At 41.4% G+C, this 52731-nt stretch overlaps 1 protein-coding gene across 13 annotated transcripts; it reads left to right on the forward strand.

Moving 5' to 3' along the window:
* The first annotated feature begins 18979 nt into the window (after nucleotides 1–18979).
* On the forward strand, nucleotides 18980–51066 carry SRRM1 (serine and arginine repetitive matrix 1). Of its 13 annotated transcripts, none has more exons than XM_043578605.1 (18): nucleotides 18980–19171; nucleotides 22047–22136; nucleotides 22390–22512; nucleotides 24638–24808; nucleotides 25378–25493; nucleotides 26808–27011; nucleotides 27641–27835; nucleotides 28158–28277; nucleotides 30128–30402; nucleotides 35799–35879; nucleotides 37155–37241; nucleotides 39999–40143; nucleotides 40532–40573; nucleotides 44283–44393; nucleotides 46468–46932; nucleotides 47506–47701; nucleotides 49207–49416; nucleotides 50230–51066. In XM_043578605.1, exons 1-18 carry the CDS (start codon nucleotides 19151–19153, stop codon nucleotides 50332–50334), a joined length of 2757 nt encoding a protein of 918 aa, XP_043434540.1. In that variant the 5' UTR covers nucleotides 18980–19150; the 3' UTR covers nucleotides 50335–51066. The 13 variants fall into 13 exon arrangements, with proteins under 13 accessions (XP_043434540.1, XP_043434545.1, XP_043434541.1 ...); XM_043578610.1 differs by having other exon boundaries at nucleotides 19011–19171; nucleotides 40023–40143; XM_043578606.1 differs by having other exon boundaries at nucleotides 19011–19171; nucleotides 37158–37241.
* The last annotated feature ends 1665 nt before the right edge of the window (nucleotides 51067–52731 follow it).

The raw sequence follows: 52731 nt of genomic DNA on the forward strand, positions 1-52731 counted from the left end.
GGTAGAGTTGCCTCCGATTACACGTATCTCGGAGACTTTGTGACTATCAACGAGGAAGTATTTAAAAGGACCTGGAAGAATGGGTAGGATTTAAAAAAAATTTTTTTAATGTTTATTTATTGTTGAGAGAGGGGGAGAGAGAGCTGGAGCATGGGGAGAGGCAGAGAGACACAGAATCGGAAGCAGGCTCCAGGCTCTGGGCTGTCAGCCCAGAGCCCAACCCATGAGCCGTGAGATGGTGACCTGAGCCAAAGTTGGACGCTTACCTGCCTGAGCCACCCAGGTGCCCCCATTACCATTTTTTAAATAACAGCTTTATTGAGATGTAAGTTGCATGCCATCAGGCTTACCCTTTAAAAATATACAAGTGGGTGGTTGTGAGTGTATTCACGGAGCTGTGCCGCCATCACCACGAATCAAATTCCAGAACATTTTCATCACAAGCTCCATACCCATTAGCAAATATTTCCCATTGTCCCCTCTCCCCAGACCCTGACAACCACTAATCTACGTTTTGTCCCTATGGACTTTCCTATTCTGGACATTTCACATAAATGGAGTCATATCATATGTGCCCTTTCATGACTGGCTTCTTTCACTCAGCTTAATGTTTTCGAGGTTCATCCATGTTGTGGCATGAAACAGGGCTCCATTCCTTGTGGTGGATGAATTTTATGCCATTATACGGCTATACCACAGTTTGTTTATCCATTCTCCAGTTGATGGACGTTTGGATTGTTTCTACTTTTTTTGCTATTGTGAATAATGCTGCTGTGAACATTCATTTACAAGTTTGGTGTAGACGTTTCATTTCTCTCGGGCATTTACCTTAGCGGTGGAATCGCTGCATTATGGGATAACTCTGTTTAATCTTTTAAGAGAATGCCAAACTTCCTTTCTGAAGTACGTTTCCACCAGCACTATGAGGGGTCCCACAGCTCCACATCCTTGCCAACATTTTATTGTCCATCTTTTTTTTTATTTTACTACAGCCGTACTTGTGGTTGTGGAATGGTATCTCATTATGATTTCAACCTGAATTTCCCTAATGACTAATGATGTCTTAGTTTAGATTAATGGTGTCTTTTCATATGCACATTGGCCATTTTATATCACTTGTGAAGAAATGCCTACTCAAATCCTTTGCCCATTTTTAAATTGGGTTATTTGGGGTTTTTAAATGAATATTGTTGACCTTTAAGGAATCTTTATATATTCTGGTTACAAATCCCTTACCAGATATATGATCCGCGATCGTTTTCTGCCATTTTGTGGGTTGCCTTTTCACGTTCTTTAACTTTCACGTTTGTAGCACAAAATTTTTCATTTTGAGAAAACTCAATTTATCTTTTTTTCCTGTTGTCACTTGTGCTTTTGGTATCGTATTTAAGAAACCACTGCCTAACCCAAGGTCATGAATACTTACTCCTATGTTTTCTTAGAAGAGTTTTATGGTTTTAGTTCTTAAATTAACGATATGACCCAATTTGAATTAAGTTTTGTATATGGTGTGAGACAGGTATTCAATCTCATCTTTTGCACATGGCTGTACAATTGTTCCAACGCTATTTGTTGCAAAGACTATTTTAGCCCCATTTAATTGACTTGGTATCCTTGTCAAAAATTAATTGACCATAAATACAAGGGTTTATTTCTGGACTCTGAATTCTATTTCATTGATCTATATTTCCATTCTTCTGCCAGTACCACACTGTCTTGATATGTAGCAAGTTTGGGAATCTGGAAGGGTGAGTCCTCCAACTTTTTTTTTTTTTCTTGCCCAGGATATTTTGGCTATTTTTTTTTTCTTGCTCAAGATATTTTGGCTATTCTGGGTCCCTTACATGTCTACATGAATTTTAAATTTTTTTTTCAACGTTTATTTATTTTGGGGACAGAGAGAGACAGAGCATGAACGGGGGAGGGGCAGAGAGAGAGGGAGACGCAGAATCGGAAACAGGCTCCAGGCTCCGAGCCCTCAGCCCAGAGCCCGACGCGGGGCTCGAACTCACGGACCGCGAGATCGTGACCTGGCTGAAGTCGGACGCTTAACCGACTGCGCCACCCAGGCGCCCCTCTACATGAATTTTAGTATTAGCTTGTCAATTTTCCAAAAATGGCAGCTGAGATTTTGATAGGGACTGCATTGAGCTTGTAGATCATTTTGGGGAGTATTGCCATCTTAATACTATTAAATCTTCTGATCCATAAATATGGGATGCTTTTCCATTTATTTTGGTCTTCTTTAAATTTTTTCAATGAAATTTGTAGTTTTCGTTGGGTAAGTCTTACACTCATTTTGTTAAATTTATCCTAGTGTTTTATTGTTTTTGATGCTATTATAAATGAAATTGTTTTCTTAATTTCCTTTTTGGGTTGTTAATTGCCAGTGTGTAGAAATCCAACTGATTTTTTGTGTGTTGGTTTCATATCCTGCAACTTTGCTGAATTTGTTTATTAGCTCTGATAGTGTTTTGTGTGACACCTGTAGGGTTTCTACATATAAGATCATGCCATTGTGAATAGAGATCATTTTATTTCTCCCTTTACAATTTGGACGCTTTTCATCTCTTGTTCTTGCCTAACTGCTCTAGTTAAAACTTCCAGTACTATTTTGAATGTAGGGATTGGGAGCAGACATCTTTGTCTTCTTCCTGGTCTCAGGGGGAAAACAGCCAGTCTTTCACCATTAAGTATGATGTTAGCTGTGTTCATAGATGGCCGTCGTTACATTGAGGAAATTTACTCGTATTCCTAGCTTAAGTATTTTTATCAGGAAAGGGAGTTGAATTTTGTCAAATGATTTTCTGTATCTGTAAGATGACTATATTGTTTTTGTCCTTTATTGATATGGCATATATACTACATTGATGGATTTTCATATGTTAAACCAAACTCCCATTCCTGGAATAAATTTCAATCGTGGTGTAAGATCCTTTTTGTATGTTTGTTGCTAGATCCTTTTTGCAGTATTTTGAGAATTTTTGCATCTGTATTCTAAGAGATGTTGTCTATAATTTTCTTCTGGTGTCTTTGTCTGTTTTGGGACCAGAATAATACTGTCCTCATAGAGTGAGTTGGCAGGTATTTCCTCTTCTGTTTTTTGAAAGGGTTGATGTTAATTATTTAGACATTTGGTAGAATTTACCAGTGAGGACATCTGATTATTTGGGTCTGGGCTTTTCTTTGTTGGAAGTTGTTGCTGTCGTTTTTTAATTACTATTACTAATTCAATCACTTTACTTGTAGATTTATTCAGATTTTCTATATCTTCTTCAGTTTGGTAATTCATGTCTTTTTAGGAATTTGTCCATTCCCTCCAGGTTAGCTAGTTTGTTGGCATACAATTTTTTATAGTATTCTAATTCTTTTTATTTCTGAAAGATCAATAGTGATGTTTCCTCTTTCATTTCTGATTTTAGTAATTTGAGTCTTTTTTTTTTCTTAGTCAGTTCATCTAAAGGTTTGTCAATTTTATTGATTGTTATAAAGAACTGACTTTTGGTTCTGTTGATTGTCTATTATTTCTCTATTGTGTCTGCCTTGCTAATTCCCTTACTGGTGTGTTTGAATGAAAATAAGTTAAAAAAAATTTTTTTAACGTTTATTATTGAGAGACAGAGGGACGCAGAGCATGAGCAGGGGAAGGGTAGAGAGATGGGGAGACACAGAACCTGAAGCAGGTTCCAGGCTCTGAGCTGTCAGCACAGAGCCCGACCCGGGGCTCGAACTCACAAACCGCGAGATCATGACCTGAGCCGAAGTCGGTCGCCTAAACAACTGTGCCACCCAGGCGCCCCTAATGAAAATGAGTTTTTAACGTGAATGATAATTTACCAGTGTTTTCCTTTTTTGTATCCTGTTTAAGGACCTTTTGTATCCTGTTTCAGAAATCGTTGCCTACCTAAAGGTTTTGAAGATTTTTTTCCCCATACGTTTTCTTCCAAAAGTCTTAGTGCTTTACTTTTCCTATTTAAATATACAGTCCACCTGAAATTGATTTTGGTGTGTGTTCAAGGTAAAGTCAAGATTCATTTCTTCCATATAGACGTCCTATTGACCCAGAAATGTTTTTTGAGAACACCATTCTTCCCGTGCTTTACTGCAGCACGAACTTTCTCATGAATCAAGGGACTGAGTACATGTGGTTTGGGTAGGAATTTTAGGACAGGAATGGTCAGGTAGGGGAAAGAAAAACTTCGGAGTCAAGGAAGACTGTTCAGTTCACTTGCTCTTTCTTGATTGCTTGCATTCATGAGTCCATAGCAGAGCCTGGAGATCCAGCGGTAAGCAAGGTGGATATGGTCCCTGACCTCCCAGAACTTACCGTGTAGCAGGGAAAACAAACAATTAAGCCAACGAATACAATTTGGAACCACCAGTTTTGCGACAGGAGGAATTTCAGGGTTTTATAGAAGCCTCTCGCTGGAGTACCTAGTTCAGCTCGGAGTTTGGTAGGTAGGGAGCAGAGCTCCCCAGAAGAAATAACATGTAAACTAAGAGCGAAAGATTGAACTGGAGTGAGTCCAGGGAAGAGTGGAAATTTAGAAAGAGAGAGCGAGAACCCTGCTGCAGAGAAGCTTTAGCCTAGCACAGGTCCAAGCGAGCAGTGGGAGATGGGCGGGGAAGAGAAGAGAGGCTCCAGTATGAAGGATCTTCAATGCGTGGTTATTTTATTTTATTTTATTTTTAATTTTTTTTTCAACGTTTATTTATTTTTGGGACAGAGAGAGACAGAGCATGAACGGGGGAGGGGCAGAGAGAGAGGGAGACACAGAATCGGAAACAGGCTCCAGGCTCCGAGCCATCAGCCCAGAGCCTGATGCGGGGCTCGAACTCACGGACCGCGAGATTGTGACCTGAGCTGAAGTCGGATTGCGTGGTTATTTTAAAGGCAGTGGGGAGCCACTGAAGGTGCTCGAGCATTGGAGTGACAAGATCAGATCTGTGCTTTCGGGAGACTAATCCTGCTATAGTGTGCAGAATGGGTTGGCGTGGGAGAGGCTGGAGGCCGGGAGAACAATTTCGAGCCCATTGCAAGAAGTAACAGGCGCATCTGTGTATCTGTTAGTTTTTAAATGCTTTTTCTAAATAGCCCTCTAATTGTAAAGCTTTGTGCTTTTCCCTTTTTTAAGTAGCTCTTCGTGGGTGTGCAGTAACCCAACAAAAATGTCTCCAGGAATTGCCTGGGGCCCACTGGATGGGAGCACACAGCAGGGGCATTGTGTCAGCTCTGTAGCCTTTTGTCCCAAGACACCCATTCCCTGCACAGAAAATTTCCTGGCAAAGAAGAAAACTGCTGTGGTTGAGCAGATAGTACTGTCCCGGACTCTGACAGTCAGCCCACGTTCGGGTGAAGCAGGTAGAAACATGACTGACCTTCAGATCTCTAGTGATATGAACCCCTCGGTCTGGGGACAGCCCAGGTACTGTCAGAGAGCGTTTCCTCCCTGCTCAAAATCTCCTCTTGAATGAATTTTAGTGGGGCCCCTTCAAGAATGCTGTGATGCCTTAATGGATCTCCAAGAAATGTAATTACCAACTTATTCCTTCTTTGCAGCTTTCCAGTTCTTGCCTTGGTAGTCACTTGAAAGTAAAAGAGATTTACAAAAAATATTTTACACATTTATTTATTTCTGAGAGACAGAGAGAGACAGAGCACAAGCAGGGGAGGGGCAGAGAGAGAGAGGGAGACGCAGAATCCGAAGCAGGCCCCAGGCTCTGAGCCATTAGCACAGAGCCCGATGCAGGGCTTGAACCCACAAACCGTGAGATCATGACCTGATCTGAAGTCAGGCGCCCAACCGACTGAGCCACCCAGGTGCCCCCACCTTCCTAACTTCTGAATGGCGAGCGCCTCAGGGCTTGGTCTCAGACTTCTTTGCCGTCTGTCCTCACTCTCTTGGTGACTTCCTCTGATCCCGTGATGTAAGTACCATCTATATGCCGCAACTCTCAACTGAGCATCATCGGACCTCTCCCCAGATTCTAGACATAAATGGCCAACAAACCACGTAATAGCGCCACTGGGATATCTAACGCGTATCTCGAGCAGCCCAAAGCAAACTCTTGCTTTTCCACCTAAAGCTACTTCTCCCCAGTCTTTCCCATCCTGTGAAGAGCAACTCGGTTCTCCCAGTTGTTCAGGCCCAAACCCTCAGCCACATCCCTGATTCTTTTCTTTCTCTCACACCCACCCATTAGTAAATCATCTGCTCTATTTTTAAATTGTGTATCTTTTCCCACTTTGCAACTTGTCTTTTTCCTCTTTGTGGTATCTTTTGATGAACAGACTGTAGTCATATTTATCAATGTCTTTTTTTTTTTTTATGGCTAGCACTTTTAAAACCATCTTGTTTCAAGAGGTATTCCCTATCCCTAGTCCTTAAAGATACTCTCCTGAAGCTTTTTTTTTTCTTTTCTCTTCTTTTTTTTCTCTTTCTTTTCTTCTCTTCTTCTGTTTCTTTTCTTTTCTTCACTTTTCTTTTCCTTTCACCTTTGACATCTTTTCCATAACCCTACTCTAAATCACCATCACCTCTGTCCTGGGTCACTGTAATAGCCTCCTCCCTGCTCTTCTGGCCTCTAGTCTTGCCTCTGCACAGTAACCACGATGATCTAAGCTGGATCGCTTCAGTCCCCTGCTAAAAAGCCTCTAAGGGATTCTCATTTCATTCCAAGCAAAATCCCGGCCGCCGTAACCTCTCTCACTTCCTGTAGCTCCCTCTCTCACTCCACTCCAGCCACACACTGATCTCCTTAATGCTTCTAAAACATGTCAACGGGGCGCCTGGGTGGCGCAGTCGGTTAAGCGTCCGACTTCGGCCAGGTCACGATCTCGCGGCCCGTGAGTTCGAGCCCCGCGTCGGGCTCTGGGCTGATGGCTCAGAGCCTGGAGCCTGTTTCCGATTCTGTGTCTCCCTCTGTCTCTGCCCCTCCCCGGTTCATGGTCTGTCTCTCTCTGTCCCCAAAATAAATAAACGTTGAAAAAAAAATTAAAAATAAATAAATAAATAAATAAATAAATAAAACATGTCAAACACACGCCCGTCTCAGGACCTTTGCACCTACTGTTCTCTTTGCCTGGAATTCTCCTCCTCCACATAGCCACAGTGTGGCTCCTCCTCTCAAAGCAGACTCAAAGGTCACTTTATCAGAGAGGACTTTCACGGCCACCCTTTGTCAAAACAGTACATCTTGTTCATCAACAGTGTCCGTCTCGTGCACCTCATTAATTCTTCCTGATTATCTGTCTTCTTGCAATAGAAGCTCCATAAAAACCAGAATTTTGTTGTTTGCTGCTGTGTTCCCAATGTGAAGGGTGGTGCCTCACATAACAAATAATAAAAAAATACTTAACGAATCCATAATTGAATGAATGAATGTGCCTTAAAAAAAATACAATGTTCTTTTTTTTTTTAAGTTGTATGTATTTATTTTTTAAGAGAGACAGAGAGAGGAGCAGGGGAAGGGCAGAGAGACAGGGAACAGAAGATCTGAAGCAGGTTCCAGGCTCTGAGCTGTCAGCACAGACTCTGACACAGGGCTCGAACTCACGGACTGTGAGATCGTGACCTAAGCCGAACTCACGGACAGCGAGATCATGAAGTCGGACGCTTAACCCACTGAGCCACCCAGGCGCCCCTTCTCATCCATCATCTACACAGTTTGCCTCCAGATCCAACTACACACACAAAATAAAAGAAACATTCTCAAATACACACCCTTACTCATCTGTATGTGAGGTCTTTTTGGTATGGGGGTGGAGAAGGGGGAACATTTTTATGCCTTGGCGTAGAATTGCTGAGTCATAGAACACACATTATATTTAATTTGACTAAGTACAGCCAGAAGGCCTTCCTTTTAGAAAGGCACACAGTTTATACCTCCAGGTATAAACAGGGAAAAAGCACACATAGTTTCTACCTCCATCAGCAACTAGTGGAAAACACCCTGTTTCCTCCATATCCTTATGGGCCCTGCATTCAGTTCTCTTCTTTAGGAGTGATTTCAAAGAAGGTTTTTATGTGGCAACATTTCTGAGGCCCTGAATAAATATTTATTTTACTCGAGTATTTAAATGACAGTATAACTAGAGATAAAATTCTAGTTTCAGAGTTCTTTTCCTCCATTACTTTGGAATATTACTCCATTGTCTTTTTGCATAGCAGCTCTTAAGAAGTCCTTCTGTCAACAATCTAACCATATTGCCAGGAGTTTCCCCCACCCCCGCCATACTGTGTTATATTTGTAAAATACCAAATAAAATATGTAACATTAAAAAAAAATAGCTCTGAACACACTCCACTCAACTCCAGAGTTGGAGCATTTACCAATACGGTTTAATCATTTACTTCTGTGTTCTTTCCCTATCTCCTCCTCCATTCTGACCCCGGGGGGAACCACTTTCCTGAACGTTCTTCACCTTAAAAATAATTTTGTCGTAAGGGCATGCTTCCCTGAAACAATACGTTGTTGAATTTTGCTAGCTTTTTCTTTCTTTTTTTTTTTTTTAATGTTTTTATTTATTTTTGCGACAGAGAGAGACAGAACATGAGCAGGGGAGGGCCAGAGAGAGAGGGAGACACAGAATCGGAAGCAGGCTCCAGGCTCTGAGCTGTCAGCACAGAGCCCGATGCGGGGCTCGAACCCACAGACGGTGAGATCAGGACCTGAGCCGAAGTCGGACGCTTAACCGACGAGCCACCCAGGTGCCCCTTGCTAGCTTTTTCTTTTCATTTTTTGATAAATGAGCTCACACTGCGCATAGTCTTTTGCAACTTGTTTTGTTTTTTTCAGTCTCAATTTAATTTTTTTAATGTTTATTTATTTTTGAGAGAGAGCGAGAGAGAGAGAACAAGCAGGGGAGGGGCAGGGAGAGAAGGGAACAGAGGATCTGAAGCCAGACACGGGCCCAGCGGAAGACGGACACGCGACCGACTGAGCCACCCAGGTGTCCCTTTCCAGTCAATTTTAAAGTTTTACCTATTTTGTGCCATGCACCTGTACGCCATTCCATTTCCTTTGAAATTCCATTTTAACAACATACTGCCATCTATTTATCCATGATCCTGGTGACAGACACTTATGTGATATCCGGTTTGTTGCCAGTAGGAAAAATACCGCTTTGCATATTTTGCACATGGCCCCGGTACACACATGCACTGTTTGGAGTGGAAACGCTGGGTCATGGGGTTTGCACAGCTTTGATTTTATTCGATAATGCCAAATGACGGATAGTATTTCACAGTGTGGGCACCGATTTACTCTCCTGCCTGTAGAATGTGAGAGCTCCAGTTAATCTGCATCTTCGGTAACACTTCGTATTACCAGACTTCTTAACGTGGAAGTAGTCCAGTCCATATCAATTGGCATCGTGTGATCTTGATTTGCTTTTCCCAGATCGCTAAAGAGGTTGATAGACTCTTCTGTGGAACGCTGGCCGGTTCAAGACTTTGCCCATCTTTCCATTGGGTTGTCGGCTTTTTGCTTACTGGCGTGTGACCGTTTTGAAAGAGTGTATTCTACCTCCGAGTCTTTTTTCAGTTACAGTGACATTGTCACAAAGGTCTTCTCCCGGTTTGCAACTTGTCTTTTTCACTCTGTGGTATCTTTGGACAAGCAAACATGCTTTAAAGTCAATGGACATTTTAAGAATTTAAGAACAAAAAGTTGGCTTTTAAGTTTTTTGTAAATGCTTGTTTATTTTTCAGAGAGAGAGAGAGAGAGAGAGAGAGACAGAGCGTGAGAGGAGAGAGGGAGAGGAGCAGAGAGAGAGAGGGAGACACAGAATCCAAAGCGGGCTCCAGGGTCTGGGCTGTCAGCGCAGAGCCCGATGCGGGGCTTGAACTCACGGGCCATGAGATCGTGACCTGAGCCAAAGTCGGACGCTGAACTGAGTCAGCCACCCAGGCACCCCAAGTTGTTGCTCATTTTAAATGAAGTCAAGAATGATTTGAATCACTGATCGCTTAGGGCCACTACTGCCCTGATGGTCCAGGGCCCGACACAAAGAAAATTCACCCAAGCCCCTCTGGCTTTCCCTTCCTTTCACCCGGTTTGGGCGCAGACTGGGAGGCATTTGATGACCGGCTACATTCCCTCCTCCAGCTATTTGCTTAAACGCCTACAGATAGGCCATTAGTGATGTCGTGGTCCCAACTCTCAGCAGACAGAACAAACCCTAAAAGTGAGTTCTGTCGTATGCGGGCTGTGTGATTTTAGGTAACGCACTTCTTCCTGGGTCTCCTTCTGCTCATTTCTACAATTGGGATAGCGATGTATTAATTTTCAAGAGCTGCTTTGAACCACAGAAATTTATTTTCTCACAATTCTGGAGGCTAGAAGTACAAGGTCAAGGTGTTAGCAGGGTTGGTTTCTTCCGAAGCCTGTCTCCTTGGCTTGTAGATGGCCGCGTTCTCCCTGCACCTTTGCATGGTGTTCCTGTCGCGTGTCTGTGTCCTGATCTCCTCATGTAAGGACCCAGTCGTATTGGATGAAGGCCCACCTAGTGACCTCACTTTAACTTAATTACCTCTCTAAAGACTCTATCTCCAAATACAGTTATGATGCACCAAGGGGTGAGGACTTCAACATGTGAATGTGGGGTAGGGGGACACAATTCAGCCCGCAACAGCCTACTAGGTATTATTGTTAGGACTGAGTTAGCTAATGCGTTTAAAGCGCTAATGATGGGGTTTTTGGGGTGATGGTGGGGGTTCGGAGCTGACGGCCAGGAAAGAATTCTTGAAGACGTCTTTGGTGCAAAAAGGTGATTTTATTAAAGCACAGGGGATTGGGGCGCCTGGGTGGCCCAGTCCATTGAGCGTCTGACTTCGGCTCAGATCATGATTTTGCAGTCTTTGAGTTCGAGCCCCGCGTCGGGCCTTGTGCTGACAGCTCAGAGCCCAGAGCCTGCTTTGGATTCTATGTCTCCCTCTCTCTCTGCCCCTCCCCCGCTCATGCTCTGTCTCTCTCTCTCTCTCTCTCTCTCTCTGTCAAAAATAAACATTAAAAAAAATTTTTTTTTAAAAAGCACGGGGGACAGGACAGAAAGAGCTGCACCAAGGCTGTGAAGGGTGACTGACTACACACCTTCAGGTTGCGAGGCGGTTACGGATAGCATAAGTCTCAAAGGAATTTTGGAAACAAGGTTTCCAGGACCTTGAGGGGGTAGGTGTTGTTAGGAAAATGTCATTTATTACTGTTTAGTGAAACCTCAGTCATGTATATCAGGGGCCCTTCAGATGTATATCAGGGGCCATATGCCTGGAGTATAATTGCCAATATATACTTGGGGGCTAACGATAAAGGAAGTTTGCAAAGGAATTTTTATGTGTTTAGGGACACTCACGGAATCCTGGGGGCATCAGGATAATGTTAAGCCAAGATTCCCTTTTGCCCCTAGCAAGGTGTCATCATCGAGGCAGCTGAGCTCCTAGAGGGAGGTCACTCTGCCTGTTTCAAGGACTCCTCGATGGGCTGTAGGCAGTAAAGGAACTTAATTTTTCATTTGCCTTTGCTTCTCCCATCACCGTGGCAAGCACCTAAACCCCCTTCCATCTTGATGAGGGTGATATGAGGCCTCCAGGAAACGGAGTCTACAGGTTTCTGGAGAATAGGCTATGGATAAGATTGTCCTTTTCTTGCCGTTTACTAAGTTATCCGTAAACTGAAGGAGACTTCCGTCCTGCGTGACTGTGATCTCTGACGCGGGATCGTGGGGCAAGCTGAGGGCAAAGTACAGGCTAAGAGCACCTCCCCACCAACACCAGGTGGGATACATGTGATATTCCTCAGACACTCCTGGCTGCCGAAGGACAGGGGAAAGGAAAGAAAGTAAATGGTTGACTGACTCTTTTAAAAACATGCCAACACAGGGGCACTGGGTGGCTCAGTCCGACTTCGGCTCAGGTCATGACCTCACGGTTCATGAGTTCGGGCCCCGAGTCGGGCTCTGTGCTGACAGCTCGGAACTTGGAGCCTGCTTCAGATTCTGTGTCTTCCTCTTTGACCCTCGCCCACTCATGTCTGTCTCTCTCTGTCTCTCTCAAAAATAAACATTAAAAAAATAAAAATAAAAATAAAAGTAAAAATTAAAATTAAAATTAAAATTAAAATTAAAATTAAAAAAATATGCCAACACAGGGGCACCTGGGTGGCTCAGTCGGTTAAGTGTCCGGCTTTGGCTCAGGTCATGATCTCACAGTTCGTGAGTTCGAGCCCCACCTCGGGCTCTGTGCTGACAGCTCCGAGCCTGGAGCCTGCTTCGGATTCTGTGTCTCCCTCTCTCTGCACCTCCCCCGCTCATTCTCTCCATCTCTCTCTCTCTCAAAAAATATATAAACATTAAACAATTTTTTTTTTTAATATGCCAACACAGTGCCTGAATATAATATCTGTGGGGGAACTTTCTACGGGATGGAAAGCAAAGCAGGCAGTTACACTGTTTTTATTACATGTGCCTGTTGCTGTTATCTTTCTGGCTATATTATAAGCTCCCTGAGGACTATCTTAAAACTTCCCTTGTTATACCCACGAACTACATGGTGAGCACATAGTCAGGGCTCAGTAAAAACCAACCAAACCAGTTGTCTTTATGATAGTTTACTTCCTTCTGAGAGGATAGAACGCCATCTAGTGAATCTTAGACTCAGAAAGTGAGATTCAGAAAATCCCAGACTGTTGTTCCATGTCTTACTTACATAGCTGATATTTATATATGCAAAAGCAACTAGAAATCTCTTATAGTTTGAGCTTGATATTTTTTCATTTATTAGTTTCCTAAAATTTACATCCAAATTAGTTAACATATAGTGCAATAATGATTTCAGGAATAGAATTTAGTGATTCATCACTCACATGTAACACCGCGTGCTCATCCCAACAAGTGTTGGAATGCCCCTTGGCCATTTAGCCCATCCCCCCCCCCCCAACCCCTCCAGCAACCCTCAGTTTGTTCTCTGTATTTAAGAGTCTGTTATGGTTTGTCCCCCTCCCTGTTTTCATATTATTATTGACAGCTTGATATATTAATGACAAATTCAAGTAAGCTTTTATTTTCCTTTATTGCCAAGAGATTTCTGGCTTTCATAGAGTTAACCTCATAGTGAATCTGATTATTTATAGAATGGAAATGCCATAAATAAAAGTGTCATGCAACTATGAATGACAATAAAATAAACATGGAGACGGCCATGAGAAATTCAGCAATCATAAAGTGTCCATTTAGTATTAAAAATGTGCAGCATAGGGGCACCCGACTGGCTCAGTCAGTGGAGCATTCAACTCTTGTTCTCAGGTTCATGAGTTTGAGTCCCACATTGGGTGTAGAGTTGTTTTTGGTTTTTTTTTTTTTAATGTGCATTATAGTGAGTGCAGGAACACTATAGTGCCAAGAAGCTATTATTCCTGCCTGTACTATAATGCCAGACTTAATTTGACTACTAAAGACTTTAACAATAAAGTTGTAATTACAGCTGTTGTTAAAATTTTATACTTTCTTGATACAAGTTTATTCTGTATCCAAAAACTTGCTCTATGATGGCAATCTTCAGCTTTAGCAGAATATTGTTTTTAATACTCAACTATTGTGCATATGGCCAAAGTGTGTATTTTGTATAAGTATATGTGGCACATATACTTAGAACCTATTATTTGTCAAACTCTGTTTTGGGCACTGATGATAAAGAGAGGAGACATAGTTCCTACCTTCAAAGAGTTTTGTGTGGTGGTAGGGGGTCGATGGGATAGGAGTAGAGATGAACACATACATGATTAGAATATAATGGAAAATATACTAATAGGTAGAATATGAGGAATCTGTTTGGGAAGGTCTACCATTGGGGTTTTGGGGGCTCAGCAACCCCCTAAAAGATACTCAGATGGAAAAAAACAAAACAAAACAACTCAGATGGTAAGTACTAAGTCCCACTACCAGAAATGCTTCCTGGAAGAGATTACATCTAAATTAGAAGGGTGCCTGGGTGACTCAGACAGTTAAGCATCTGACTGTCTTTGGCTCAGGTCATGATCTCGTGGTTTGTGGGTTCAAGCTCCCTGCCAGGCTCTGTGCTGACAGCTCAGAGCCTGGAGCCTGCTTCAGATTCTGGGTCTCCCTCTCTCTCTCTGCCCCTCCCCCACTCATGCTGTCTCTCTCTCTCTCAAAAATAAACATTAAAATTAATTAATTAATTAAACCCTAGAGGAAGAATTAGAGCTGGCTAGTTAAAAAGGATTAAACGTAGAGGGACAAGGTGGGGAGGGCAAGGCAAAGCCTGGAAGGGAGGGAACAGCGGTTCTGGATCAAGGGAACAGAAAACGTGCAAAGGTTTCTGAGGAGAGAGAAAGAATGCAATCCTTTCTAAATCTAGAAGTATACAAACTCTTGTACTTACATATTCTTTTTTATTTTTATTTTATTTATTTAAGTAATCTTTACACCCAACGTGGGGCTCAAACTCATAACCCTGAGATCAAGAGTCGCATGCTCTTCTGACTGAGCCACCCAGGTGCCCCTACATTTGCAACTTACAAATACTTATCCCAGTAGCCAGCCTCCAAGATGGCCCCCAATGATCCACAGCTGCTAGTATCCACACTCTTGTGCTGTCCCCTCCAAAACTGATTACGAGTAACCTGTGTCACCAATAGGATAGTGTGGAAACTATGGTGTGTGTCTTCTGAAGTTAGGCATTAAAAGACACCATGGCTTCTGTCCTGCTCTCTTTTGGATCATTTGCCCTGGGGGATGCTACCAGGTCATGAAGACACCCAAACAGCCTATGGAGAAGTCATTGTGGCAAGGAACTGGGGCCTCATGCCAATAGCCATGTGAGTGAACCTTCTTGGAAACACATTTTCCAGGCCCAGTTGACTGTAACCTAGGCCAATATCTTGACTACATTCTCTTAAAAGGCCTTGAGCCAGAACCATCCAAAGAAGCCACTCCGGATTCCTGATGCACAAAAATAGTGCATGATAGATAACAAATATTTAATGTTTCAAGTTGCTAAATTTGGGGAGTTATTCGGCAATAGATAACTAATACACTCACTGATGTGCTCAAAGACACCTTCCAGAGCAAAATGCATCAGCTTTTATCCATCAGGCATTTTCATTTCAGTTATGGGATTATTTTAGTCCGTGGCTTGTTTGCTAAATTTGCACTTGGTTTTTGAGATATTTTGTGAAGACTGTTCATCTGTTTTATCTAGGAAACACAAATGCAGAGCTGAAAGAAAGAAGCAAATGACAGAGACAGATGTAGAGACGAGAACAAAAGCTGAAAGGGGTGAGAAAATCACACAAGATGCACCTCCTGGAGGGATGGTTATCTTCAGGACCAGTGGCTTTAAAGGACAGAGGGAATAGGGACCAGGTGAAACACTTCTATCAGGAACAACAATGAATGAACAATGAGGAAAAGTGGTTGATGAAATGAAGAAGTCTTGGACTCTGGGCCTAGAGGATCAACACTCAGGTTGGCTGCCCATTAGCTTTTAGAGGCTCAGAACATATTTGAGGACTTGAAGACCAGACCTAGCAAAGAACCACCAGAGGCTCACTGGGGATGGCTTCTTGCCTGTAAATCCCATTTTGATCTGCACAGCATCAAAGTGAGCAGGAGATAGCGTCTGCAAATACCTTCACTGCCAAGTACTTCTACACTGCACTTGCTGGGAGAAGGCTTATTTGCCTCAGCAGAGTTTTCAATGTGGACTCCCCTTATAGAATCAAAGGTTACTATTTCCAAGAACAGACTCACTCATTGGTAGAAATGCCTGTCGTTACTGGTCCTGACTCTTACTCATGCATTTATTCACCAAATATTTACTGAGCTCTAAGAATGTGGCAGATACTCTTCTAGACACTAAGGCTTTGATGGTGAACAAGAAACTCATAGTTTCTTCTTCTTTTTTTTAATGGGGGCAAAACGGTAAGCATGTAAACAAAATAGATAACAATGTCAGATACTATTAATTGCTATGAAGAAAAAATAAAGCCAGGTATGATAGAGTGAGTGGGGAGAGGGTTCAGCTATTTTCAGAAGGCTGGTCAGAAAAGGCTCGTTTGAGGAAGTGATATGAGTCACCTCCTAGTAACTTTAGATTTACCAACATACAGACAAGAAACTGACTTTTGAAACCTAACCTGTTCGTAATTAGACCACATCTGTAGTTCGGTGTGGCTGCAGCTTAGAAGTGAAGGATGTGGCCAGGAAGAGGATTGGTCCATGTGATGAGTCTGAAGAAGGGAGCAATAAACAAATCATAAAGGGTTTTGTAGGCCACAATGACTAGCTTGGGCTTCATCTAGAGGACAATAGGGAGCCACAGAAAGGTTTTCAAATTGAAGGGTGAAAGGATTAAGACTATTACCTTAGAAAATCACTCTCAATATAGGGTGGAGACATCAACTCTGAAGGGAGGGGAAATCTTAATAGGTTGTGGCTGCAATGGCCCAGACAGCAATCCAAATTAAGGAGGCAATGGGGCAAGAAGGAAAGCAACAGAAATGAAAAGGCAGGAGTCTGAAGAGTATGAATGATGACAGATAGAAAGGTAGGCTCATTCATAGAAAAATGGGGAAAAAAAGGGTTGAGGCAAGTGAAAGGAGATGAAGACATTTTGGGACATGTTGAGTGTGAGGTACCTATAGGACGTCCCAAGTGACTGTCAACAAGAAGTTGCACATATGGGTCTGGGGCAGAAATTTGTCTCAAATATATAGGCTTGGAAGATGAAATGGTCATGGAACCAAGAGAAGACAGATAGGTCATCTTTGCTGAGTAAAAAGTAAAAAGGGTCAATGGCAGGACTGTAAGAAAGCAACATTTATGGGATTGGCAGCACAAGAGCAGAGATAGTAAAGATAGAACACAATGACTGATCAGAACCACGGATCACAGTGAGATTTCATAGCTCCAGCTGGTCAACTGGCTTGTTCTGTGGAAGCCAGTTAGCTCCCCATCTTTGATGCTTTGACAATGCTGTCATTCATTCAATAAATTTTATGCAGGGGTGCCTGGGTGGCTCAGTGGGTTAAACGTCTGACTTTGGCTCAGGTCATGATTTAATGACTCATGGGTTCCAGCCCCCACATCCGGCTCTGTGCTGAGAGCTCAGAGCCTGCATCCGATTCTGTCTCTGTCTCTCTCTGCCCTATTCTGCTCGTGGTCTGTCTCCTTGTCTCAAAAATAAATAAACATTAACAAAAAGTTTAAAAAGTAAATCTTATTGAGCCTCTACGACCTGCCAGACATTGTCCTAGGTGCTAGGGACGCATCCATGAGCAAGAAAGACAAATGCCCTGACTTTAAGGAGTTTACGTTCTAGTGTGGGGAACACACAATAAACGTTAACGATACGTAAATAAATATTACAGGGTGGTAAAAGCCATGGGAAAAAGCAAAGTAGATTAGAGGCATCAGGGTTCTGGAGAGTGTGTAAGCAATTTCCAGGAGGATAGTCAAGGTAGACCTCATTGACTAGGTGATACTTGAGTAAAACCCTGAAATTTACCAAGGAGATATCTGATGGTAGAGCGTTCTAGGCAGAAGTTACAACCAGTGCAAAGGTTGTGAGGCAATAGCAAGCTTTTAGAAAGTTCAAGCAGTGAGCAGTGTTAGGGCCCCAGGAAGAGGATCACAGAAATAGGGGAGCCATCAGGTAGGATTTTAACCTTTGTTCTGAGAAAAATGAGGGACTTTGGGGAGGCTTGGGGCTTAAGAGCGACATGACTAAGGGTTTCTAATAGGATCACTCTGCTGCATTTAGAAAAGATGCTCAGCGACAAGGGTAGAAGGGAGACCAGTTAGGAAGCCGGTGCGGAGGTTCGGGCAAAAGATGACGGCACCTCGAGCCAGGATCATAGCTGAGTGGGTTTCCCGGCAGTCTGGAAGTGGGGTGAAAGAGAAAGAGAAGTCGGGAGTAACACCAAGGCTCGTGGCCTCAACACAGGAAAGATGTTGCCATCGACGGAGGCGGGGGGACCTTGGGAGGGGCAGGTCGGTTTTCTGGGGCGCGTGAGGAGTGAGGGGGAGAGAAGGGTGGGCATCAGGGGTTCGGTTCCGGGACACGTTAAGTTGGGGATGTCTCTCCAAGTGTAAATGCCAAGCAGGAAGCTGCCTGTACCAGCTGGAAGACCGGGAGAGGAGCCTGAGCTCGACTTTGTTAGCACAGAACTCGTATTCAGAGCCGCGGGAACGACATCCACACGGTGCGGGGCGTGATGCGGGCCGTGGCAGGGCGGGCAAGGAGAGCGTGAGCGCGCAGGGAGAGCTAACTTTATAAAATGTGGCCAGAGGGACACGCGCCTTCCCGCGCTGGGCGGCGAGCCGGCGGAGCCCTGCCCGACCCGCAGCCCCGGGCCCGGGCGCTCTCGTCCGCTTCCTGCCCGTCGGCGTGGTTACCGGGCGGCCGGAGCCGAAACTCCTCCGACGGGCGTTTGCATTTTCGGCCAGCTCCCAAAACGAGGCAGCTGTGCGCCGACCGGGGTTGGAAGCCCAGGAGACTGGGGCCACGGGGCGGACTTCATTCACACTACACGGCTCCACTACGTTAGAGCCGATCTTAGTCACCCGTGGACTCGTAAAACCAACACAGTCACAACTTTCAGGATGACAGGAGAGGCCGGCAGGCTTCTCTTCCGCGCGCGGGCCGCGCCGCCCGCGTCACTCTGAGGTAACAGCCTTTCTCTTCAATCGCTCCACGGAGCCCCCAGGGCGGGAGGCCTCCTCCACTACGGGTCGAAGGATGGGTCAAGTGGCGCTGCGCGAACAAGGCTGATCCAGTGCCACAAAAGGATTCGCAGGGCGGGGCTACCCAACTCTCTCTCTCTCTCTCTCTTTCTCTGTCTCCCTCTCTCTCTTTTTCTCTCGTTCTTATTGGCTGCGGTCGCGAGACTCTCCTCCCCGGCCTGGCTACTCGGGAGTCTCGGAGTCCGGCAGCGGCTCGCCCCTTGGGCGCGCATGCGCACGCGTGGCGGGTGCTCCCCGCACTGAGCAGGCGCGGCCTCGTGTCGGCCGAAGGGGCGGGTGGAACGGCGCGCGCTGCGTCCCGGCGCTCGGCTCTCCCTGCCGGTCCCGCCCTCCGTCGCGGCGGCGCGGTGTATCTTGGGATAGGGAGCGATCTCCGAGCGAGGCAGCAAGATGGACGCGGGATTCTTCCGCGTAAGTAGAAGCGCGGGGATCTGGGGCGAGGTGAGGGCCTCATCGGTGAGGGCCGACAGGAGGCCTAAACTCGGGACGGTGTGGCCACCAAGGGGAGGCTTCGAAGATCCTGACGGCCCTCCGTGCCGGCGGACGCTCCCCCCTGCCCTGCGGCGGAGACCGGTGCGCCCCTGCGCAGTCTCCTCCTCCGGGATCGTCCCCCCTACGCGGCAGCGACGGTCGCCGGAAAATGGCGGCGGGAATGGGCCAGAGCCGTACCTCGGCGCTCGCCTGCCTAGTGGGGCCTGCAGGCCGAGCCGCGCGCGCCGCCGGGTCCTGGGGCCTAGTTGGGCCGCGAGGAGGAAGTCCCTGGGGGGAGGCCGGAGGGAAGCCCTGAGGTGACTGGCGGCGGGAGGATTCTGGAGAGTACGGGCTAGGGGTACCGCCCCAGGAGAGCGTGTTAGCGAGAGGAGAGGACAGGAAACGGCGTTCAGCGGCTTCTCTCTCGAGAGCGGCGCCAGCCACCCCCTCCCCCGTCGTCCCTCCTGGTCCTAAGTCTTCGCGAAGGCGCGGGGTCAGAGTTCGCGGGAACTCCCGCCCAATTTGATATCCCTTTAGGGAGGGGAACTCAGATAATAACGCCGTTGGAACGTTTGAATCTGAGACTCTAAGGGCAGCGGGTGCAACAAAAAGTGTGCACGTGTATGGAGGCAGGGGCACGGGGTAGAGCCCCTCTCCCTCCCGCACGCCGCTCCCCACCCCCCACCCCCCACCCCCGTTTGTTTCTTTCTTTTGAAGTCCGCTGGAGAAAAGGGGCCCCTTACCTACCTAGATTGTCCCAGGGCCACGCTCCCAGCACCTGCGGGCGGGGGAGCTACCTCGTCGAAGTTGGTGCTCAGGGCCCAGACTTCATCCGGCTGGTACTGCAGGGCCTGTTTGCCCCGTATTCCGCCTCTGTAGGAAACGAGTACCCAGGAGAGACCTAGATGGATTGGGAAGTGACACTGATAGGACTAGAGTTTGCAAATGCTTTTCAGTGCAGAACCGACCCTATAGAGACCGGTGGTTTTGGTCAAAATCCGTACTTTGTGTAACATACGTTGGGCCTCGCTACTCCCTGGGGCGTATAATCAGTTTGCATGTTTTTAAAGGGAAAGTGGAAAGAGGGGACGACCAGGACTTGAGAGAGCATAACTCTGGACACTCTGAAGCCGACGTTGAGATTCTTGAATTGGCTTTAAATGTGCCAATGAGTTTTTCATCAAAAGTTGCAGTATTATTATTCCCAGCCAGTTCTTTGATTTCTTAGGTTGTGCGAAGGATAACATAATGATAGTTTGAATTGAGAGTACTTACCACATTTTCATGCTGTTAATGAACTCTATTTTCTAATTTTCATGAAAGTATTTTGTAGTAAGTACTCAATATTTCCTGTGATCCAGTGTAATATTTTGATACAAAAGCCTATTTTGATTTTTTTTTCTTGTTGTTATGACCTTTAGTGGAAAGGAGTTCCAACAGAAAAAGAACAAGGTGGTTCATAAATCAAAAAAAAAATTTTTTTAACGTTTGTCCATTTTTTGAGAGAGAGCCTGAGTGGGGGAGGGGCAAAGAGAGAGGGAGACACAATCCAAAGCAGCCTCCAGGCTCCGAACTGACAGCACAGCCCCCCACCCCCCCAATGTGAGGCTTGAACTCATGGACCGTCACTACCTGAGCCAAAGTCGGATGCTTAACCACCCAGGCACCCCGGTGGTTGATAAATTTTAAGACAAAGTTTGCTTTCGGTGTTACTAAAAACCTGGACGAAAGGAGGGGGAGTTATATACTACCTATAATTTCTTCAAGGAGTTGACTGGATTTAAACTGAGTTGCAAGAATTTAGGGCAATTACTTTTTAGTACACTGCCAACAAGATAGTAAACTGAATTTTTCATTTAAGATCAAAATGATGGCTTTCATTTGTTGAACTTCTGGCACATGCCAGTTACTTTACATATATTATTTTGAGTTATACGGCCCTGCAAAGTAGATTTTAGCAAGTAAGAAAGCATTGTAAAAGAGGTTAAGTAATGGGCTTTGAGTCATGTGGCTTAAGTAGTGGCAGAATTGGGATTCTAATCCAGGTTCTTTACCTTCCTAAACAAAATTTTCCCGATCACTTTCCAAGGGACAGTGGCCAACTCCGTGAACCAATCAGTAGATTTCACATCACATAGCCAGCTATTTTTTTATTTGGTCCACTCGGAATGAGAAAATGCAGATTAACTAGTGATCACTTGATAATCTCATGTAGTATTTGTAAGCTCTCATTTTTCCAAATTTATTGCTGAAATTAAGTTAATTATTAGGGTAGACCTGTAACAGATTCCATGTTCTCAAAGTTATGAAAACCAACATACAGTCCCAGGGTGTTTTCTTTTTCCTTTTCCGCTTGTTCATAGGCATGACCATAATTTGCAAGCATGCTACTAGTTTTCAGAAGAGGATGAAATTTAATGGTGTTGTTTGGAAGTATATTAAGTATAGTAAATATTTCAGTGTGTTCTTATTTACACAAAAAAGCCTTAAATGTCTTTTAGCATAGAAAAAGGTGTAAAAAGATACACATCAAACTTAACTTGGTAGTGGGGGAGGTGCTAGCTTTATGCAATATTGCCATATTGACCTGTTACAACAAGTTTATGTTTTGTAATTTTTAAATACAGTCAAATTTTTAAAATGTCAGCTTCATTGGGAAAAAAGTATGCATTCTGCACCTATGAATATTAGCTGTGGTGTTTTCTATTTACTTGATTACCCTATTTCTACTGTAAAGGTCATGGCCATGATTAACTGACAAAAATCAGGAATTTAACTTTGAACTCTTAATTAAAATGTGTTTCTCTTCCCACAGGGAACAAGTGCAGAACAGGATAATCGGTTCAGCAACAAACAGAAGAAGTTACTGAAGCAGCTGAAATTTGCAGAATGCCTAGAAAAAAAGGTATTCTTCTAGATAAAACTGTTTTTGCACCTTTATAGCACAGTTGGTTCATTTTGGGACTGTTAAACATTTTCCACCTTTTAGCAACAACAACACAGAATAGCACAGCCACATAAGAATGAGCCATATTGTAGCGTGTTACACCAAAAAGATTTCATAGGTTAAAAGGAATTTTGTTGGGCAAAACTCTTCAGTGAGCTTTCTTTTAGGTTTGTGAACCCTGTACTCAGTCATCTCTTGTATGCTTTATCAGGTGGATATGAGCAAAGTAAATTTGGAGGTTATAAAGCCTTGGATAACAAAACGAGTAACGGAAATCCTTGGGTTTGAAGATGATGTTGTGATTGAGTTTATATTCAACCAGCTGGAAGTGAAGGTAATAATACACAAATGGCTCTTATTTCTGAATATGTGACATAATTTTGTGAATCTATGGAAACTGAATTTTTCTATGGAGTGCAAATATAGGAGGGTTGTTTTACAATGTTTGTTGTGAAAAGAATTCACTTTGTAAACAACTATTAAGGCTGGAAGTTTAGTGAAGGTACATAGTTTTGAAAGCTACACAGGTGAAAAATCAAACTTATTGTTTGTAATTTTGCTGTTACATGTTAAGTTACTTTGACAGCAATTTTCTAATGATAATGTGATTTATGATTTAAAAGGCCTGAACCAAAATGGAAGTTATTCCTTGCGTCTGAAGTATAGCACCATCACCTTATTAGGTCACAGCAGAGTGAGTGTCCCAATGTCGCTCTGACCCAACTCCCTTGATGATGCAGTGTGTGTTTGGAGGTGAGTTGTGTAAAGTGGCCGAACATCAACAACAACAACAAAAACACAAACAGGAAAGAGCAATTGGGTAAATCTATACACTGCTCTTTAAAAATACTATTATGAGATGGACGTTTATGTGAAGCATGAGGGGCAATTCTGATTTGATTGGATATTGTTTTTAAAATAATCAAGTAACTGAAGTCTTTAGTTGTAGCTGCATGTCAGCTAGTCATCGATTAACATTTTAGGCACAGACTTTTTGTTTACATTATGCTTAAACTTCAGACTGAAATAAATTGGCAGCATTATTAGAACCAGTTAATATAATCATTCCTTTCTTCATACGTGAGATAATATGAGATGATGATAGAACTGATGTTTAAAAACGATTTTATCATAAGATAGTTTGTTATTTTGCCACAACAACCCAAAGGATAGTAAGATGTACCATATGACCTTTTGGCAAATATACCAATGTGAATTTACCTTTACGTTAATCCTTTTCCCAAAGAGTTCGCCCTTGTGTTTTGACAGAACAGTTGGCATTTCAACTGATAAGGTATTTCTATTTTAAAAATAATTTGGTAATTACATTTTGTTGTGAATATTTTTAAAGATTAATTTTAAGAAAGCACTTCTTTTAAAATGTATACATTTTACTTAGAAAACCAGGAACATGGGAAAACGTTTTTAAAATGATGATTAAAGATAGATTTTATTGGAGAAATGCTTTACTGATTTGTATTTTAGTGCATTTTTAAAACCTAAGTATCTGGTAGTATTCCCCTTGTAGTGAGCATGAGATTAAAGTTTAGAACTTTTTTAAACAATCTTTTCTTTTTTTGTGGTTGTGTACTCATTATTGCTTGTTCGTCTTTTGCAATTTAGATAAATGATATAACATTAAACTCAAGGTGGTTGAGTTGCAGTAGGGAGTCGGAAGCAAGCCAAGGGAACATCTTTCTCTACAGGGGACTTGGCGATTCCAAACCCCCAAGGTTCCAAGAAGAAACTGAAGACACCTGGAATCTGTACTTGCTTTGTGCTATTGAGCTGTGCTTGTTATATGGACCTTGTTGCTTGACCAACAGATTTAGCATTTAAAAACCCAGTTATTTTTGAGAAAACTTGACCTCTTAGCCCTTTGTGGACAGTTGAGAATTCGAGGCATTGTTATAGTAGATTTTCCTTATGTAGAAGTCAGGCTTTCAGCTTAGTCTTCAAAAGTTACAGAGTGCATGCATAACTTGTTAGTTTTCATAACTGGACGGTAGATACTTTATAGAAAGCTATCTTATAGTGGTAGAGAAGTGAATAGTTTATGTACTTTTTCAGTTTCTCATTGGGGGAAAATTTCCAGGCAGGCAAACACTTTCCTTGTTAGTAAATGCAGGAATTTGTGGATGTTCATGATGGTTTTTAAAGTTAATAAATGTAAGGCCCACTAACAGCCACATAGTCTAAAAATACTTACGAAATCCACAAAGGATTAACAGGCTGCTCTGATGCTTTTGGTAGAGTGAGAGAGAATTTGGTAATCTGTGCTAGAGATTATATTGCTGAGAAGCTATTAGAGAAAACTATTTTTTAAGTAGTAAAGAATATATATATGTATTTAAGCCCCTATGGTAGACTTAAAAAATACTAATTTATATGAGTTTTAGGTTGGTTGGTTGGCCTGTTTTGAAGTAACCTGTTTCTCTTCCTGTCATGTCTTTTTGCAGAATCCAGACTCCAAAATGATGCAAATCAACCTGACTGGGTTTTTGAATGGAAAAAATGCTAGAGAATTTATGGGAGAACTGTGGCCCCTGCTCTTAAGTGCACAAGAAAACATCGCTGGAATCCCTTCTGCTTTTCTAGAACTGAAGAAAGAAGAAATAAAACAAAGACAAGTAATAGCCTTTCTGTTTTGTAATGTTGATTTGAGGGCATGGTATCCAGACTGCTAACACACTTTAAATCTTATGTGACCTGGCTAGGATTAGCATGTTGTTTTGCTTTGCTGTAATATATTTGGACATTCAGTTTTGGTTCTCCACTCCTTCTCCCCAACCCTAATCCAAACACTGAAGTTTAAGATGTCATTTTCCCAGAGTCAGATACGTGTGTGTGTGTGTGTGTGTGTACACTTTTTTTAATGTGAGTACTTCTAGCTTAAGAAAATTGAACTTTAGTAACAGTGTAAAAGTGTAAGCATGGCTTCTTCGTATGGGCAGTGTATGTTAAATCACAAAAGAATAAGTTGAACATGAAAATTATTTTTTTAAGTAAACTTGAAAATAACTATTCTCTTTCAGCTGTTAGGGATTAATTTTCAGCGAGAATAGTCTTGTTGAAAAGCAGGAGGCTGATGAAATGATTTATACGGCATTGGTGTTTATCAGAGGTGCAAAGTCTTCCTCAATTTGTTTAGTGATCTCAGATGTTCAGCTATGTTTCTTTGAAAACTTGATCTTTGCAGATTGAACAAGAAAAGTTGGCATCTATGAAAAAGCAAGATGAAGACAAGGATAAGAGGGATAAGGAAGAAAAAGAAAGCAGCAGAGAAAAAAGGGAGAGGTCTCGGAGCCCAAGAAGGTATAATATAACGGATGCATATGTTTTACAAATACTTCAGATAGTATTCTGTGTAGAAAGTTACACAGTTAAAAAGGAAGCTACCAGCACTATTCAGAATTTCTTCCATCATGTAGTTTTCATGATGAACTAAGGCTGGTCTCTGGCCCAAAATATTAAAGTTTTGTTTGAGGCAGATCATTGGGCTATAATAATTGTCTCTTAAATCTTGGTGAATTGTACAACTCTCAATTTCTAAATCAGAATCTAGACTTGCTTTCCATATTGCTTTTCTTTAAATATAGCATTTAATTATTTTAATCTTCTCCAGTTCTTTTTCTTTCCTTTTAACTAGAAATCTGTACCCATTAGCCATTCATGTTATACTTCTCTAATGCCCTTTTCTGCTTTTCTTAGATGGTTGTATTGAACCCAAAACAGATCATTTATTTGTTTTCTTCTTCCTTCCAATGAGACTATGGTTAGGTTTCCATTTTTAAACCCATGACTCAGCTTCTACTGTATTTGTGGTGAAAGGTGAGAATTCTACTAGGGTTTTCATTTTTAGAGTTCTGCTAATTTTTTCACAAATCTTCTGGAATTAAAGGGCAGAGGTAATTTCTTTATCCATTTTAATTTGTATATTTGGTATTAAAACCTCCTTACTAGGGAAACAGTATTATTTCTAGTGTTAAGCACATCACAGTGGTAACTAGGCTATTGATGAACGAGGTCTGCTGTTTTACTTTTACGTTAGGGAAACTATTATTGAAAAGGAAAGGGGACTTCTTTTCCTAAAAGGCTATGCAAATATGACATGTTTCTTTTTTCTTCCAAAGAGCACATTAATTGCACTAGTCATTTTTCTGGAATACCTAGATTACCTGACAAACTCTATGGTGGGATCTGTCTGCACCCCAACTCTTGTTTTGTTGGGTTTTTTTGGATTTGTTGTTAGGGAATATCTCTTTACTTTTAAGCATTCTCTTCCTCTGAAAAGTTGGTCTTTGGTCTCTTCATCTCTGGGAATGATTGAGAATCTAAATCTAGAGTTCCAGGTCAATGCTTTCCTCTTATAACTGGTATACCAGACAGTGTTGTTACCTTTTGTTTGCTTACCTTTCTGGTTTTCTTTTGGCCTTTCCCATATTAAGTAAATATGACCTATCTTCTTTTCATAAGGAATCTCTCACCTATAAAGAACAGTGGTATAATTAAAAAGATTAATTTCTCACTTTGCCCTTGACCCTCTCCCCCAACCAACATTATTCAAAAACCTGAAAAAAATTGCTTTTATCCTAGACACAAACCTGAAAAAAATTGCTTTTATCCTAGACGCAAATCCAGATCTCCTTCCCCTAGAAGACGATCTTCCCCTGTCAGGAGAGAGAGAAAGCGCAGTCATTCTCGGTCTCCCCGCCACAGAACCAAGAGCCGGAGTCCTTCCCCTGCTCCAGAAAAGAAGGAAAAAACTCCAGAGCTCCCAGAACCATCAGTGAAAGTAAAAGAACCTTCAGTACAAGAGGCCACTTCTACTAGGCAAGTAGATAAAAATTTATTTATAAATAAGAATTTTAGGCTGTTGCTAACTGCCAGTATAATTCTGAGTTACAAACATAAAATTACTTGGTTATTTCCCTTTTGTATTTTTTAAATCATAAGATCAGCTTGTTGACAGATTCAGATTCTGTAGGAGAGTGTAAATAAAATGCCCCAAGGGCACCTGGGTGGCTCAGTTGGCTAAGCGTCTGACTTCAGCTCAGGTCATGATCTTACAGTTTGAGGGTTTGTGAGTTTGGGGCTCTGTGCTGTCATCGCCGAGCCTGCTTTTGTTCCTGTCTCTGCCCCTCCCCAGTTCATGCTCTCAGCTCTCTGTCTCGAAGATAAAAACACCAAAAAAATTTCAAAAAGTGAAATGCCCCAAAGGTGACCACTGGTATTGGTTGGTTGTATTGTTTCAGATATCTTATATCCTGTAACTTGCTTTTTTCGCCAGTATTGTGGACAACTTTGTACTCTTAAGAATGTATGTGGTTAGAATTGTTAGTTGCATTTTGGCTTTCACTGATGTGTATATATCTTTTGGAGCTGGGGAGAAGTCCTCATGGATTTTGGCACCATCTTAAAAAGAGAAATAACCATATTGCATCAACATTTTGTTTCTACAGTGACATCCTGAAAGTTCCCAAACCTGAACCTGTACCAGAACCTAAAGAACCTTCTCCAGAGAAGAATTCCAAAAAAGAAAAGGAGAAGGAGAAGACCCGACCAAGATCTCGGTCACGTTCCAAATCAAGATCCCGGACACGGTCTCGCTCTCCTTCTCATACTCGACCTAGACGGCGTCATAGATCCCGATCAAGGTGAGTTAGGGCTGTAGGAGTGACATAGATCTTAGGTTTTATGTGCTCCTCTGCTGAGTGGAATTAGGTAGATAATTTCAGAGCAGTAGAGAGCATTTAATTAGTACAAATGTTATTCTTTGGACCTACAGAGAGAATTCGAGGTCACTTTTGTGTGCTGTAGAAATTTGTGTGCACACTCTTTGCCATAAAAATCTCTACATAAATGGAAAATCGAATCCTTTGAAGTCGGTTTTTAAAATGTAGGTGTTGAGAAAGCTGTCTCAGGGACTTCGTTCCTTGTTCTTGTTTATTCAGGCCCTAATTCTGTTTGTTATGGCAGATCATACTCCCCGAGAAGGCGGCCAAGCCCGAGAAGGCGGCCATCTCCTCGAAGAAGAACTCCACCAAGACGAATGCCACCTCCACCCAGGCATAGAAGAAGTAGATCTCCAGTGAGACGGTGAGGGTTTTCTTTTTTCTTATACTTTTTTCTTTATTTTCTTTTCCTCCTCCTCCTTCTTCTTTTTTTTTTTTTTTTTTATTTGGAAGTGTCAGTATATGAAAATGCAGCACGTGTTAGCTTTAGGCTCATGTTTGTATTTGTGTTCCCCTGAAGAAAGCTCAGGAGTGTTACGAGGTGATGCCTAAAGAGCCTCTCATTTGAGGTTTAATTATGTCACAAAAACCATGCTAGTGCAGTGTTGGGGGTGGGAAACAAGAAATTCACATTTTACTGATACTTGACGTTAACTTTTACCCTTTGAGACCCCACCCAGATCTCCTAGCAATGAGGGAATCTGCGGCCCTCCCACTTTCCTTGGATTTAAATTATCACTGGCTTCTAAAAAGCAGATAACTACAGAGGCAGTAAGCTACTTTCACCAATATTAGAATAACCTATTTGCCTTACATTTTTGTTTGAAGTGTTTTTTTCCCATTACAGAAATGAGTGCTTATAAAATTTCAAACAAATAAGTTAAAAATTACCCATAATCCTATTCCATGGATATAGCCATTTTTAGCAGTTCGGCATCTAGTCATTTTTGAAGAGATCAGTCAGAAAACTAACCCTGTCAGTACCAATGTTCTTTTTTAAAGAGTCATTTTAAAATTGGCATAAGGCAGAACATTTGGGTCTATCCCTTTTAACAAAAAGATTGTTGCTAAATCTGCCCAAAGTAGAGGTTTGGTGCACCGATAGAGTTTTCTGCCTTCTTGACCTCCTTGGAAAGAGCTATGATGATTGTGTTTCAGATTATAGTTAGCACAGAAGTTTTTTGTGTTTGAGTCTTTAAGTTATTTGCGGGAAAATGAATCCACTTGGGGAAAAGGGGGAAATAATAAGGTCCATAGTTGTTTGTTTCTGTAGTCGGGTTTTTCGCAGTCCCATATTGTTTTAAAAGAAAATATTTGGGGGGAGGAGGTGGTTGTTGTGAACTCTTTATGACTATTGCTAAAAACGATAGACTTGATGTTACTGCTGATAAATGAGACTGATGATGTAAATGGTCAGTTGATTAGGCATCCCACTTTTCTAAAATTGGTTATATTCTTTTCTAGGAGAAAATTAATGCCGGTGCTCTCTAGTACGAGATTAGCGGAAACAGCTATTTCTTATATTGGAGTTTTGCAAACAGCGTGTTTTAATTGTGCTTACTGAGCCATTTAGCAGTCAAAATATTTTGCAGATTGTGTAAGATTCCCTTTCAGCCAGCTTTTATCTCACACTTAAGGTAGGGTTTCTTTTTTTCAGGTTCTCAGGAATTCTTCTGCCAAAGGTGAATTCTGCAGGTACACATAATTGCAACAGAACTTACCACAGTTTTTGCCGCAGAATTCGAGAGGCCCCTGCTTCTAAGTTTATGTAGCTAAATGAATTCCTAACTGCTGCACATCTTTTTTTAAAAACGCAGCCTAAAGGTTGTTTGACTTTGTGCTCTTAAACGGAAAATACTTCGCCACCCAAATTTTGTATGCAAACTCCAAACAATGATATCACTCCTAAGGAAGAAAGAGACTGGCTAGTTACTGTATTAATAGCTTTCAACATGACATATTTTATAACTGGACAGACAACTCAAACAGAAGCATTCATCAGAATAAGTTATTCATATTTAGTCTCAGAACTAGCTGTTTCCTGTCCTAGGTCATGGTTTTGTTTCCCATTTTTTTTTTTAAACTTAATTCTGTGCTTAGCTACATAAACTCAAAAGTTGGATAAAAATAGCTGTTTTTGTGTAAACTGTACATACCTGTAAGGTCGTTTTTGACAAGTATGCGGTTAACGAACGTGAATCCTTTATTCCACAGAAGAAGGCGTTCATCAGCGTCCTTGTCTGGAAGTAGTTCGTCATCTTCTTCGTCTCGTTCCCGGTCACCGCCAAAGAAGCCTCCTAAGAGGACATCCAGCCCCCCTCGGAAAACTCGTAGGTTATCTCCTTCAGCAAGTCCTCCGAGGCGAAGGCATAGGCCATCACCTCCAGCAACTCCACCGCCAAAAACTCGTCATTCCCCAACACCCCAGCAGTCAAACCGTACAAGAAAAAGTCGTGTTTCTGTCTCTCCAGGGAGAACTTCAGGTAAAGGTAAAAATCAAACACACAAAAACAGCGTATGTTCGTTCTTTCTCTGTTTGGCTACAAAGTGCCTAGTCAGTTGTCGCTCCTGCCCCTTCCCCCTTCACAGTAAGAAGGAGCTGGGTAATATTTGTGGGTGATATTCTTTGTAAATTTGCTTTTCACCTTTTCTTTCCTCTTTGAGTTCTTGGGGTTTGTTGAAGCAGAGTTTACGTGTAAACTTGTTTTTAGCAGTTGCCCTCTGGCATTGAGTAAGTGGAGAAATACATTACCAGCCCCAATATTTGCATGTGATATTCTTTGTAAATTTGCTTTTCACCCTTTCCTCTTTAAGTTCTTGGGGTTTGTTGAAACAGAGTTTATGTGTAAACTTGTTTTTAGCAGTTGCCTTTGGCATTGAGTAGGTGGAGAAATACATTCGTTAGCAGCCGTGGGCTGAGTTGGGGAACTTATCAAAGTCCCTGTTGTCATGATAAGGGATCATTTTATTACTATGAGACCAGTTAATTTTTTTCCCCTGAAGATTTTTTTGTTTGATATCTTATTTGAGGACTCCATATTCTGTTTGAGTCTTTCTTGGCCACATTGTACTCGCTAGGGAAGAACATGGTGTCCCCTTAAAAGCCTATTTGTTTTTTAATTTAGGCTCTAGGCAGGGTTCTTCTGAGTGTTGTCCTTGCTTTATTCTGCAGATTGATTTCTGAGGAATTTATGATCTGTGATCTGGCCAGGCAAGTAGAATGCCGTATTAGTCTGAGTGAAGGTTGTGGTGTATTGGGGTTTGTTCTTTTGGGTTAAATACACATGGAGAAAGGCGGTAGGATCTATTTGAATTGGGCCTCTGGTGCTGAGGGCTGAGATGATAGCCTGAAGGGTGAGTAGTGGGGCAGGGGAAATCCTAAAAGCTGCTGTAGTAATTGATTTTTAAGAAGCAGCCTGTAGGTTAATATATACTGGGCTTGCTCTGATCACATCTAAATTTTCAGGTTAGAACAAAGAAAATGGGGATGGGCAAAATTTTGACTTTGAGGTATAGACAAGCTAGCAGAGTGACAGGGGGACTGACAGGTAATGCTGTCACCTATAACAAGTAATGTGTAGATTATTTTCTGGATCTTAATTGGGTAATTAATTATTCTATGGTCATTTTTATTGCTTTGGCTCTTTAGACCTAGACAGACACCTGGATAAGAACAGAAAAACATTTGAGTCTTCCAGGTTTAGACCTAATTTAAGTATGGGAGGGGGCCTTAGGATCACTTATTTTCATAACCTCGTGTCCCATATTACCTTCAGTTCGTACCTTTTGACAAGTATGACAAATAGGAAAATTTCAGTGGTTTCTAGCAACTGTGTCCAGTATGTTAAGTATTTGTACTTCTTTTTTTTTTTTTTTTTTTTTTTTAAATTTTTTTTTTCAACGTTTATTTATTTTTGGGACAGAGAGAGACAGAGCATGAATGGGGGAGGGGCAGAGAGAGAGGGAGACACAGAATCGGAAACAGGCTCCAGGCTCCGAGCCATCAGCCCAGAGCCTGATGCGGGGCTCGAACTCACGGACCGCGAGATCGTGACCTGGCTGAAGTCGGACGCTTAACCGACTGCGCCACCCAGGTGCCCCAAGTATTTGTACTTCTGCATATTTTTTTGTCCTTCCTTTGGAGCCAGAAAGCTCTCTAGTGAAAAAGTATTATAAAAATTCCCACCTGTTCCTTTGCAAAAAACATAGCAAGGTGTGATATAGCCAAAGAGTAATAAAAGTATCTGAACGGGAGGATTGAGTCTTTGTTAAAGTAGATAAGAGTTCACTTTTTGCAGAGGGCATAGGCACTAACCTCTTGTGTCCTGATACATTGTCAAGGGAGTGGGCCAGTACTTTAAAAAAAAAAAAAAAAAATTCATGGTAGATACACACGTTGGAGAGAAATAAAATAAGCCCTGGTGAAGACGAAGAGCTAGTTATGTTCCTATGGATTCTGGGGCAGGTCTTCCATGTGCAAACAAAACACAACCAAAGAAAGGCACTGTGGGCAGTAGAGTCAGAGACTGCCTCGTGTCCTTAAGCTGAATTTGGCTCTGACTACTTGGAGGTAACTTTTTATGGTAAGATGATCCCAGTCCCCTGTGATGAAATTTCAGAGGTAGAACAAATTTTTGAGATTGTCATCCAGAAACAGGTTCTCAGGTTAAGTGATTTGGTCAAAGTCAACCAGCCAGGTCTAAGATTTGGGTTCTCATTTCCCAGTTGAAAAATGTATACTTTGCCCAGCTTTCCTACCTCGAAAAGCTTGTTTTGATGTCTGGAGTGGGGAGATGGAGGGCAAGGTGCAACTTTAACTTTAGATTCTGTACCTGGTAGGATGATTTCAGAAATTCCTTTCTTGCAACACTCCACTGCTTATAAGATCAGTGACACCATTGAAATATAATAGATTTTACTGTAGTAGTTACCAATCGGGACTTTTAATATTGAGCAAATGGAGTGGGAGGGAGGCAGGCAAAGTATTTTGGGGAATTTAAAGGTGAATAATTTGTGGAGTACATTGTACATTCTCATCCGAAAGGGTCTTCAGGAAGCATTTTGTAATCAGTGGCATGTTAGTTAAACTGGCATTATCTTAGTACATAAAGCAGTGTGTTGAAATCAGAGAGGTATTTAATGAAATATGTTTACAGAGGATCTATATCTATTGTGATTTTAGGATGAGATCCATTTAGCCATATAAACTATTCTGCAGACAAAATTATTTTACCAGTTCTAGTAACAGTAACTTTACAAGTGATCTTTTGGACAAGTCTGGGAGATTAATAATTAATAGGACTATTGAAGTAAACTTAAAGTTCTGGTTTTACAGTTGACTTAGAAGATTTCTGACTTTATGCTAGAATGATTTTGCCCCTTGAATACTAAAAATAAAACATTAACATAATAAACTATCAGATCTTCTTTAGATCAACAAACTCTGATGAAACATTAACTATGTTAATAATGCAATGATTCAGTCATATTAAGCCAGAGTAGGCATATATAATAGATACTTATTTTAATGGTATGAATATATTGATAATAGACTTTAAACCATTAGCTAAAGAGATTGGATCAAGATAAAACTCCAAATGTGTATTTCTGTGGGGGAAAAATGTGTATGTTCTAGTTCAGTGGTGGTTATTCAGTTGGCATTTGCCAACTATCTTGCAGATATAACCACATTTTTAGTGTATCATAGGGGAAAATGCATTCTGACATTTAGACAGCTTCTAAACACATTTTAGAACCCAGTTCTTTCAGGAAGTAACTTAGACATGGGGGGGGGTATAAGTAACTGGATGCCTCTAATAATTTTTCAAGAATTGAAGATTAACTGACACTTTGAAGTGGAGAATACAGACCAGAAAAATAGCCTCAAGTCCTTAAAAGTTTTATTTAAAAGCATGTGTATTTTATGTCTTTGGATTTGTTAAAATACACGTTTTGAGTACACTTTTGCTGCTGTGGTTTTTAAAGTATTTTTTAATAGTTTTTTTATGTTTATTTTTGCAAGAGAGCGTGCACACACACATGCACACACGCGCAAGCGGGGGAAGGGCAGAGATCGTGAGAGACACAGAATTTGGAGCAGGCTCCAGGTTCCAAGCTGTCATCACAAAGCCCAACATGGGGCTCGAACTTGTGAACTGTAGGATCGTGACCTGAGCCAAAGTTGGGACACTTAACCAACTGAGCCACCCAGGCACCCCCTTTTTAAATATTTTTTTAAGTTTATTTATTTAGATGGAGAGCGAGTGAGCAGGGAGGGGCAGAGAGAGAAGGAGAGAGAGAATTTCAAGCAGGCTCCACATTGCCAGCACAGAGCCTGACCATGGGTCTCGAACTCTCGAACCATGAGATCATGATCTGAAATCAAGAGTCAGATGCCTTGACTGAGCCACTTAAGCACCCCTTGCTGCTATATTTCATGATAACTGATTAGATATTAACCATTTTTTACCCAATCCAGTAGTTTGTCCAAAACACTAGTTAGAATAATTAGTCAAATGCACATCATTTTTGAAGTATTGTGGTAAATTCTTCAGTTTCAGTACTTTAGCAAAGATGAGCTTTCTGTTTTAGATCACTAGCTCTCTAAGTTACTGCCCCTTAGACTAAGCCTTTACAGCATTCTGAAGAAGAGTGTTAAATGAAATGTATTTGCATTCTAGGTCAACATCCCATGGTAATTGCTTTAGTCAAACAAAACAGATGTGAGGGTCCTTAGGGGATCATATCTGTCTTCAAATTTAGTTTTTAGCAGGATGCTCTCAAATGATATTTCAGGTTAATCTGTGGTAAGCTTACTGGTTATATCTGTGTATACTTTTGATTTTAGTTGAAGGCGTGGACGGATATTATAAATAGGGCAGAAATTATAAATTGGTGGAAATTAAAGCCTATGCTCTAGAAATAGAGTCTTGGGTTCAGATCCTAGTTCACTTTAATTATCTATGTGACTGTGGTTGAAGTGACTGCTTTTTAAGCCTCACATTTCTCCTCTTGTAAATTGGGCAGGGGGGTGGGGGGAGGTGGTATTACTAGCAACAGCAACAACTGCTTAATACAGCAAGCATACAAAAGATTGTTGCATAATAATTTTCCATGCAACTTGGAAAAGAGAGGTTGGGTTACTTAAAAGGTGCTCACAGCTCTCTTACTACCTTAGGTATATTTCAGAGCTCCTGCCCCCTCCCCCCTTTTTAAGCTTTGGCAAGAATCCTTCAGCCCTAGTGTTTAATTATTTTTGTTATTGTGAGGGCTTACTTTTTTTATAGGTAGTTTAAATCTCTCATGCTATTATGAAGGTTGTATTTCTACATAGAGTCTTTAGTCTCTTGGTAGCCAACTCCTACCTCTTCTCCGGAACAAATTTCTTTCTCTGAAGATTTCATCAAATCTTATTTCTTAACCATGTATCATTTTTTACTACTTTTCTGAACCCACCTATAGCAGATGCTTGAAAGCTCTTGTGCTGATGGGGCCTGTGTAGTTGAGCGCATGTGATTTAGGTTGTGGGGTGGAACCTAGAGGTTTATTGAGTTGAAGGTTACACAGATCTTCTATGCAGAGCTTTTGTTGCTGAGAAACAGCAACTCCTGATTTCTCTTAACTGGCGTTTCTCTTGGGAGAATCTTAAGATTCAAAAATCATTATGGAACCTTTTAAGCTTTTCACCAAACGTCTAAAAATGCTTGCTTCCCTTCAGGTAGTGTTGAGATAATGACAAGGTCTCGTGGAATTATGTAATTAGCAATAAATTCTTTATAAGAATAGTCTTTCTGCCATTAAGACAGTGTCTTGTGAGGTAGCTTTGTTTTTTTGTTGTTTTGCTATTCCTTATATGTAAGGTGGTTTTTTTTCTCATTATTTTTAGTGACAAAACACAAAGGTACTGAGAAAAGAGAGTCCCCTTCACCAGCACCTAAGCCTAGAAAAGTAGAGTTATCTGAATCGGGTAAGTTTTCGTGTGTTTTTTTTGTTTGAGCCGAATTATTTTTTGCACATTTGGTCAGCCCCTCTGGTTAAAGATTAATTATAGAATATGACTTAGTGGTTAAGAGCTATGGTTCTGAAGTCAGACCAACCTGGGTTGAATCCCCAGCTTCACTACTTAACTACTTTTTTTTTTTTTTAATTTTTTTTTTTTACATTTATTTATTTAAAAAAAAATTTTTTTTTTCAACGTTTATTTATTTTTGGGACAGAGAGAGACAGAGCATGAACGGGGGAGGGGCAGAGAGAGGGAGACACAGAATCGGAAACAGGCTCCAGGCTCTGAGCCATCAGCCCAGAGCCTGACGCGGGGCTCGAACTCCCGGACCGCGAGATCGTGACCTGGCTGAAGTCGGACGCTTAACTGACTGCGCCACCCAGGCGCCCATACGTTTATTTATTTTTTGAGAGATATAGAGAGAAAGAGCACAAGTTGGGGAGGGGCAGAGAGAGGAGACACAGAGTCCGAAGCAGGCTCCAGGCTCTGAGCTGTCAGCACAGAGCCTGACGTGGGGCTTGAACTCACAAACCTTGAGATCATGACCTGAGCCGAAGTCAGAGGCTTAACCCACAGAGCCACCCAGCTGCCCCACTACTTAGCTACTTTTTTTGTTTAATTACTTAATTTATTTGAGTGTCCTTTCTTAAATCTGAAATGCAGGTACCAGTATCATCCTTTAGGCTTTTGACAATTAACTGAAATAATGCTTATAAAGTTCTTAGTGCTTAACTTCACCTATAGTAAATAAGTTTATTTTTATTATATTTAGTGAACGTAGTCTAAAGTCAGCTTTTTATTTATTTTTACTTATTTGTTTGTATTTTTAATGCTTATTTTTGAGAGAGAGAGAGAGAGAGAGAGTGTGAGTGGGGGAGGGACAGAGATGGGGAGACACAGAATTCGAAGCAGTCTCCAGGCTCTGAGCTGTCAGCACAAAGCCAGACGGGCTCGAACCCACAGGCCATGAGATCATGACCTGACACAAAGTTGGATGTTCAACCACCCAGGCACCCTTAAAGTCAGCATTTTAAATTGGGATTTTAAGCTTTTTGTGGTGGTTGTTAAAAATGTGTGTGTGTGTGTGTGTGTGTGTGTGTGTGTGTGTGTGTGTGTGTGTGGTTGTATTGCTTGACCCAATCGGATAAAAGTTTAAGAGACCATTTTCCATTTCAAGTATGTTACGTGTTCTGTATGTGTAACTAAAGAAACACTTTTCTAAATGCATCCATCTTTCAGAAGAAGATAAAGGTGGCAAAATGGCTGCAGCAGATTCTGTGCAGCAGAGACGTCAGTACAGACGACAGAACCAGCAGTCTTCATCTGGTATGGACATGGATTCATCTGTTTTCTAGCTGTATTTCCTGATGAAAACTACTTAAAATATAAATATCCATCAGTGTAGTGAGTGTACTTAGGAAAAATACGTGCTTACATGGAAATCTCTTTAAGGGGAGGAAGTATTAGTTTTTGGTTTTTAGTTTTCAGTCTTAAAGTTTAATTTTCTTTTAAGTTGTTATGAACATAGTAGACCTTTATAGTACAAAAGTAAAAACAGAGGTATAAAATTTGGGAAAGTAGATTTTTTTTTAATGTTTTTTTTTTTAAACATTTTTATTTATTTTTGAGAGATAGAGACAGAGCATGAGCAAGGAAGGGGCAGAGAGAGAGGGAGACACAGAATTCAAAGCAGGCTTCAGGCTTTAAGCTGTCAGCACAGAGCCCAATGTGGGGCTCATACCCACAAACTGTAAGATCATGACCTGAGCTGAAGTCAGATGGCTTGACCAACTGAGCCACCCAGGTGCCCAGGAAAAGTGGATTTCTTTTCCCAATCTCTAGTGTTACTCCTTAAAGCTTTTTTTTTTTTTTTATGTTTGTTTATTTTTGAGAGAGAGAGTACGCCTACATGCGTAAATGGGGCAGAGACAGGGGCAACAGAGGATCCAAAGTAGGCTCTACGTTGTCAGCACAGAGGGTGAGGCAGGGCTCGAACCCATGAACCTCGAGATCACGACCTGAGCTGAAATTAAGAGTCAGACGCTCAACTGACTGAGCCACCCAGGTGCCCCTCCCTAAAGTCTTCGTTCAGAAATTTTCTGTGCCACGTATGCGGATCTGTGGTTTAAATTGGCAAAAAAACGGGCACCTGGGTTAGGCGGTTAACCCAATCGGTTAAGCGACCCAACTTCGGCTCAGGTCATGATCTCACAGTTTGTGGGTTCGAGCCCCACATCAGCTCTGGGCTGACAGGTCAGAGCCCGGAGCCTGCTTTGGATTCTGTGTCTTCCTCCCTCTCTCTGCCCCTCCCCTACTCACACTCTGTTTCTCTTCAAAAATAAACATTTAAAAAAATAGGCAAAAAACAAAACAACAAAAAAATTACGTAAGCTCAAACTTTAGATTATGTTGTCTCCCTTTTTAACTTAATAGAGATATTTTTCCCTGTTCATAGATCTAATTTTTTAAATCACCAAAACTTTTTTTATTATAATAACATACTATGATTTATTGAGTCAGTCACCTACTTAGACATTTAGGTTGTTTCTGGGTTTTTCTGTGTGTGTGTGTGTATTTTGTAAATAATTGAGTAAATAATATTTGTTATTTAATTAATAAAAATTAATTATATTAGCTCAGTGGGTCTTTGTGACCAAGTCTAGATGTGCTATTTTTGCTTCTCAATTATAAGATAGAGACAAAAACACCCCACAGCGGCATTGGGTCTGTTAAAAGCCATAGAGCTTTTGCAGTTCTTTTAACATGAAGTTAATCATAGAAAGGTTTTAAAATGCATGTAGGTCTTGGGTGTTTTTTGGTGCTTGGGACTTTACTTTAAATGTAAGTTTTGATATTTGGGAATAATTGTTATTTTAAGTTCAGGAAACCCTGTGCAAACAGTTGGAAGTTTTTCTCTTTGCAGTCCTGGACGTTTGCTACCAGGCCTGTAAGGAAAGGCTTGTTACATACATTTTTTTTTTGTTTGTATGGTAAGTGCTAGGGATGTGGAAATAAGTTCTTCAGACCCTAAGATGACTTTCAGTAGCTTTAAAAGTGCCTTAAAAAAAAATTTTTTTTTTTTAAATAAGTGCTCAGGGCACCTGGGTGACTCAGTTGGTTAAGTATCCGACATCAGCTCAGGTCATGATCTCACAGTTCATGGGTTAAAGCCCCGCGTCAGGTTCTGTGCTGACAACTCAGAGCCTGGAGCCTGCTTCAGATTCTGTGTCTCCCTCTTCTCTGCCCCTCCCCCACTCACACTATGTCTCTCTCTCTCTCAAAAATGAATAAACATTAAAAATTAAAAATAAGTGCTTAAGTAAAAGAATCAAGTAATTGCTTCAAGTGCTTTTTTTTTTTTAATTTTTTTTTTTTCAACGTTTATTTATTTTTGGGACAGAGAGAGACAGAGCATGAACGGGGGAGGGGCAGAGAGAGAGGGAGACACAGAATCGGAACCAGGCTCCAGGCTCTGAGCCATCAGCCCAGAGCCTGACGCGGGGCTCGAACTCACGGACCGCAAGATCGTGACCTGGCTGAAGTCGGACGCTTAACCGACTGCGCCACCCAGGCGCCCCTGAAGTGCTTTTTTTAATGTTTGTTAATTTTGAGAGAGCACATGAGTGGGGAAGGGGCAGAGAGAGAGGGAGAGAGAGAATCCCAAGCAGAGAGATCCCCGATGGCAGGACTTGAACTCACAAACCATGAGATCATGACCTGAGCCAAAATCAAGAATCAGATGCTCAACTGACTGAGCCACCCAGGTGCCCCACTTGAAATGCTTTTTAAGCTTAGTTATTTGGCAGATCACTAGATTCTTAAGGGATGCTTATGTCTTGTTGGAGTGTGCTATGGGAATGATTTATATAATTGTATAATAATATATGTTTATGCTTGGCTTTCAAGTCATTGACCATATATTGATAGTAACCTTTGTTTAGAACTGATGGCTTACATACGTGCTCGCTACATTAGGGACTTAACTTGCTAATTTGGACACTCCTATCTACTTAGATTCATAAAATGTGGGCAGACTCTTAAGCATAGGTGTAATGTGGTTTTTTCTTTATTGTGTAATTATAGATTCTGGCTCCTCTTCTTCCTCAGAAGATGAGCGACCCAAAAGGTCCCATGTGAAGAATGGTGAGGTAGGCAGGCGGCGGAGACATTCCCCTTCCCGGAGTGCCTCTCCATCACCTCGAAAGCGCCAGAAAGAGACTTCCCCTCGGTAATGTCTTTTCTTCAGTAGTCTTCACTGGTGTTCTGTGTAGTTGTGATGAAACTTCGTAACTTATGGGATGGGCTACAGGTTTATTTTAGAAATTGGTTAATTCCTTCATTTCAAGGGCTCCTAGAAGGAGGTGGTCAGATTTGGGAGGTTTTGGAATTTTTCTTTGCTTTATTTGGTGGTTACCACTAGTAATGAGATGTTAAGTTTTGTACCACCATGTCATATGTCTGCATGACTAGATCAGTTAAATCATAGCATTAACTTCTGAATATCTTTGAACATGTAAAAAAAAAAAATGAATCTTCATTAGTGATACTTAACTCCATTGAAGTAAATAATTTGGTGAATGGAATTCTTGACCTTTGTTTTTCTCCACTGCTCTCAGGATGCAAATGGGAAAGCGATGGCAATCGCCAATGACTAAAAGGTTGGTTAGACGCTACTTTGTAAATTAGGGTTACATGTCAAAGTTTTAGTGACTTTATTTGCTGTTTAGGTAACCTGATGCCATTCCTAGGTATACAGTGGGTATGGTTGTGGAGAAGTTCCTCAGATGTTTAAGTTTATTAAAAGTGTATTTCTTTACATGTCAAATTAATGATAGACTTACACAGTGTTCATTTTAGAGTACCATTTGAGCTTAGATTTTTGTGCAATTACAGTACTTGGATATTTTCCAAGAGATAGGATAATAATAATTGCTCCTTAGATTTAGTGGGGAGGGACTTTGTGATGACTTTAGGGTAGACAAGAAAAATTTGGGAAAGACTAGAAAGACTAAAGATGAAAGTGAGGCTCTGGCTCTGTTGAGTGTTTCCCACAGTAGGAAAGTAGGTTGCATATTTTTATTGAACCTTTTTGATCAGGTATCTGTGGGATTGTAAAACGTAACATTTTAGAGCTTAAATAGAAATAGAAATCTCTAATTGTAGCTTATCCCATTAAGTGAGAAAAAGAAAACAGGCCCAGAAGTGGTAAAATGAGTTTGTTAGGGTAGTAAGTAAAGTGACAAAGCCAGATCTTCGACCCGTGCTATTGGCATTATACCATTATACTGTCTTCACTGGTCTTCTGCTTGGGGGGAAGGGGGGGGGGTCTTAGCTGCCGCTGAATTTCTGAGTATCTTTCCTGAAATGATCACATTGTCCTGTTTATGGCTCACTTTTTGAAACTGTTTTGTTTTAGGTAGTCTCAATTAGTAAGAGTTCTCTTGGAAAGATTCTTTGGAACTAGTCAGCAATGTTTGCGATGGAACAAAGTAGTGTATTTGTGCTGCAGAATACTTGACAATAAAAAATAAAAAACCTTTAAGAGAAAGATAAACTTAGATGCTAAGGTATTCTGTTTCCAGCCATAATTACCCCTGACTTCTGTGAAAAGTCTAGTACAGCAGCTAAAAAGTTGCTTTACAAAATCAGGTTAGTGGTAAGATTTCTTTTTTCCACCTGTTCGGGAACTACTTTCTATATTGGAAAGCAATTTCTCCGCAACACTGATGTTCATTATCCTGCTCCAGGGTGTTTTGGTTTTCCTCTTTAAAAAGGCCTTGAGTTTTAGTGATGTTAGAAATTGGCTATCAGGTGTCCAGGATTTAAAGATGGAGGAAGAATTCTTTGGAATCATGCTTCAGTATTTATTCTGTTTATTTTTAAGATTTTATTTTTTTAAGTAATCTCTACACTCAACACGGGGCTTAATCACAACCCCTTGATCAAGAGTCACACGCTCCACTGACTGAGCCAGCCAGGCATCTCAGTAGTTACTGTATTTTTAAGAGGGGACATACAGCCTGGGTTTTTTTTATTGTTTCCTACGTTAAGTTTAAATTTTGACAAAGTAACATTTTCCATGTTTGAAACACATGTCTCTGGGAGTGTCTCTGGGATCGAACACTCCTCAACTTAAAGGATAACGAGGTACATTGATCATAGTATTAAGAGGTTGGCATCACATCTCTATTTCTTGTCTTCATTACCAGCATGGCTAGTGAAGTGAGGTTGTTCTGAGAGCAGGCTGGCCCCTTCTGATAAAACCTGTCTTCCTGCATACTTGAGGGTTAGTGACATCACATATTGAGACTTACTGAAACCGGTTCTCACGCAATTTGAGGGCACACTTTCCTACTCAATTTCTGCACACAGTTGAAAGCTTAGCTTGGCATCATTCAGAGTAACACTAGAAAATGCTTAGCTTTCTGTTGTTAGATTAAGCGGATGAAATCTATTAAGGATTCAGAATTTCGAATAATACAGTGAACAAGCTTGACCAAATCTTGGAAATATATTAAACCTGGCATTTATGTCTTTTTTCTTCTTTTTTTTTTTTTTTAGTGTACACAGAAAAATTGAAATAGATTGATCTCAAAGAAATCAGCTTTTTGTTTTAACTCGTAAAATGTGTGCCTTACCAGCTCAGGTAGAACCCTGTAGCCTTCGGATCATAGAGCCGTGTGGTGTCAAGACTCCATCCAGTCTTAAGCGATTATTAGATTTTTCTGGCATTCCTTAAGTTATGCTAGTTTGGTTATGGTGTTATTTGTTCTTTTTGGTTATTTTCCTACATAGAAACAGGACATTGAAGGTCCTCACTGGAAGGGACCTTTTGGTTCCTCTGAGCCTTTCATTTTACAAGTGAAGATGAGGCACAAAATAAATATCTCAGGCCATTAGTGTATCATAATAGATTCTAATCTGAGTCCCAATTTTTTAATGAGAGTTTCTGGTTAGATTTAAAGAGAAGTTACATAATCAACAGTAATAGCCTCTTAGGTTATTATATTTACTGATAACATTGGGAGTTCTTTATATCACTTCATTTTCTAAGTTTGCACCTGTAAACTTTTCTTTCTTCTTTTTAAGTTAAAACCCAAATGTCTTCTCCTATTTGAAATCTTGCTTACCTGTTGAATCAGTACTGTGGTCATCTTGTCTCCCCAGGTCCTGTAATTCTCAGGTTAACCCCGCTAGTAAAGTGGTTTCTCCTTTACTGTATTTTCGTATAATTAGTAGTTCGGTATCTACATTTCATTTCATCCAAAGCTTTTCTGTCTAGATAGATTGCCTTTTGTAGTTTATTATAAATCTGTTCCAAGTGAAGTCTTAGTCCCCACGAGGCATAAACAAATTGAAATTGAAAATTAAATTGTGAAAATAAAATTTAAATGAATTTCAGAATTTTTTCTGTTCTGTTAGTAACAGAGCACTCTTTAGTTTTAAAGGGAGATCAAGACTAGTAAACTGTAGAAAATATTTCCAGATTCACAGGAAACCTCAGTCCTATGCTGGGCAAGAATTTGAAAACTACATTATGTGATTATGGCAAACTGGCTTGGTGTATATTTTAATATAAATCTGGGGAGATTGCTATGAGTTAGTCCAGTTGATACAATTTTATTTTTCATGTGTGCATTTGTGTTTGTTAAGTGTGTAACAGCTCAGAATTAAGGTTCCTAAGATTGTGTTTCAACCACACTGCTCCCAGTGATAGCTTTAGTGCTCAATTTTTAATCCTTTGTTTTTGAGATAGTGTTTTTAGTTAATAGTGAGCCAACTCTTGAATACTGGAAATACATTTTTAAAAATCGAGAACTTGGAACAGTGACATATAGATCTGGGGCCATAAGTCCCCAAATTTAAAATTTCTGAGTTAGAACATTGAACTTTTCTGGGTTTTAAAGCAGTTCTGTTTCTGATAAGGAAACAATCACCTAGAGAGCCTTTTTAGCACATACTGGCTAGACCATACGTAGTCTGGGCCTGGTGAGCACAGACTCAGATTAGTCTCCTAGGTAACTGATGTGCATTCCAATGCTTTCAGGCAGTGTTTTCGAACTTTTTTTTACCCTGTGTCATGTTGAGAATTTCTATATCATGACCCAGACTCTGCGTATGTATATACTGAAACAAAAATTTTACAAAACAAAATTTACCGTTAACAAGTAAAATTATGATTTTCTAAAATGCTGGTTCTCAGACAGAGCCTTGCTAATGATCCTGTTTAGTATGAAAAACATTGCTCTGAGGGATAGTGGAACAGTTGACTGCACTTTTGGTTAACAATGATTAAAACTATATCATCTGGATCACTTAATTGTAAATGCTGCTGACTCCAAATAACTTGTAATTTTTTTTTTTCAGTGGTAGACGGAGGAGGACCCCCTCCCCACCACCCACCAGAAGGCGCCGTTCTCCTTCTCCTGCCCCTCCTCCTCGAAGGCGCAGGTCTCCCACACCGCCACCTCGACGAAGGTATTTTATCAGATTTGCTAGTTGTAGCTGATGGGAACAACTTAACTTTTTTTTTTCTTTTTTAATGTTTATTTTTGAGAAAGAGAGACAGACTACAAGCAGGGGAGGGGCAGGGAGAGGGAGACATAGAATCGGAAGCAGGCTCCAGGCTCCGAGCTGTCACCACAGAGCCTGACGCAGGGCTCAAATGAGCCATGACATCATGACCTGAGCTAAAGTCAGATGCTTACCTAACTGAGCCACCCAGGTGCCCCTAAAATGGTTATATTTTAAGGTGTGTGAATCACATGTCAACAAAGATGTAAATTAAAAGGTGAAGTCACTCTATTTTGTGATTATAAAGGGAAAAATACTAAGTTTACAGTGCGGAATTCTGTCAGATACCTCCTTAAGTAAGGATTCAAAGTTAGCAGTAACACATAGTGGTATTATATAATTCCCAGATACCTCTGTAGCAGCCTTACCAATTCTACAGAACCTCAGTCAAATTTATTAGGATATATCAGACAAACCCAATTGAAGGATATTCTACAAGGTAACCGACTAGTACTCTTTAAAAACACCAGTCACGTAAGACAGGAATGGTTATGTATTGGCAGAAACTAAGGACGCATGATAACTAAATATAATGTAGAATTCTGACTTTTAGAACCTGGAACAGAAAAGAGGCATTAGTGGGAAACTGTGGAGTTGTATTTTAGTTAATACCAAGTTAGTGCTAGGATTAATTTCATAATTTGGATAATTTTTTTGTGGTTATGTGAGCTGTTAAGTGGCAACTCTCCATTATTTTTGTAACTCTTCCGTAAATCGAAATGGTTTCAAAATAAAGGGGGGAAAAGATTTGTAATGATATTACTCAAATACGTTACCAAGCAATATGAGTGCCCGTTATATGCCAGGTAAAGTGCTGTAGGTGTTTTATATACTTCATTTCTAGTCCTTGAGGTGAACTTACTTGGTAGGTGGTATTGTTCCCATTTTTCAGGTGAGGAAATGGAGGTTCCCATTACCATGTTGAACAAAAAGTGGTCTATTGTAAAGCTGAAGATACTTTTAGCTTAAGGTCTGAACATTTCAGGAGCAAATTAGGCAGTTGGAACTGAATGTTCTATTCAGGTCTAATTTTTAAAGAGGCATGTGAGGATTATGGAGGAAATAAGCATTAAGAGGAAGTCCAGCTTGGACTTCCTCAGCGAAGCATTGTTCTAGTAGGTAGACTTACAGTCAAAAGTGGTTTTTGAGACATAAAATGCAAGTCTGTCCTTGGCAGGGTGGTGTGGGTGTAGAGATATCTTTTAAAACTTGTGCAAGTGAACTCTTGTTATTAATACTAAGTCTAAATGCCAGCTCAAGAGAGCACCACATAGAAGAGCTCTTTAAAGTACAGATTTCCTGGGGCTCCTAGGTGGCTCAGTCGGTTGGGCGGCTGACTTTGGCTCAGGTCATGTTCTCACAGCTTGTGAGTTCAAGCCCCGTGTCGGGCTCTGTGCTGACAGCTCAGAGCCTGGAGCCTGCTTCGGATTGTGTGTCTCTGCCCTCTGCCCCTCCCCCGCTCGCTCGCGCTCTCTCTCTCTCTCTCTCTCTCTCTCTCTCTCTCTCAAAAATAAGTAAACACTAAAAAATAAAATAAAGTCCAGATATCCTAAGTTGCCCATAGTAAGAGTCCTGCTAATGTATTTGGCTAGCTATTGCATGATGATAAGGATGTTCAGTTTATGCAAGATTCTCTTCTCAAAAAAACATTCAGATTCCATATGGATTACGTTAAATGACATAATAAACTTTAATTCCAAAAACTTCAGATTTCTCCATTAAGCAGAATGTCCTCTTTTATAGTCATCTAGGATAAACCCACTAAGTGATTTCTTTTCCTTTAAATGAGGATAAAGGCATAGTGTTTCCAATTAAATGTTTTTTAAATTAATTAATTAATTTTTAATTCCAATTTTTAATTGGAAACACTTTCTGCCTGGTGCTAACTACAGTGGCGCCATAACTGCTGGTTAGTTTTCTGTGCATCCTGTTGCCTTATTCTACTGGACCTTCCGACTTAATGGTGTATTTTTCCTAGGACTCCTTCTCCTCCCCCCCGGCGCCGCTCACCTTCCCCAAGAAGATACTCTCCTCCAATACAGAGGAGATACTCTCCTTCTCCGCCTCCAAAGAGAAGAACGGCTTCTCCACCTCCCCCTCCTAAACGTAGGGCCTCGCCATCTCCACCACCAAAGCGCCGGGTCTCCCATTCTCCACCTCCCAAACAAAGAAGCTCCCCGGTCACCAAGAGACGTTCGCCTTCGTTATCATCAAAGCATAGGAAAGGGTCTTCCCCGAGCCGATCTACCCGGGAGCCCCGGTCACCACAACCAAACAAACGGCATTCGCCCTCACCACGGCCTCGAGCTCCTCAGACCTCCTCAAGTCCTCCACCTGTTCGAAGAGGAGCGTCATCATCACCCCAAAGAAGGCAGTCCCCATCTCCAAGTACTAGGCCCATTAGGAGAGTCTCCAGGACTCCGGAACCCAAAAAGACAAAGAAGTAAAAATATTTTATGCTTTTTTGGTTGGGAACACTAATTTGCATAGCCTTTTATGTTTGGAAGCCTTTTTTCCCTTTACTGAGAAATTACAGAAAATTAGCTGGTGGGAAAACAGGCTTGTGAGGCAGGTTAAAGGTACTACTTGCAGATTCATTTTCTGTTTTCAGGGTAGTTCCTTTTGGCACACACTAAATGCCATAGGATTTTACTTGGTTCTTAGGGGTTGTCTGGTTTATTGAGGGATGTGTGTTTCCAAAACTGAACTCTGAAGTAATGCATAGAACATTTCTTGCACGGCTGTGTATGACTGATAAAAGCAGTCTTGATTACAAGGAATTGGGCATTCTTAATTTCATATAGGAAGTATTAACAATGGATAGAGGATTATGGGACTTAAACTACTCTCCAGGAGACTTAGATGATACGTGTTAGTAGAATCAGCTAGCAAACTAAGTACTCTAAAATACTTAAAAGTGTGTGACTTCATTATATAATGGAAGTGGGTTATTTTCTCTTGGGAAAGACCTTTGTTCTTGGATATTAAATGTTTTGTTCTTCCCCTCTATTTCTAGGGCTGCCTCACCAAGCCCTCAGTCTGTAAGGAGGGTTTCATCCTCCCGATCTGTCTCAGGATCTCCTGAGCCGGCAGTTAAAAAACCCCCAGCACCTCAGTCTCCTGTCCAGTCTCAGTCACCCTCTACCAACTGGTCACCAGCGGTACCGGTCAAAAAGGCTAAAAGCCCAACACCAAGCCCATCTCCGGCAAGGGTATGTGTCTGCCCTGTTTTATCTTTATAATTTTATGTGGTCACTTGGAAGCAAAGACAGTTTTTTTTTGTTTTTTGTGGCTCAGAGCAGCAGCATTTTCTTTAGTTCAGATGGACTTCAAGGAAGCACAGATTAAGTGGTGGTGGTTGCATCATAGTCCATGCTTAATATTCTAGCCACCCACTAATTGACATTATGTCTAATACTGTAAATTGTATAACCTTGGTGGTTTAAGTTGGACTGTATTTCTGCTTTTCGACACATTTGGGGACTCTTAAGATCACAGAATCAGTAAAACTTTCAAAATTAGATCGTGTGTGTTAGTATGGCTCCTTTGTCATAAAGGAAAAAAATTCTAATGTTAACAGTGGTTATATGTTAGAAAGAGAAACGATGAGTAATCTTAATTTTTCTTTACATGTAGTGCTCTTCTTTTTTCTTCAATAGGAAATACATTTACTTCTTTAACAAAAAATGAGTCGTAAAGCCTGAGAATTACTGGCTGAAATGGGAAACAGCTGACCTTTGAGCAACGTGGGGCAGGGCCTCTTCTCTGTGGAGTCTTTTTGATCAGTACAGAACAGCACTGTGCATGTGTTTCCTCTTCCTTACGCTTTTCTTAATATTTACTTTTCTCTAGTTCACTGTATTGTAAGAATGCAGTATATGTTTAACATTCAAAATACGTGTTAATCAACTTACCAATAAGGCGTCTGGTCTACATAGGCTGTTAAGTTTGGGGACGGGGAGTCCAAAGTTACTGCAGATTTTCAAAACTATGTGGGGGATTTACCTCTTATGCCCCACATTGTTCAAGGGTCAACCGTATGCATTGACAAGCACACTACCTCCATTCTAGAGATAAGAGAAGTCATACGGTGGCTAGAGACCTGGCATTCATACAAGCGTATATTTAGAATAATAGCTGTATTTCTTCAAATCCTGCTACCTTTTGGGCTCTTATTGTGGATGGTTTACAGATACACCCATTTGATTCTTCTAACAGCTTTATCAGGGATTGCTGAACCAATTTTAGGTTGACAAAAGGGGCTCAGAAAAAGGGGATTTGTCTGAGGTCAGATGATTAACAGGTTCGGGAGCCAGAATTCACCTCAGACCCAGTTGAGTTCAGAGACATCTTTTCCTTTGCACGTGCTGCTTTTCCTTACATCTGGAGGTGTCCCCGGATCCTGGAGCCCTGACTTGCAGCTTGTGGCTTGGAGACCTGGTGTAATGTGAAGTTAGTTGGGGAGAATCGTATAGAATCCGTTCCTTCGGGGTCCATTCTGACTCTTAAAATCCACGAAGAGCATCTTTGCTTTCATTGTGGTTCTCCTCTCCAGAAATCGTTTTCCTGGTAGGAATTGGCCTTGGGCTTTTCCACTCCCCGAGGCCTTAAGAAATCCTGGGATTTGTCCATTTAGTTATTATCTTGAAGGAATAAAATGTTAAGTTGGCCAAAATTTTAGGGTGATTTTATTTTTGTTACTTTTCTGGATTTTTAGAACTCAGACCCAGAAGGAGGTGGAAAGAAAAAGAAGAAAAAGAAGGACAAGAAACACAAAAAGGATAAGAAGCACAAGAAGCACAAAAAACACAAGAAGGAAAAGGCCGTGGCTGCAGCCGCTGCGGCTGCTGTAACCCCTGCAGCCATTGCTGCTCCCACAACCACATCAGCACAGGAGGAACCAGAAGCGGAGCCCGAGCCTAAGAAGGTGCGTATGGATGTTGTCTTGCCGTTTATACAGATGGCCAGATACTTGATTTTGGGAGAGGGCACAAGTGGGCGAGGGACAGAGAAGCGGGGCTCAAGCTCACGAACCGTGAGATCACGACCTGAGCCGAAGTCAGATGCTTAACTGACTGAGCCACCCAGGCATCCTAACTAATTTTTTACAGTAATTGACTCCTCGGCTGTTAGCTGTCTTCTGGTCTATTCCTTGATGATCTACCAAGAACAGGAATTTGCCAAGGCTAAGGAAAAGAGTATGAATGACTACCAAAAGCTGAATGTGTATTTAAAAAATAACGTTAAGGTATAATTAACATGCCATCTACCCATTGACGGTGCGTGATTCAGAAGCACCTGGTTGGCTTAGTTGGTAGAGTATGCAACTCTTGGTCTTGAGGGTCGTGAGTTTGACCCCCACGTTGTGGGTGGAGATTACTTAAAAATAACGCTTTTAACATTTTTTTAGTTTAGTTTTGAGAGGGAGAGCACGAGCAGGGGAGGGACAGAGAAGGGGGAAGAGAGGATGCAAAGTGGGTTCTGTGCCAACAGCAGCAAACCCGATGCGGGGCTTGAACTCACCACGAGACCGTGACCCGAGCAGAAGTTGGACGCTCAACCGACTGACCCACCCTGGCGCCCCAAAAATAAAACTTAAAAAAAAAGAAACTATATGATTCAGGGGTTTTTAGTGTATTCATAGAGTTGTGCAGCTGCTGCCACGATGTGGCTCTGCCCTGCACCCCACACCTTTTCGCCAGTTTCTCAAGACTCACCAGTGTGACTCCTCTGGTTTTAGGAGACCGAAAGCGAGCCCGAAGACAACCTCGATGACTTAGAAAAGCACCTGCGTGAAAAGGCGCTGAGGTCGATGCGGAAGGCTCAAGTGTCCCCACAGTCTTAGGTGGGAATGTGTGTTACGATGTACATTTTATTTGGTTTGTACGCAATTCAATTTCAAAATTGCTAAAATGTGTTTGAGCTTTAGACTATAACATTTGTTGTAATAATTGCTAGGTTGAAGTTCACCATGTAAAAAAAAAAAGGGCATGGATTTACATTGCAAAAGGTGTCCACAGTGTATTAGTGACATTCTTTCATTGACAGCTGACATAAATTTCATTTAGAGTGAAATATTTTAAGCCAAAAAAAATCCCCTTTTTAAAAAAGGGGGTTTCAATATTGTTGGCATTCTTATGGTTTCTTTAAAGGCCTTGGCTATTCCCAGAGGTTTTCCTTTCTTTTCGGTTTTTTGGTTTTTTTCCCCTTTATTTTTTCTCATTTGAGTCTTAGCACCCATTTAAGTTATGATGCTTCCAACCTTGTATGGTTTGCAAGCTAGCCCAGAAATAAGACCACTGTTGAACTACCACAAAAGTATAAATGAACATTTTGATGCCACAATCTTTCCTGTTGCCTGTGGAGTCTCTGCTGAAATGAATCCAGATTCGAGCTCTAGGATGAGACGGAAAATGAAAGCATGTTGTTTGCCAGGACACTGTGGGTTTATATGGATGTGTAACAAGTTGATTTGGAACACTGGAATTTCATTCTATTCTGTTGTGTTTTTTTTGTAAAGGCAATTAACTAGTCCCAGGAAGGATTCTTCAGTTATATAAAAGTTTGTTTTATGAAATGTCACGGCTCCATTCATAATTTTGTCTTGTTCTTCCAACTGGTATATACAACTTTCAGAGCTCTCTCATATTTGGAAGGCTGGAAGGGCCCAGACTTTGAAATAGTGTCTTGTTTTCACTGTTTTTGTTTTGTTTTTTTTTTGTTTTTGTTTTTTTTTTTAAACTAAAGCTATATAAAGCTTGTGGATTAAACAGAATAAATTTCTAAATTTAAAAACGTTTGCCACACTCACTTTTACTTAATCGTCTCCATACTGTGGGAACCCACCTTTTTTAAAAAATGTTACAGTTAAGCCTATATTTTTACCCTCTTGGCACCTTTGACACAGTAAAGATTGAGCAAGGAAAGTAAAAGGTGGTGAAATTATTCTGCCGTCTTTATTTTAATTGATGTGGTACGTGCTATGAAGGGCGAGTGTATGGTAATAATATAATGGACAGGGCAGAGTCGACTCGGCACCTCAAGCAGAGCAGTATCTATGTATATGCCTACACATAGAAAATGCCTACACATCTTAACTTCAGGAAACCTCGGTGGGATGGTTTTTACCTGAAGGACATGGTCATAAAGGGGCTGTTTTTACCGTGGGTTTTTAGAGTGATTTGTAAAAAGGCAGAAGCTCAGTTAATGAAGCTGCTTCTATAGTGAACTAGAATCTATGATCGATAACAGAATCTTATGTGTGTGCTGTAACTTGAGTCTAAGCATCTTTCACGTGACTTCCTTTCGATTTTATAATTCTGTTATTTAAGGAAAGCGCAGAATGTGCAGTTTCTAAAATGGTCGTTGATGACTTAATCCCTTCCAGTGTGAGCTAACCAGTGAGCATCACTGGGTACTTGGACCTATCTAGCCAGTCATTCAGTCGGTCGGTCCATTTATTTACTTTTCCCGTTCATTCAGTATGCCTTCATTCTCCACTTGAGATTGCTCGGTAGGGTTAGCAGTAGCCTCCATTCTGCCAAACTGAACGATCGGTTCTTGATCCTTTACTGGCCCTTGGCTGGATTTGGCTCAGTCGCTCATGCCTCCTTTGAAACACTGCACTTGGGTGCTAGGAGATGCCACTGGTTTCAACCCTGGTTTCCCTCCTGTCTCATCAGTTGGTCCTTTTATATCTAATGGCTTCTTTCAAACATAACGTGATGGAAGTTTGTCTTAGTCCTTGGTGGATTTCCCTGCATTTAATTCCTCATCCCTTGACTTTGAATGTCCTCTTTCTGTTAGTTTGTCGGTTACTTTCTAGTCTGAACTTCCCCCTCACCTAGACCCTGTCCAGCCACCTACTGGTTACCTCTCTTCGGGGGTCTAAAAGAGATACTGAACGTATCCAAAGTAGAGTATTTTTGATGCCGCCCTCTGGTCTTCTCCCCATCTTCTTCTTTCGGTCCACGTCGACTTCACTTACTCAGAGTTGGAGTGAGTACTGTTCGGAGCAGTGTCGTCTACGCTCCAGCACTTAGGCACCGAGGCCATCCCGTTCCCAAGTCCCAAGTCAGATCACAGTACTGCTCAAAACCCTCTGATAGCTTCCTGCCCCTGAGGAAAATCCACATTTTTTACTGTGGCCTCCCAGACCTGACACACCGGGTTGAGTCTGCTTTGGCAGCCGCCTCCATCCTTCAGTCTCGCGCCGAACCTGCTACCTTGCTCTCCCTGTGAC

This window comes from Prionailurus bengalensis, chromosome C1, assembly GCF_016509475.1.
Source record: "Prionailurus bengalensis isolate Pbe53 chromosome C1, Fcat_Pben_1.1_paternal_pri, whole genome shotgun sequence".
In the NCBI taxonomy this organism is placed as follows: Eukaryota; Metazoa; Chordata; class Mammalia; order Carnivora; family Felidae; genus Prionailurus; species Prionailurus bengalensis.

Coding starts and splice junctions, on each gene's coding strand:
- SRRM1 (XM_043578605.1), top strand. CDS start 19,151: ATGGACGCGGGATTCTTCCGC. Junction 35,880..37,154: donor AGTAGAGTTATCTGAATCGG/GTAAGTTTTCGT, acceptor TCCATCTTTCAG/AAGAAGATAAAGGTGGCAAA. Junction 46,933..47,505: donor GAACCCAAAAAGACAAAGAA/GTAAAAATATTT, acceptor CTCTATTTCTAG/GGCTGCCTCACCAAGCCCTC.